This window comes from Mauremys reevesii, unplaced genomic scaffold (genome assembly GCF_016161935.1).
Source record: "Mauremys reevesii isolate NIE-2019 unplaced genomic scaffold, ASM1616193v1 Contig109, whole genome shotgun sequence".
NCBI lineage: Eukaryota > Metazoa > Chordata > Testudines > Geoemydidae > Mauremys > Mauremys reevesii.
Window position 1 is genome coordinate 1 of NW_024100726.1, and position 70,402 is coordinate 70,402.

General features: G+C 52.1%; 10 non-coding genes across 10 annotated transcripts; 6 read left to right on the top strand and 4 right to left on the bottom strand.

Annotated features, from left to right (window-relative positions):
* Positions 1 to 2,783: 2,783 nt before the first annotated feature.
* On the bottom strand, positions 2,784 to 2,855 carry TRNAF-GAA. Its single transcript has one exon. It is a non-coding gene; the product is annotated as a tRNA-Phe (tRNA).
* Positions 2,856 to 3,887: 1,032 nt separating this feature from the next.
* On the bottom strand, positions 3,888 to 3,969 carry TRNAS-UGA. The gene has a single exon. It is a non-coding gene; the product is annotated as a tRNA-Ser (tRNA).
* Positions 3,970 to 7,796: 3,827 nt separating this feature from the next.
* Positions 7,797 to 7,878, top strand: TRNAS-GCU. Its single transcript has one exon. It is a non-coding gene; the product is annotated as a tRNA-Ser (tRNA).
* A 7,397-nt stretch (positions 7,879 to 15,275) lies between these two features.
* LOC120392666 lies at positions 15,276 to 15,492 on the bottom strand. Its single transcript, XR_005591756.1, has one exon. It is a non-coding gene; the product is annotated as a small nucleolar RNA U3 (small nucleolar RNA).
* A 14,380-nt stretch (positions 15,493 to 29,872) lies between these two features.
* Positions 29,873 to 29,945, top strand: TRNAF-GAA. The gene has a single exon. It is a non-coding gene; the product is annotated as a tRNA-Phe (tRNA).
* Positions 29,946 to 31,493: 1,548 nt separating this feature from the next.
* TRNAK-CUU lies at positions 31,494 to 31,566 on the top strand. Its single transcript has one exon. It is a non-coding gene; the product is annotated as a tRNA-Lys (tRNA).
* A 1,483-nt stretch (positions 31,567 to 33,049) lies between these two features.
* TRNAQ-CUG lies at positions 33,050 to 33,121 on the top strand. Its single transcript has one exon. It is a non-coding gene; the product is annotated as a tRNA-Gln (tRNA).
* A 1,204-nt stretch (positions 33,122 to 34,325) lies between these two features.
* TRNAK-CUU lies at positions 34,326 to 34,398 on the top strand. Its single transcript has one exon. It is a non-coding gene; the product is annotated as a tRNA-Lys (tRNA).
* A 17,309-nt stretch (positions 34,399 to 51,707) lies between these two features.
* Positions 51,708 to 51,780, top strand: TRNAV-AAC. Its single transcript has one exon. It is a non-coding gene; the product is annotated as a tRNA-Val (tRNA).
* A 1,926-nt stretch (positions 51,781 to 53,706) lies between these two features.
* On the bottom strand, positions 53,707 to 53,778 carry TRNAG-UCC. The gene has a single exon. It is a non-coding gene; the product is annotated as a tRNA-Gly (tRNA).
* Positions 53,779 to 70,402: the final 16,624 nt, after the last annotated feature.

Below are 70,402 nucleotides of genomic sequence, written 5' to 3' on the forward strand. Positions count from 1 at the left end.
GCAACACAGAACGGACACCCACGCCTGCCCCACCTCACCTGAGCTGCTCTCCAGGTGTCGGAGCCCAGCACCCCGCACCTGGGCCCTCCTGCCCCAGGGGTGAGCTGCAGCCCCTGCCACTCCGCAGAGGAGAAGGGTCAGGGCAGCCAGCCCTTGTAAGATGGGGAAATCACCACCGGGTGACGGTATGGGGGCTGTGACATATAGAAAGCAGTTATTGCAGAAAGAGGGCAGCAGAGCACATGCGCACACACGCACACTTGCAAACATGCACAAACACATGCATGAATCCAGCCACACAAACACACACACACTTGCTAATATACACAAACACCCGCACAAATCCAGCCAACATCAACACAACTGCTAACAGATGCAAACACATGCACAAATCCAGCCACATGAACACACACTTGCACAGCCACAAACACAACCCCCACAGCTGTAATAACACCCCCCCCACAAAACCCTTACAGAAAACCACACATATAAATACATGCAGAAATCAATCCATCCATCCATACACACACACACACACACACACACACACACACACACACACACACACACACTCACACACACACACATCCCCATTCTGTGCACACACCTTGGGTCACTGCAACACTAGATACTTCAATTGGATGGGGCCCAGCACCATGGCTGTTCCTGCCCCCAGGGCTCTCAGTGGATTAGGGCACAGGGGCACAATCCAGTGCCAGCCAAGGGAGAGCAGGTTAGAGGTGGAGATGAGGCCATAGTTTGTGCACCACTCAGTTCTGCACAGTCTCCTTTTAGGATTTGCATTTCTTGGTAGTTTTCACCTCATCACCACTTCCTGCCCAGCTCCCTCCTGCTGTGCAAGATGGTTTGGGGAGGGGGATGGGAAGAACCCAGGAGTCCTGGCTCCAGCCCCACCTGTGCTAAGCTACGAGACTCACTCTAACCCCAGTGCTGGGACTGAACCTAGGAGTCCTGACACCCATCTTCCTTTCCTCCTAACCACTAGACCCCACTCCCCCTTCTGGGGAGCCAGGACTCTGGGTTCTGGCAACTCTGGGAGCAGAGTGGGGTCTAGTGGTTAAGCAGGAAACCAGGACTCGTGGGTTTTGCTCTCGGTGCTGCTGTGTGACACTGGGTGTGTGTCTCCTCCCACTTGTTGGGTATGGCGCCGGTAGTCTGGCTGGGGCCTGGCATGTATCTTGCTGGGTCTGGGCAGCGCCTGGCCCAACTGGGGCCTTGATTCTGCCTTGTCAACGGCAGCGCAGAAAGCCCTAGTGCCAAAAGAAGATGTGGGGCGGCGGGGGGGGGAAGCTTTGCAAAAATCGGTCACACCAATAGGAAACCAGCCCAAGCAGTTTGTGACTTCACTTCCCAAAATTAGACACACACACACAGAACCCTGCTCAAACCGCCCCCTTTGCCAGTGCACCACCTCACCTCGTCCAGGCAGGTCTAGGCGGGAAGCTCCATGTGGGAGCGGTGATGGACGGCACCATCAAGGCAGGTTCTGCAGATGGTCCTCCAGGTACGGGCGTCTCGGCTCCAACTGGCACTGGGCTCACGCTGGGCTGCGTTCAGTTCCTCTCTCTGGTGTGCGCCCCGGCTCCACAAACAACCCCACCCCCTGCTCTTTCCTTCTGGTACAAAAAATATCCTCTTCCTTCGCCCCAGAGAGACACACCCACGGTGCTGCTCAGCACACGGCTTCCCCCCACCTTCCCCCATTCCCAGGAGTGTGCAGGAAGGGGGTCAGGATTGGGGAGAGCCCATGTCCCCAGGGGAGGGTATGGGGGGGCTTGTCCCCTCCTCGCAGCATGGAAGTGCCAGTAGACACCTATGGATGGTCAACCCAAGCAGGGCCAGGACGGAAATGGGAGGACTGTGCCCCCAACATGGAGAATCGGGTGCAACCTTACTTAACGGGTCAGTCTGTCCTTTCTCTGACTCTCCCATTCCAGCTTCAGCTAGCGCTTGTGGTTCATTCGTTCTTTTTCATTCCTTTCCTTCTCTAGCTTGTATGTTTTTGCTTTCTTTTTTCCCCTCTACCTTTCATGCTCTTCCTTTCTTTCCTTCTTTTTCTAATTTTTTTTCTCTCCCTTTATTTCTTTCTCTGCCTTTCACGTTCTTTTCTCTCTCTCTCTCTCTCTCTCTCTCTCACTCTCACTGGTTATTTTTTTCACTCGCTCTTTTTCCTCTCTCCTTCCAAGCCAAGTGTGTTCTCCTCGCACACAGATTTTGACAGGTTTTCCTCCTGATCAGCAAGTGGATTAAGCACGTCTTCAGTGGGGGTTTGGCATGGCAGGGAGCAGGCTGGCTGGGTGTCTTTGTGGCCGTCTGGTGGCCATGCATAGGCATGGTCCTGCCCTCCTCTGGCCCTGCCCTCAGTTGCTCTGTAGCTTTTAAGCCTTCACTTGGAGCTGTCAGCACCAGCCGCCTCTGCTCTAGGTGCCCAGAGGAGGAGAGGTGTTGCTGGGTCACTTTTACAGATGGCCTCTTCCCTGGTACTGCCCTTGCTCAGCTGCACAGAGGCGCTTCCATCCCCAATCCCTGCCTGTCACTGCCCAGCAGCCCTCTGGCACCATTCCTGCCTCACTCTCTTCCTGCCATGTTGGGAAAGACAGCTCCCATCTCTTCTTGTTAAAGGTCAGGTGGGCCAACTAGGGCAGAAGTCCATTCTATGTTTTCCTACTGCAGAGCCCAAGCTCAGGGACTCACCTTGGGTGCAGGCACTGCTGTGCTCCCAGAAAACAAGGCACCACTGCACAAAGACCAAAGAAAGGGCCTGCCAAAGCCTGGGATTGAACCAGGGCCTTTAGATCTTCAGTCTAACGCTCTCCCAACTGAGCTACTTCAGCAGCTGTATGGAAGTATTTTGGCCTGTTGCTTCTCTGTCTGGGATGTTTTTGTCAGCAGTTGCACACAAAAAGGACAGGAAAACGAACGGCTGCTCCACACCCACCGGAGGAACCCGACACCCTTAGCTGTGGGGAGTAAGAAGTGGCTGTTGGCTGACAGGGCCTGTCCCCGAGAGCTGGAACAGCAGCTGCCGCCTCCCCCTCGGCTCCAGGCTGTGGGAAATGCTCATTGCCTGGCTGCATGGGCGGCTGCTGCTCCGTGCTCTGGAGAGCGTCTGTATTGCTCTGTCAACCCCCCGTCTTCACTGAGCCGGTCTGGTAGGTCCCAAGTGCCCCCTCCGGCCTGGCAGCTGAGAGTCTGTGCAGACATCAGCCCCCTACCAGCCCACAGGCAGCAGCGCCAGCCCCAGCACCACAGGGGCACTCAATGCACTTCCTGTGGGAAATGGCTCCTTGGCGTCCAGCTGCTAGAGTGAGAGCCAGGGGAGAGCAGTGTCTGGCTCACCGTGGGGGAGAGAAGAGACCTGGTGAGTGCGGATCTCCCTCAGCCTCCCCCGCAAGGCTGGTCACTTCTATTGTCACTGTGATAGTCAGTGCTTCCCTTCAGGGCCGGACCTAGAGGGTCTGTGACAAAGCCCCCTTTTCTCCCCAGGCCCTTCCCCCTCCACCCTTCCCCAAGCCCCCACCCCTATCCCATCTCTTCCAGTCCTGCACCTTCCTGCCCCATTCCTCTCCCTCCCCACCTCTTCCTCTCCCTGCTCCTCCCCTCCGCCCAGCGCCTCCTGCACCCACTGAACAGCTGGTCACTGGCAAGTGGGAGGCGCTGAAGGGGAAGAGAAAGAGCTTGGCAGCAAGGCTTCAGGTGCTGAGAGTTTGCCTGACCCCTCAGGGACACAGTGTGAGGGGGTGTCCCAGGGATCTCTATGAAAGGAGCAGAACAGGATTTACTTGGGGTTGGGAGAGAATTGAGAGTGTCTCAGGGGGTTGTACAGAGGTGTTGCCCGGGTGAGGGACTGGCTAAAACACAGGCCTCGCTGTGAGCAGGATTTGAACCTGCGCAGGGGAACCCTATTGGATTTCAACTCCAACGCCTTAACCACTCGGCCATCACAGCCGTGAGCACAAAACTGCCCCAATGCCAGAGAAACTGGTAAAGAATCACAGTGCCCAGGTGTGAAGTCATCTGAACTACAGGATTCCCACCGCAAACCTGGCTCCCAAAGCACAGGGCGGGATTTGGGGTTTATTCTCTTTGCTTAGCCATGTGCAGTCGCTCATGCTCCAATACGTCTGTTAGTCTATAAGGTGCCACAGGACTCTTTGCTGCTTTTACAGATCCAGACTAACACGGCCCCTCTGATACTCCTAGTGACACTCTCCAATGGATCCCCGTCCTCCACCCACCGTGAGGTAGGTAGGAGCGGATCATCATTATCCCTACTTGAAAAAGGGAGAAGCTAAGGCTGAGAAAGGAGAATTAACTTGTCTTAGGTCACACAGCCAGCCAGTGGCAGAGTTGGGAATAGGACCCAAGAGCCCTGATTTTCAAACTAACCATCAGACCTTGAATTTCACACATTGAATGACCTGAATAAAGTGCTCTCAGATGAGCTCCAGACCAACAACAGTGCACAGTAATTATTCAGCAAGCATTTGAGGAGAACTGCAATGTTAGAGAGAATCATAAACTGCTCAGAGACCATTAATGAAGAGAAGCAGCAAAATTTGTCAAACGTATGACTGGTTCTGACTTATTTCCTTGGTCTTAAAGAGAACAAGGACCTGAGTCTCCTCCTGTCAATAACCCCCTGCTCAGCCAATCAGGGTAGAGACTGAGGACGGGAGGCTGAGGGTTCTCACCAGAGAGCCCAAAGGATGGCCCAGGTCACTGGTGGGGTTCACTGCCCGAGCACTATTTCAGCCCCACATTTTTGGGTGGACCTCCCACAGTGGGAGCTGAAGAGCACTCCTGCAACACACACACACACCGCTCCTGGTGTTGGGAGGGAACAGGTGAAAGGACAAAAGAAGCAAGAGACAAAGAGAAAGGAGGAAGGGATGGATGGAGGAAAAGGTGAAACAAAAAGGATAAACCCTAATGACCACAGTGATTCTATGGGACAAAATCCCAGGTGCGAAATAAAATTCTGCCTCCTTAAGTTCGTGTTTTCCATGCCTAGAATTCAACTGTCACCAGATGGATCAGACTGAACAGGTTTCAAACCTCGAGGAGGCTCTTACCTTCTAAACTCGGACGTCTGTTTTCTAGTAAAATCACTAAAAGGGAAGGAGAAAAGTCGAAAGAGGTTCCTCCTTGCGCTCAGGTCCGTGAACCCGAATACTCTCTCAGTCCTCAAAGAGAGACCTGGAGAAGGAGACTTGCTGAAGCAAAGCCACAGGGGTCTCTGAGGTTTCCTGGCCCCTCACCCCTGTCCTGCCTGGCTGATGTCAGCATCTCTCTGTGAGGTCACCACCTCCCCACCACCTTTGACCAATAGTCTGAGGTCCTGCAAAAAGCCTTTGTGATGTCACTGACACACCCCTCCCTTGCTGTGCTAATGTCCTGCCCCTGGCCAGGCACTTTGGAGGTTTGAGCTACTCCGTATGGATCACCCCATTCAAGGAGCGTTCGTTCTAGGCAGCAAGCCGGCTAGACAGGAAAACATCAGACGCTGCTCCCAATGCTACACTCAGTTTTTCAGAAATTAGTCGACTTGATGGCCAGAAGAGACCATTAGAGCATCTAATCTGACCCCCTGCATATCACAGGCCTCCTGTATGACACAAGAGCTACTTTGGGGCAAACACATTCCAGAAAGGCATCTAGTCTTCATGAAATGACATCAGGAGATGGCAAATCGACCTCTTTCCTTGGTAACTTGTTCCTGTGGTGAATCATCCTCGCTGTTGAATATTTGCATCTTATTTGTAATATGAATTTGTCTTTTTTCACCGTCCAGCCACTGGGTCTTGTTATGCCTTTCTCTGCTAGATTCAAGAGCCCTTTCATATCCAATCTTTTCTCTCCATTAAGGCCCCTCAACACTTCAATGAAGTCACCTTTCAATCTTCTTTTGATAAGCTAAACAGGCTGAGCTTGTTCAATAGCTCGCTAGAAGGCATTTTTCTCCAGCCCTCAGAACATTTATTGGCTCTGTTGGTGTCACTAGGCCTAAGTAAACCAAAGTTGTGACTACAGGCCTGAGTGAACCAGAGGTCTTCCATGCTGTGAACTTTAACCAGCCTAAGATGCTAACAGACAGCAAGCAAAATGTGTAACTGTCAGCTGTCTCAGCTTGCAAATGCAGGAGTTTAAAACAGCAGAAGCGGCGGGGAGGAGGGGCAGAGGGGGGAGGAAAATCTGTATGCGTTTGTGCTGTGAAGGCCATAGATAAGCATGCGAATGGGAACTTTTCTAACACGCTGAAATGTAATGTTTAAAGTAACTGCTGTTGGGAAGGGAGGGTGAGGGAAAACCAAACAAAGGCTTACACAAACAAGTGGGGTATAAATGCTGGGACCCGCCTGCGCACGGTGTGCAGGATTTGAGAATGCTTTTTCTCCTGGCACCTTATTTGGGCTCAAACAAACCTGGTTTTGCTTCTCCACCCTGGTGTGTCAATTAGTGCTACGCACACCGGGCAACGAACCCTGCTGTTGCTCCGCCTCAGGCTCTTTGAGCTGGCAACAGCTCTTTGGTTATCAGACTCCTGAACTGCAGCTGGATGTGACTCTTGTTCTTCTGCACAGCACAGCTCCTGGAGAAGAGGATCTGCAAATGTACATTCATATGATACCTTTGTTTAATTGATGAAAACATAAATTGACACTTTGAGGACTGAAACTGATTTCAGCTGATAGACAGCTTTGCTAGGTATTTATGCATTTGGACAGTGAAATGTTGAGTGTTTACATCCATATCAAGCAACCCTGTACAGTGGAGCTCCTGAACAGAATGGAGAATGAAAATGAAAATGTTTTCCTTTTTTTAAAAAAAGAAAGAAGGTTATAAGAAAACACTGGGGGTTGAATCAAGGACCACTTGATCTGCAATCAAGCACTTTACCACTCAGCTATACTCCCATGCTGGCAAAAGCATGGACTCATGATCTCCAGGACTTTAAAGGACAGACCCTCCTTCATCGAGGTCCTTTGCCATTCCCAGGCTACAGATGGTTTTAAAAATGGGATTTGATTAAACTTGTTAAATGTGGCAAACACCACAGCTTGCACACCCACTGATATAGCTTCTCCCACTGACATACCTGCCATCTCTTGGGGAAGTGGATTAACTACACCCACAGGAAAACTCTCTCCCTTTAGCACAGAGCAGTGGTTCTCAAACTGTGAGTCAGGACCCCAAAGTGGGTCATAACCCTGTTTTAATGGGGTCACCAGGGCTGGCATTAGACTTCTTAGGGCCTGGGGCTGAAGCCAAAAGTCTGAGCCCCACCACCCAGGGCTGAATCCCTCAAGCTCTGGTTTTGCCCTCCCCCAACTGGATAAGAGGGCACAGTGTGAAATGTTTGGGGACCACTGGTTTAGGGTGACGTTCTCAATCACTTCTATGAAGTCCAATAAAAGCTATTCCTCACCCACCTACCCCTCCATCAGGACCGACAAGGTATGTTCTGCTGCCCTTCACTCATGCAGGAAGGATAATAACATTTCATTCCACTCAATCCTAAAGTGATTTGTAACCTGCCACCAGCCAAAACTGGTCATTTTTGGGAAAGTGGCCCCATCATGCTGCATATCTAGGCAGAGTAGGTTTGTCTATGCAAACATTGTCTGTTCCTGAAGTCTTTCCCCCAGCTCCTCACTAGATGTGAGGAGGGAGCTCATTCAGCCCCTGCTTCCGCTTAGTATTTAAAAATGCCTTATTGCCCCTGTCTCTGCCGGCCTTAGATTTCTCCTCCTGTCCTTTTTTTTTACAGTTCTGATGAGGTGGCCGAGTGGTTAAGGTGATGGACTGCTAATCCATTGTGCTCTACACGCGTGGGTTCGAATCCCATCCTCATCGGATGCATTTAGTCTTCACCCATCCTTTATAGACAACCATCTCCCCATTTGGTACAATGACAGATCAAACAATGGTACTTCTTGCAAACAGAAACTCAGAATGCCCTTACTTTAAATAAAATGTCTAAATCCCAGATTTCTAAAAAAAAAAAAAAATTCTCTAGTTCTGTATTTCTTAGTTTTTATCTCAAAAGGGAACATCCTCCTCATCTCCCTCAACCACCCTGGCACCTCCCCAAATTATTAAAATATCCTCAACCCGAGCAAGGCCAGAGCAGTGAACCAGAGCTAGTGTCTAGACCAAGCTGTTCTGAAGGAGGCAACTCCAACATTTTCTCCCTGCTTCCCTTGGCAAGGTCTGACTGAGAAAACAAAATTCCCCAGACTGAAAATTTTCTGCTGAAACACCCATACTAGTCTGTTTGGGGACGTTGATTTGAATCTATTATTATTATTCTCTTCTGATTCATCTCAGTTCAGTGTTTGTCCTCCAGATGTGTTTACAGGTATTGAGTTGTGGGGGAGAGAGGCCAAGTCATGATGTCTCTTCCCCTCTTTCATAGTTTCTTCCAACTTGCTAGGAAGCTCCTTTGCTACGATGTGAGTCAAGCAATGTCAATTTTCGCTGTGCTATCTCGGAGAAGCCTGCATTGTACACGGTTCCTGGGCTAGTCCTTGGGAGTGTGGATCCCTTCAATGGGCCAGCAGCGAGTCCGGCTCCTCCCTTGTCGCACCTGAAAGGCTGGTGGGGGGCATTTCCCAACCTCATAACATATCTCAGTAACGCACACAGAGCAAAACTTCATAACTTCCCAACCAATGCGAGCACACACAATCCAACACGATATTAATGTTCAACAGATCAAGACTTTTGAAATGACACCTCACCAGGCAGACTTTGTACAAACCATCTCATCATTATATGAGAGTGGTGAATATGGGGCTTGCAGGGTGCTGCTTTGAGCACAGCGTGCCACACCTGGGCTTCCATTGCAGTGGAGACGTCCCCTTAGAGTCCATCTCTCCTGGGATAAAGATGGCAGCAGGGCTGCCCTGGGTCATCTGACTTGGGCTCCTGGAGCTAAAGCTGAGGGGCTAAAAACTGTGGTGCAGATATTTGTGTTCACACTGAAGCCTGGGTTCAGAAACCCTCGCCCCTCATGGGGCCTCAGAGATTGGGCTCAAGCCCATATGTCTGCACTGTAATTTTATAGAGGTTGGGAAGGAGTTTAGCAAGTGGAAATGGTAAAACCTCATTGAGGGGAGTGGATCACTGACCTATCAGCTCTTAACACCCAAACTTTCAGTAACTCTATTATCAGTGCCTGTGAGTGTAATTTAAACCATAGGTCCATCTAGCTCTGAATCTTGTCTTCTGACAGTAGCCAATACCAGGTGCCCCAAAAGCCACTCCTCAAGGTACCACTGGGAGTTGAACCCAGAATCTTTTGTTTACAGGACAGGTGCTTTAATCAGCTAAACTATGACACCTGTGGTTATTTAAGCCATTGTGTCTGCCCACACCTGAATCTCTGCCAATCCCACTGGGCCCTGACAAGCTTTGCTCATGTTTGGATTCTGTAAAGCAGAGGAATAGGTGAAGTTTTGGTCCCAAGGTGTGTGTGTGATTCTTTGGACAGGTCTACACTACAAAATTAGGTTGAGTAATTACATTACTTAGGCTGACAATGCAGTTATATTAACCTAATTCCAGTGTAAATAGCAGCTCAGCTGTCAGAACTTTCTGGAGCTATGAAAGAGGAGGGACCCAACCTCTGTAGCAGGAATGCAGGGCAGGTGATTTCACGGCAGGCATGGTGGGATACTGGTGGAGGCCAGTTATGGTGATATAATGACCAGCAGCATTTAGACTGACAATTTGTCACTTTGAGTTTGCTGCAAAAAGCTCTAGACCTCTTGTCAAGGTGGTTTTATTTGTCACCAAAGAGGAAGTTTTGTCACCAGACGTGGCATTGCAGTGTGTGCACCAGCCACAAGCTGCCGACCGAGGGAGCGTTGTGTGTTTTTCACACACCTGAGCTATATAATGATGCTGAAATAACTTTGTAGTGCAGACCTGGCCAAGATTCACACACACACACACTGTGAAGGAGCAGGGGCTGTCTGTGTGCTGGGTAGGCAGAGACAGGTATGCAGCTGTAACATGAGCCTGGCCTGGGGGAGGGGAGGTCTCACCTCTGGCTGGAGGTAGACAAAAGGGAACGGGGGAGTGGAGGCATTCCTCGGTTTTGGGAGCTGGGAGGTGGGTTTCAGGGGATCCTAGGCTGGGATCCAAGCACCCTGAACCCCCAGAAAGGCCAGATCGAGGGGTCCTGGCTCTGCACACAAGCTGGGCTGTATCCTGTGTTCCGGTTGTTCAATAAACCTTCTGTTTTACTGGCTGGCTGAGAGTCACTGTGAGTTCAGGAAGAGGGGTGCAGGGCCGGACTCCCCCACACTCCGTGACACACACACACACAGCTTGCAAGGAAAACCTGACCTGCTCCTCTGCTTCGCAGAATCCAAACACAACCAAAGTTTGTCAGGCCCCAGTGGGGATGGCAGGGAGTCCGGTGTGGGCAGACATGGTAGTTTAGCCACAGGTAGGCACCATGGCTTAGCTGCCTAAAGTGCCTGTCTTGTAAACAGGAAATCCTGGGTTCAACTCCCAGTGGTGACTTGTTGTATAACTCGTGGGGCACCTGGTATTGGCTACTGTCAGAGGACAAAACACAGAGCTAGATGGGCCTTTGGTCCAGCCCAGTATGGCTGTTTAGATTATACTCACAAGCACTGATAACAGAATTACTGAAAGTTTGGGAGTTAAGAGCTGATAGGTCAGTGGTCCAGCTTCTCACAGATGATCCCCCTCCCTCTGGGACAGGGGCAGGTCTGGGCTCTCACAGCAAATGCTCATTGTGGCTGCCAGAATCTGTGAGCGGCTCATTTAGTTTACACCGAGGATTGAGTCCTGCTTCGTGCACCGTGTGTGAGAAAGAAAATCCTAAACCGCCCTTTGAAATAACGAATGCAGCAGGACGTGTTATTGTCCCTGCCCCAAAGCAGACAGACCAATGGAGAACTGCCATTGAGTCCGGGGTAATACTCCACTGACATTTTACCTTTTTTGCTTGCTAAACTCCCTCCCAACCTCGTGGGGTCCCAGAGCCCAGTATTGAGCTTGATCTGAGATGTCTACAGTGCAAATTTACCACCCCAGAGCCCTAGCCTGGGAGCCTGCACTGGCACAGGGCAGCCATGGGTGTTTCATTGCAGTGTGGACATAGCCTAGCATTATGTCTACACTGCCATTAACACACCCACGTCACTATTCTCAAGCCCTGGGTCAGTTGATTCAGGCTTGTGGGGCTTGTGCTGCAGGGTTATAAAATTACAGTGTAGAGAATTGGGCTTGAGCCCAGCCTCCGAGACCCCATGAGGGGTGAGGGTCTCCAAGCCTGGGCTCCAGTATGAGCTCCAGGATCCCAAATCAGCTCATCCAGGCCAGCCGGGCCAGCGGGATTTTATCACAGTCTAGATGCCCTCTCAGGGTATGTCTACACTGCAATGTAAGCCCAGGGTTAGCAGAAGTCATGTCAGCAGCCCCAACACATAAATGTAAACCACGAGGGAAAGACTCACCCCCCAGATAAGCTGGACAGTGTCCTTTTCCCTACAGGTCGTAAGTCCAGCAACCAAACGTCCTTTAACATGAGCCATCCCCTCTCTGCACCCCACTCACAGCTGTTGTCCTTAGTCAGTGCAAGCCCAGAGGTGCCTCTGTACAGTTCACCCCCCATCCTGGGTGGAAAAGGGGGGAAATAAGAAGGCTCCATACTCACTATGTTGTCTAGGGACTCACTCATCCCTCCACAGCCACCCTGTCCTAACGTTGGTCTGACACCTCAATTTTAGTATTGAGACCCAGAGCTTGGCCCACTTGGCTTTGGAACCCCTGTCCCCTGCCTAGCAAGTGCTATTGAATTGAGGGTGAGTCCCTCAATCGGGGTCTGCCAAGCACAGTTGTGCTGCCCTTGATTCACACAACAAGGATAAAAACCCTTTATTTCTCCTGCCCCTGTAACATGGAGACTGGGAATCCAACACCAGCCACAAGTGATCATTTCGGCAAGCAACCCAACAGATTTCCAACATATTGTAAAATCCACATGCAGACTCCTACACGAAACCTTGCAAGAAAATCTTCCTGAGGGGGTCTGAAGCACCTGCTGCTGGAGGGAAGGAGGGAACCGTGGGTTGGGATTGAGGAGCAGCATGAGGAGGAGGGGGCCTGTGGATGGGGATTGAGGGGCACTGGGAATAGGAGGGGGCTGTGGGTTGGGACAGAGGAGAAGGGTGAAGAGGAGCAGGCTCCGGTTGGGAGTGAGGAGCAGTGAGCATAGGAGGGACTGAGGGCTGGGATTGAGGGGCACTGGGAAAAGAGGGGACATGGGTTTAAGCTGAAGAGCATCCTTGTTTGGGGATCCAACAGGAAAGGGGAAGGCAGCAGGTGATTCTAATTCCTTAGGGATTTTCAGGTGTGTGTGTGTGTGTGTGTGTGTGTGTGTGTGTGTGTGTGTGTGTGCAGGAGGAACATGCTCTATGCCTAGAGACCTTTATTCCTCCAGGCTGCAAGGACAGAGGGGCTGTCAGGAAGTTGCCCCCTCAAACCCACACACAAAAAGGCCCTTCTGAGGAAAGGGAAAATCCTGAAGAGAAAAAGTAACAAAGAGGACATGAGAAAGACAGTTTAAGATCTTGGGCAGTAGTTTATCACCTGACCAGAGACTTGAACTCTGGACCCTCAGATTAAAAGTTTGATGCGCTACCAACTGAGCTAGCCAGGCTGAGAAAGAAACCAAACAAGTTGGTGTAGAGGAGAAACTAATCAAGAAAACAAGAGCGGGAAACAATAGGGGAAACCTGCTGCTCTCTCTGGCCCGGTCAATACTACGATTTTATATCAAATTTAGCAGCGTTAAATCGCATTAACCCTGCACCCGTCCACACAGCGAAGCCCTTTAGATCGATCTAAAGGGCTCTTAATACCGGTATCTGTACTCCTCCCCGACGAGGGGAGTAGCGCTGAAATCGGTATTGCTATTTCGGATTAGGGTTAGTGTGGCCGCAATTCAATGGTATTGGCCTCCGGGGGCTATCCCACAGTGCACCATTGTGACCGCTCTGGACAGCAATCTGAACTCGGATGCACTGGCCAGGTTGACAGGAAAAGCCTCGTGAACTTTTGAATTTCATTTCCTGTTTGCCCAGCATGGAGTGCCGATCAGCACAGGTGACCATGCAGTCCCAGAATCCAAAAAGAGCTCCAGCATGGACCGTACAGGAGATACTGAAGCTGATCTCTGTATGGGGAGATGAATCTGTTCTATCAGAACTCCGTTCCAAAAGACAAAATGCCAAAGCATTTGAAAAAATCTCCAAGGCCATGATAGACAGAGGCCACAACAGGGACTCGACACAGTGCTGAAACTTAAGAGCTGAGAGCTGAGACAAGCGTACCAGAAAGCCAAAGAATGAAATGGACGCTCATGGAGGGAGGGGCAACTGACGTCTGTAGCTATCCCACAGTGCCTGCACTCTCCGAAAACCATTTGAATTATTGGCTGAGTTCCCAAAGCCTAAAGGGTCAAAAATATTGTCGCAGGTGGTTCAGGGTATATGTTGTCCCCCTCCCTCCCCATGAAAGCAAAGGGAAAAAAATCATTTCTTGCCTTTTTTTCCAATGTCGCTGTATGTCTACTGGATGGTGCTGGCAGATGTGGTGCTGCAGCGCTACACAGCAGTGTCCCCTTCCCTTCTCTAGATGGTATGGTAGGACTGATATCCCTCATCGTTGTCCCATGAGTGCTCCTGGCAGGTCTTGGTGAGGTCAGTTGGGGGTGCCTGGGCAAAAATGGGAATGATTCTCAGGTAATTCTCTTCTTTAAGCTTTGTCTAATGGAGATTCAGTCCTGCCTGGAATATCATAGCAGCTGGAGGCTTCTCTCCCCTCCCCACTTTGAACTCTACTTGCAGAGGCAATAAAGTCAGTGTTGTTTCAAATTCCTGCATTCTTTATTACTTCATCACACAAATGGGGGGATAACTGCCACGGTAGCCCAGGAGGGGTGGGGAGGAGGGAAGCAATGGATGGGGTTGTTGCAGGGGCACCCCCTAGAATGGCATGCAGCCCATCATTTCTGCAGGATGTCTGGGGCTCTGAGCTGGAATGACCGTTTGTCTCTCTGGTTCTTTAGGAGGCTTGCCTGATAGTCTAGGCAGGACTGACTCTCCCTTCAGACAAAACTTAAAGAAGAGAATGACCTGGGGAGTCATTCCCATTTTTGTCCATATACCCCTGGCCAACCTCACCTAGGCCGGCCAGGAGCATCCAGGACAGCAGCAGACAGTACAGTATAACTGGTAACTATCATTGTAAACTTGCAAAGCAGCAGATGGTACAGTATGGCTGGTAACCATCTTTGTTAACTTGCAAAAAGCAAGGGAATGCTGCTGTGTAGTGTTACAGTACCGCGTCTGTCAGCACCATCCAGTAGACATAAAGTGACGGTGACAAAAGGCTGAACGGGTTCCATGATTGCCGTGCTATGGTGTCTGCTCAGGCAATCCAGGGAAAAGGGAGCAAAATGATTGTCTGCTATTGATTTCACAGAGGGAGGATTGACTGATGACATTTACTCAGAATCACCCGCGATGCTGTTTTTGCCCCATCATGCACTGGTATCTCAACCCAGAATTCCAATGGGTGGGGGAGACTGTGGGAACTATGGGATAGCTACCCACAGTGCAATGCTCCAGAAATCGATGCTAACCTCGGTACATGGATGCACACCACCGAATTAATGTGCTTAGTGTGGCCGCGTGCACTTGACTTTATATAATATGTTTCCAAAAACCGGTTTCTGTAAAATCAGAATAATCCCATAGTGTAGACATACCCTGAGACAGCTTTAGAACCCTCTACCCACTATACGGCCAAGGGACAGCTACTCTCAGATCCTGTGTGGATTGTCTGATGTGCTTGGGGCCAAGAGCAAACTGCGTACCCCCTGCCAGAGCAGGAGAAGTAAAAATAGGGGCTTCCCAAAAAATGGGAAGGGAAGAAGAGAGAAGTGGAGAGGCAAATGGAAAAGGAAAAGAACGTGCAGACACAGAACCCTACCTAAATACTGAAATAGATTACAAGAAAAAAAAGAGAGAGCAGCATAAAGAAATCTTTAAACTCTTTCAGTAAGTACTGAACTAGAAACTTCTAAAACACCATTTTCACACGACCTTTACTTTTTTTAAAGAGAACTGAAGAAAAGCTTTAAACAAGTTCAGATAATACAAAAAAAAGCCAAAACATTTATTTTTAAACTTGTTTTATAAGGACTAACCACTCAGTCTGTGCTCTTTTCCTCTCAGCTTCCCAAAAGGAAAACAAGAACACTCATCACTAGCAGACAGCAGATGCATTAAAGCAATACTATCCACTCACTTCATGCTCAGAAAAGAACATTTTAACTCATCCTCGTGGTTAGCGAGATCATACACTTTCAACCACACTTCTCTAGTTCCAAACTATAGAAATGATCCCTGAAAGTACAGTCTTAACAAAACTGTCCTCGGCTACACACCCAGGCTAATATGCACAAGCTTTAATCCCACGGTGAATGTTTTCATACAATGGGTTTTACCCCCAGCGAATTAAAGAACAAAAATCTAAAACCAGGTTCCCATTTCATTAAGCACAATTGAGACAGCTTTAGCACACTGGCCATTAGAAGATGTTTATGTCGCTATTTACAGAAACACACCTCCTGATTAGCATGTGGAGCTCCTAGCAACTAATCAAACCCTCTTGCTTTGGGATACCTCTCACAGGCTCCTCTGTACCACATGACCGCCTGTCAGGCACAGACAATGCGGACAGGTCAGCCCTTTCTAGCATGCTCCGCAGCTGTTTCTCTCTGGCTTGCTCTCAAGTTCATCTGCACTAGAAGTTTTTGCAGGGTTCTATGTTACCGGTGGTACCTGCACTAAATCAGTGGCTCTCAACCTTTAGAGACACCTGTACCCCTTTCAGGAGTCTGATTTCTCTTGCATACCCCCATTTTTTACCTCACTTAAAAACTACTTGCTTACAAAATCAGATGCAATATTTATAAAAATAAATCCCTTGAATATAAGTATTGTACTTACATTTCAGTGTATATAGAGAACAGTATAAACTGATCAACATATGAATTTTAATTTGTTACAAATTTGCTAGTGCTTTCTATGTAGTCTGTTGTAAAACAAGGCAAATATCTAGATGAGTTGCTGTACCCCCTGGAAGACCATTGGATACCCCTGTTTGAGAACCACAGCACTAAATCACCCTTACTTTTAGAACTGGTGCCACTTGACCCAAGGCACTCTGAACCATTTCAGTGCTAGCAGACAGTGGCAACACAGCTGCACTAGGTCTGTTGTTCCTCCCTGCACAATTCCCACTTGGAAAGAAGAGAACTTCTGGTCTGACTTTATTTACTATTGTGAGCTGCATAGGCAACTTTCTCTGTGTTATGTGAGCACCATTCACACAATATATATACTACCTCTGCAGCCATGGGTGGCGGGGGAGCCCCCACAGCCCCACACCACTGTATATGGACCCTGCAGCTCCCAGCTCCTACAAGTAGACCCCAGAGCTCCCAGCCGCTGTGAGCGGACCCAGGATTTCCCAGCAGGCATTGATGGCGTGAGGACCCTGCAGCCCCACGTCATTGCTAATAGACTCTGCAGCTCCTTGGAGCTCCCAGCTGACACAGGCAAGTGAGGAAGCCCCCAGCTCTCAGACACCGCAGGCAGAGCCTGGAGTGCGCAGTCACCATGGGGGGTGAGGAGAAGCCTCAGCCAAATGCCATTGCAGATGGCCCCATAGCTCCCAGCCACTGCAGGTGGATGCCAGAGCCCCCAGCTGCCATCGGGACCCCACGGACCATGGCCACCATGGGCAGCGAGGGGACCCCATGGCCCCCAGCCACCACGGGAAGCGAGGGGACCCCATGGACCCCGGGCGCCATAGGCAGCGAGGGGACCCCATGGCCCCCAGCTGCCACGGGAAGCGAGGGGACCCCATGGACCCCGGGCGCCATAGGCAGTGAGGGGACCCCACAGCCCCCGGCCGCCACAGGCAGCGAGGGGACCCCATGGACCCTGGGCACCACAGGCAGCGAGGGGACCCCACAGCTCCCAGCCGCCATGGGCGGCGAGGAGACCCCATGGCCCCCGGCCGCCACGGGCAGCGAGGGGACCCCATGGACCCTGGCTGCCATGGGCAGTGAGGGGACCCCATGGCCCCCGGCCGCCACGGGCAGCGAGGGGACCCCCCAGCTCCTGGCCACCACGGGCAGCAAGGGGACCCCATGGACCACGGGTGCCACGGGCAGCGAGGGGACCCCCAAGCTCCCGGCCACCATGGGCAGCGAGGGGACCCCATGGACCCTGGGTGCCATGGGCAGCGAGGGGACCCCCCCGGATCCTGGCCGCCACAGGCAGTGAGGGGACCCCCCAGCTCCTGGCCACCACGGGCAGCGAGGGGACCCCATGGACCCTGGGTGCCATGGGCAGCGAGGGGACCCCCCCGGATCCTGGCCGCCACTGGCAGCGAGGGGACCCCCCAGCTCCTGGCCACCACGGGCAGCGAGGGGACCCCATGGACCCCGGGTGCCATGGGCAGCAAGGGGACCCCATGGACCACGGGTGCCACGGGCAGTGAGGGGACCCCCCAGCTCCCGGCCGCCATGGGCAGCGAGGGGACCCCATGGACCCTGGGTGCCATGGGCAGCGAGGACCCCGGATCCTGGCCGCCACAGGCAGCGGGGACCCGCAGCCCCAGCTGCCACAGGCAGGAACTGTCACCCAGCGACCAGCAGAAAACAGCAGCGGGCGAAGGCATCAAGCAAACTCTCAGCTTCTGCTGCTGCCACTCCTTCAACTGGCTCTCGGTTTGCCCTGTTCACTCTGCGTCGCTGCTGCTCCACGGCATTGTCCATCACCCTGCTGCTGAGAGCTCCTGTGTCGCCACTTCCCCTGCAGTCACCTGCCTGTCTCCTGCGGCCACCTAGTGGGGGAACCTCGCTACAAGTGCAGGCTGGGCAGCCTCTTTCATTGCAACACCATGGGCAGGGCGTGAACCGCCAGCTGGGGGAGACTAACGCCCTGCCCCGCCCCTTCCACCTGAGGCCCCGCCCCTTCTGCAAACACCCCTGTGCCCAGCGTACACCAGCCCTTAGATCCCTCTTGGTATTTCAATGCAGGCACTGACCTGTGAGAGGAAAACATCAGCTCCAAACACAGAGACTGAATTCCCCACATTTAATCTCGCTGCACTTTCCAGAAAGTCACAACATTCATTTAGTTCTTGTTAGGACAGAGAAAAAAATAAGTGACACTAAGTTTTTGGCTCAGTTAAATAAAAGTATGTGTTTAATTAACATAGTAAAAATATGTCCTGATTCCGCTAAATAACACCGCAACCGGAAATAAGAAGAGACAAATCTTGTCAGTGACGACTAATTTTGCAAATGCTCTTCCCATTATTAATTTCCACACCACCCCCGTTGGAGGTCTGGGCACCTCCAGTGTCACTGCTCTGCATTCACCTTCCCCTTAGAATTGTTCTCGGACATTCCCAAATTTGGAAAATTGTGCAGTTCACAATGTGAACAGTGACCCCGGCTCCTTCCTGCACCTGCTCTACATTGCTCCACAGCAGCTTCTCCCCCTGCAGAGTCACCCCAGCACTGCAGTGCAGCCGCCCAGGGTTTTGCAAAAATTAATAATACAGAGTTTGGAGGAAAGTAAACATTTGTGAGTTGTGGAAATAGCAAAAGGCAACAGTTGTGGTGTTACAAGAAGGCAGTTTTTGGTTTAATAATAAAACCCAGTTATATAAAGGTAACTGTATGTGCAGCTCTGTGCACTCACGTTGGATGGAAGCTTAGTAATTAAATTATACAAGAGGGTCAGGTAAAGTGGCTGCTACCATCACTATGTTTTGTCCCAAGAAGCCTTTACAGCCATTCTGAGGGGAAATGGGCCCTTTGCCCACAGAAATGGTCTATAGGGGACGGCTGCAGGCAGCAGGCGGGGAGATAATCTCATCAAAATGATTTGACTCCTGGGTAATGTAAGCAAAATCTCTAAAGGAATGTCCGGGGTTTCTATTGGCACTTAACTTGCCTGCCCCTGGCTGGCTCTGGTTGTACAAGATGGACGTGTAATCGGGGTACAGTTGTGTAAAAAAAAATTATTGCAGTGCAAGGGCTGTTAGACAAAACAAAATGTTGTGTGTAATTGTGTAAGGTTTTAAAAACCTAAACTGAGACTTATGGTTTGTAATATAATGTCATGAAGGTTAAACTATGGAAGGAATGTGCTTTTTCCCAGGACGTGTGCAGTGTATATTGGAGAAAGGGTAAAAGAAATGCAAACAAAACATGGTACTTAGCTCAAACCCTATTAGGGCTCCAAAGGGATCCACAATAGGTTGTGGTTTCTTTTTCAGATCTGTGTGTTTTGAAGCAGAAGGTGAAAGTGGAAAGTAATCAGAACTCAGGTGGAAGTTGATTGTGTCCCTTTTAAGACAGTCTCTGAGCTGCTGATGGCTTTGGATCCAAAAGCCAAGCCCGAAAGCCGGTGTGAATGCAAATGACCTAGCTGATGGGGGAAGGAGAGAACTGCCCATCAGTGGCAGCACAAAGGAGCTGCAAATAATAAATACATCTGGTCAGCAAACAAGCTACTGGAAGACTCAGATTGTGGCCCTCCAGGAAAGGGAGATGAAAAAACAAGTCAAGTCTGAAAATAAGGGGGACAGTTAACCCTAAGGAGTGTGTGTGTGTATGTACAGTGCTAAAGCTAAATCTAAAGCTGTCTCTCAGCTATTACCTGAGGATAAACTTAATGCTTGGTACAGCAGAGAAACTATTGCAAACTTGGTCTGTTGTACAAGAGGGGAAACTGAGGCACACCACTTCATGAATTTCATAAATGACCAGTGAGGGGAGTAATTCACTATCTGACTATAGAACAAAATAAGGACAGCCTGGAGGGAATTCTTCTGTTTTTCCTGCAATTAGCAAGGAAATTTGTAAAAGGAAGTGGTATTATTATTATTAAGCACTAATCTGTCCCCACGGGGGTGTGTGTGTGTGTGTGGAAATTGTTTCTTTTGTTTTTCAGACACTCTACGAGCAAGCTGGTGCCAGCAAAAGACTAAACCATAATACCATGAATCTATGTTTTGTATTGTTTGTCTGTGGTGTTTGTCTTGGTGTTAGCATTGTTGTGTTTCAATGAACAGAAAAACCTCATGACATGAGTGGGGATGGCTTCAAAAGGCTGACCTGGGGGAAGATGTGTGTGGACATTCAAAATGCTCGACTAGGAGGCCAGCACCTGTGTAATAGCTACCGTAGTATCTGGAAGTGAATCGGCAGCTAAGGTGGGCCCCACAAGCCCTATGGGAATAATGAGAAGGGGATTTGCTCGCTGGGAATCAATGGAGGGGTGTGTAAAATGGTGTAAATCCAGAGAAGATGTTTGAATGTGCCCCTCCCTGATGGCCGTGGAGGAGCACACCCAATGGCCCATGGTAAGGGGTGGACAATTGGGTGTACTGTGTCTGAGGTGTTTTGCTGGAAATGTACATATTACTGGGGGCACAATTACCCCAGCCCCTAACCAAATTCCACACTACACGCTGCTCTCTGGGCTTTGGCGCACAGATAGATCTGTGAATCTTACTGCTGTGAATAATCGAACCAGCGCATACAGCCTGATTCCACACCATGTGGTTAAGTTGGTTTCGACAATAACCCATTTCTCTGTGGACATTCAATGGACTTATGATATGGACAAAAGCACGAAAACCTGCAGTGGCAGCGTATTGCAACTGGACACGTTAAGAGCTTGATCCCGTCGAAGGAGGAGAGGAGGTGTTTCGGTGGTGGCCGGGATGCTGGACCATGCTGCAGTGCTCAGGTCTCTCTGTGTTGCTGTGGATTATTACAGTGGCTGGTGTATTGCTAAGTATACTTGTGTGACGTTGCCTATGGAAATAACCGAGAAGTAATGGAGTAAGCCCCTCCCCGCTGCACTAGACAACCTGGACCCAACCTTCTCGGGCCCACTATAGTGGGAAGTCTGGAACGCTAATTGGAACAGGCTCCTATGAGAGAAGGTGCAGGGCACTGCACTACGCACGGGGCAGTGGGACAAATGGAATATCAGCACCTTCCACCTTGATGCCTGGCCCTATCAGGAAATGTGTCACCATATGTCCTATGTTTTGCCAAGGAGGAGAATGGGAACAGGGACACAGGCAAGGCTCTGTGGTGTCAGGGCTGGGATGGGGACACCGAGGAAGGAAACTGGAATCGTTGCTTGCTGGAAGTTCAACCCAATAAACATCTAATTGTTTGCACCTTGGGACTTTGCGTATTGCTGCTCTGTGTGTACGCAAGAAGGACCCGGTAATGGGAGGGTGAAGGGATAAACCCTCTAACACTAACTAACATCTAACACACATTTCAACCTCTTCTTTTCACACTGTTGCTCATTCTCAGGGGCTGCTTTGTCTCCAGACAGATCCATTCTCTTTCAGGATGGCCTTGCTCTTTCCGTCTGTTTCACTCACTGAGGTGTTGGAGTGAACACTCCCTTCCCTCTAGTCTCAGACAAACACTAGCATTAGCTGTTTGCTACTGAGGGGTTTAGAAAGCATTTGTCAAGATGCCCATTTCTGGGGCATTTTTCCCAAGATCCAATATTTTGCGTTCAAACATCTCCCAGCTTTCTTGGTGAAAATAAGGCTAAGGTTTCCTTGCAATGTAGAGGCAGTTTTTCACCCCAGATGGGACTTGAACCCACAATCTCTGACTTAGAAAGCCATTGCCTTATCCATTAGACCACTGGGGCCCTGTGGAAAAATGGAAATTCCATCTCCTAAATGCATATTTCTCATATTAACTTGGAAGCCAAATAACCTCTTTCTGCACCTTACAGAAATGTCTGCATCCCCTGGCAGCGAGGCTACTGGGGAGGTCGCTTACAGAGCTGAGCACCACCTTTCTGCCAGCCATCTTTAGAGAAGAAGGGTCTTTTCCCTGACAGCCACACAGCGCTGCCTAGCATCCCGAGAGCCTCCCTCGTGTTCTCCCGCAGCAGCCGCCTGCCGGTGTGGGTGGGAAAAGGGGACCAGGAAGCACTGCGGCCTCATTACGGGACAGGAGGCCCTCACCACGCCCAGGCCTGCCTCTTGCCTTCAGCCCAGGCAGCCAGAGGTGCCGGGGAGCTCCCTAGCAGGCCGCCGCCTCAGCCAGGAAATAAGGAAAAGGGGATGAATGAAGAAGTCAGGAAATAACAAGGAAATGAAGAGGTTTGTCGAATGGGTTTCTGCCCGATTTACCATCTTCTCAGCTACCGCTCAAAGTTAAAGACCTAAAGTCGACCTATCGGCATAAGTACAAATGATTAGGTGGGAATTAAAAGGAGCTGCTGTCACAAGTGTTAGGTGCCTGCAAGCAGCATGCAGACTGTTGAAAAACACCGCAATTAGAGGCTCAGATGAAACGTTTGCCCTAAATCAGAAACGACAATAGGACGACCAGCAGAACGCCACTCTAGGTAAACGGCCGAGTACTGGAGGCTGTTAGAGGCAAAAAGTCATTCCTCAAAATTTGGAAATCAGATCCTAGTGAGGATAATAGGAAGGTGCACAAACTCTGGCCTGTTAAGTGTCAAAGTGTAACAAGTCAGGCCAAGAAAGAATCTGAGAAGCAACGTGCTAAAGATACAAAAGCTAAGCATAAATCCGGTCAATGCGAGTCCTGGCCTGTCCCCGCAGAAAGGTGAACCCCCTCTGTGGCTGGAGTGAGCTCCTCTAAGCCGACTTGCACCAGGTAGTGCTCATTGTGAAAATGTTTCCTCTGACGGTTGGGAAAACAGGACCAGCGGTGCTCAGGCCGGCTGACACAATTAACCCCCCGCCAACAACAACGAACATCATGCAGTCCAGAGGAAGGGAGCCTTTGATCTTCCCTCTCATGCCTTAACTGGGGACCATACACACTAATATAGCAGTAACCAGTGCCACAGAGCACAAAGCCCACCAGTAATGCCCTCCCTGGTTGGAGCTCCACCACCTTCTGTACTCGCACCACGAATGTGACTCCAGCCCCATCATTCTTCCCTGGCCAGGAGGCCCTTCCTCCAATCACCCTCTGCCTATTGAGCTACCCTAGAGTTATTAATGGGCATTTCCTGAACACCCACCATGGCTAAGTCCAGCTGCTCCAAGGCACTGAACATCAAGCACCTCCTCCTGGGCCCCCAAATCCCTTCCACCTTCCACACGGCCACTTTTACAGATGCCCCTTCCCTGGTACTGCCCTTGCTCAGCTGCACAGAGGAGTTTTCATCCCCTATTCCTGCCTGTCACTGCCCAGCAGCCCTCTGGCACCATTCCTGAGGGTCACCCTGCCTTGCTCTCTTCCTGCCATGTTGGGAAAGACAGCTCCCATCTCTCCTTGTTAAAAGTCAGGTGGGCCAACTAGGGGCAGAAGCCCATTCTATGTTTTCCTACAGCAGAGCCCAAGATCAGAGACTCACCTTCAGGGCCACCCAGAGGGGAGGCAAGTGGGGCAATTTGCCTCAGGCCCTGCAGGGGCCCCGTGAGAATACAGTATTGCCACTTTTTTTTTAATGGAAGGGGCCCCCAAAATTGCTTTACCCCAGGGAAATCCTGCTCATCTTGGGTGCAGGCACCACTGGGCTTCTAGAAAACAAGCTGCCCCTGCACAAAGAGGATGAAAACACCTGCCAAAGCCTGGAATTGAACCACGGACATTTAGATGTTCAGTCTAACACTCTCCCAACTGAGCTACTTTGGCAGCTGTATGCCAATGTTTTGGCCTGTTGCTTCTCTGTCCGGGATGTTTTTGCAGCTGTTGCACACAAAAAGGACGTCATTGGGAGGTGCCCATGAAGATAAGACTCGCTTTTGCCTGCCTTGCTCAGCTTGACTTGCTGCCTCACCCCGTTCCTGCCCTAGTGCCCGGGTTGACCTGGTGGGGGAAGGGGACTGGAGGCCAGTGGCATGGGGAGGAAGTTGAGCTGGACCCTGAACTAGACTAGACCCTGGCAGTGAGAGTCTGGCCACCACCTGCCACCCCACCCTGTTGTCCTGGCTTCCCCCACTGGGCGCCATTTAGGGAGGGAAGTGGGGCTTCTGCCTCCCCTCCCCGATTTTCACACCGCAGAGGAGTGTGAACAGGAAAACGAACGGCTGCTCCACACCCCCACCGGAGGCACCCGACTCCCTTAGCTGCTCCCCTTGCTCCCCCCCAGCTGTGCTACTGAGTGGAAGCGTCCTGTGCCCATCACACAGAGCTCGATTAATCAAAACCCTCTTCTGCCAGCACCAGGCCTCCTGCTTCTTACACTGGGCCTGCAAGCGAGGGGGCGGCTGGCACAGCGCCAAGAGTCTAACCTGTGAGGCAGGAGGCGGCTGACGCCCGCAGCCTGCTGGGGAGCTCCCAGAAGTTATTAATGGACAGAGACTCCTCAATGCCCTTAGTAACAAGGGTTTGGGGGTCACCGAGGCCAGTAAGGGGGTCACTGTGTCAGCCCTGTAATCCTGGGTGTCAGGTCACTGTGCAGCTTTGATCTAGAGCTCGGATCCCAACAACCGACCAGCAGCCCACAGCCTCCCCCTGGGTCTGCCCCACCTGGTTCCTCCTTACAGGCCGACCTTACCCCCCTTCCAGCCCCGGATTCGCCCCCTAATCATCCTACTGCCACTCAGAGCCACAGCCGTGGAGGTGCTGAAGGAGGGAGGGGTGACTCTAGGGTGGGGTTCTTCTCTAAAGGTGGCTGGCAGAAAGGTGGTGCTCAGCTCTGTCAGCCACCTGCCCAGCTGCCTCGCTGCCAGGGGATGCAGACGTTTCTGTAAGGCCATTAAATGGGGTATTTGGCTTCTGAGTGAATGTGAGGAATGTGCAATCCTGAGAGGGAATTTCCATCCTTCTTTTTACTGCTCTTCAGGGCCCCAGTGGCCTAATGGATAAGGCATTGGCTTCTTAAGCCGGAGATTGTGGGTTCAAGTCCCATCTGGGGTGGAAAACTCCTTCCTTCCTGTATATTGCAAAGAAGCCTTGGTGTTATTTTCCCCAAGGAAGCTGAGAGACGTTTGAACCCAAAGTACTGGATCTTGGGAGCAATCCCCCAGAAATGGCATCTTCTACTTGACAAATGCTTTCTAAACCCATCAGCAGCAAACAGTTAATACTAGTGTTTGTCTGAGAATAGAGGGAAGGGGAGTGTTTACTCCAAAACATCCATGAGCGAAACAGACAGAAAGAGCAAGGCAGTTCTGAAAGAGACTGGATCTGTCTGGAGACAAAGCAGAACCTGAGAATGAGCAACAGTGTGAAAAGAAGAACTTCAAATGGGTGTTAGGTGTTAGTTAGGTTGGTCTGACAAATTTCAAGAAAATACCAATGCTCGTAGACTGATGCGGACACTGGCTGCTTCTGATCTTTTACTGAGAATTCATTGAGAAATATTTTCTTTAACTATGTTAGGGAATATTGGGTGGGCTATGAAGGCATCATTCCTCCTGCTTTCGCCCTTCGAGACAACACGGCTACATGGCATGCGGCCAGTGCTCACCTTCCAGTCAACTGCTAGAGAAGACAACACAGACAGGGATGGCAGCAGGGCAGCCTGGAGCTCCGCGGAGATGGTGGGACCAGGTCTCATCAATGGGGAGGTGGCCCCCCTACCATGCACAAGGTTGAGCCAGTAAGTGCGGTGTGTGCTTCACCATGCCCCTCCTTACTGCACATGGTGGTGGAGGGCAGTTACTGAGTTCGGTTGGTCTGGCAAATTTAGGGCTTGGCTACACTTGCAGATGTAGAGCACTGGGAGTGAAACCACAGCAGGGAAACCGCTGCCGTGTGTTCACACTGACAGCTGCAAGCGCACTGGAGTGGCCACATTAGCAGCTCTGGCAATGCCACAGAGAGCAGTGCACTGGGGTAACTATCCCAGTGTGCAAGTGGCTGCAACGTGCTTTTCAAATGGGGGACGGGGGTGGAGTGTGACAGGAAGTGTGTTGTGCGTACGTGGGGGGAGCGACGGTGTGTTTGGGGGGCTGACAGTGTCTCAGCATGCTGTCTTGTGTGTTTGGACAGCAGCAGACCCCCCCCTCTCTCACACACACTCACAACAGCAGCATTCCACACTAATGGTTGCTTTGTCCCAGAGCAGATAAGCAGCCGGCTGTCAGAAACGGAGCTTTGAAAGGGGATATCCGCATGCCTGCAACCGATTTCAAAACAATGACCAGAGTGGGCACTTGACTTCAGGGGATTATGGGACATTTCCTGATGCCAAACACAGTGCAGTGATGCAACACGTCGTCCACACTGATGCCCGGGTATTTCAGCAGGGCTCAGCGAGCTTTATACTTCTCATGGAGGTGGATTACCCAGAGCGCTCCAGCTGCAGAGCCCAGGTGCTCCATGTGCCTTGCCAGTGTGGACACCTCAGGAGTTAGGGCACCCGGGGCTGCTTTAATGGGCTCTAACTTGCAAGTGTAGCCAAGCCCCTAGACTATGTCACTTGTGTGACTTACTTGTGCTATTGTAATAAATATAATAGACATGCAATGGTCAGAAATTGCACCAGCAGAAAAGTATATTGCAGGGAAACCATAAGGAAATTAAGAGTTTAAATTATCCTCCACATGTCCCACATCCCACTAAAATGAATCCAACCCACAGGTCACATGGGCAAAAGTATCAGTGTCAGGATGCTACATTGTTAGCATAGTAAATGAAGCTGCAAAATAAATGATATTTAAATGACCTCACTCTATTTTTTACAATCCGGTGTTAAGAGGTAATAGATACAGATGGACACCAGGCAGGGTCGTTTGGAGGATGAAGCCTTTATGCTTCCATCCCCCATCACTCTCAAGTTTTAACCAATTAGGACAAGTCAGCAAATAAGAACAACCTCAGGTCTCAGTAACTGCTGCAGGTAGCAAAGTCCTACAGGGAGCAGTTTCTGGCACTACACCTGTGCAGCTCTGCTCCCCGGCTCTTCTCGGGCTCCTGCTCTCTCCTTAGCTCTGCCCCACTCTGGCTCAGGCAGTTCCAGCTCCCAGGGAGGATGGGACCCCCTGGCCTGGTGACTCCCTCATTACACTGCCTGGCCTGTCAGTGCGGCTAACTTGGAGCTTTGGCCTCTCCCCATTGCCCAGGGGACTGTCAGTCTCAGGGTCCTGATTTCCCATTGGCCCTTCCCCCTTCTATTGGTGCTGGGAACTAGCCAACCAAAAACCCCACTAAGTTTTAGTAAGGGGCCAACAGTCCCTTACACGAGCCGGCCCCGTGAGGGTCACTGATGCACAGACACAGCAGCATGAGTTGGTCCCATGGTGTAACGGGCAGCACTCAGGACTCTGAATCCTGCAATCTGAGTTCAAATCTCACTGGGACCTTGTGTTGGATTGTGCTAAAGCCCTGGAGTTCACAGGGCTCAACTTCCCTGTCTCCAACTGTACAAGAGCAAATCTTTTCCCTCCTGCTGGGTGACTCGCCCACGAGGGCCAGGTTGTGATGGCAACAATGGGTTGAGGCTCTAAAACTTGTTACCCTGGTTGCTGATGCCTGCAGTCTAGTGGTTTGACCAGATGCTTGGGATTCTCACAGCTTCACCTGATGCCCACAAGTTTGGCCATTTTGCTTGCAGCCACATTACCTCTTGTCCACATGGCACTTGAAGGAAGGAGTGCCAGCAGGGGCGGCTTTAGCAATCCTGCTGCCCCAAGCAGGACGTGCCTGCGGAGGTTCCGCTGGTTCCGCGGCTCCGGTGGAGCATCCGCAGTCATGCCTGCGGCAGGTCCACCTGTCCTGCGGCTCCGGTGGACCTCCCGCAGGCATGACTGCGGAAGGTCCGCCGGAGCCGCCTGCCGGCAAAAGGCCTCCCCAAGTGCGCGTTTGGTGCACTGGGGTCTGGAGCCGGCCCTGAGTGCCAGGGCCAGTCTTGATAGTCAGGGCTAGGCAGGATGGAGGAAGAGTCACAGGCTGGAGCCCAACACACCTTTCCTGCTCAGCGCACCTAGAGCAGAGGCGGCTGGTGCTGACAGCTGCAAGGGAAGGCTTAAAAGCTACAGAGCAACTGAGGGCAGGGCAAGAGGAGGAGAGGACCATGGCCAGCAGACGGCCACAAAGACACCCGGCCAGCCTGCTCCCTGCCCAGGGGCGGCAAAGGGATAGACAGGTGGGGTGCATGGATAGAAGAGGCAGTGAGCCTAAAATCTAAAAGGGGAGTGTGGGGTCTAGTGGTCAGAGCAGAGGAGGGGGGTTGGTGGTCAGAATTCCTGGGTTCTATCTCCAGCCCTGGGAGGGGAGTGGGGGCCAGTGGTTAGAGTGTGTGTCGGGGGGAGAGCAAATATTGGGACAGTCCCGATAAAATCAGGATGTCTGGTCACCCTACATCAGGCTTCAAGTTAAGAATCATTTCCCCTTCCCGCTCTGTGGGAGGGGAGACTGTTAAACGCGCTCTCTGTGCGACTGCACATGGCTAAGCAAAGAGAACAAACCCCCAATCCCCCCCTGTGCTTTGGGAGCCAGGTTTGCGGTGGGAATCCTGTAGTTCAGATGACTTCACGCCTGGGCATTGGGATTCTTTACCAGTTTCTCTGGCATTGGGATAGTTTTGTGCTCACAGCTGTGATGGCCGAGTGGTTAAGGTGTTGGAGTTGAAATCTCTCCCCACCCCAAGTAAATCCTGTTCTGCTCCTTTCATAGAGATCCCTGGGACACCCCCTCACACTGTGTCCCTGAGGGGTCAGGCAAGCTCTCAGCACCTGAAGCCTCTGCCACTCACCTGGTGCCCCATAGATCAGCCATAGCCCTGGTTCTGCTCCTCTCTCTAGAGTGTGAAAGGAGCCAAGTCAGCGACTCCATGGGAGCTACGGGGCTGCAGAACCAACAGAGCAAAAATAGGTGCTCAGCGCCCACTGGCAACCAGCTCCCGCCCCCCACTACAGGCCTTGCTGACAAGCTCCTCCTCTTCCCCTTCAGCCCCTCCCACCTGCCAGTGATCAGCTGTTCAGTGGGGTGAGGGAGGCGCTGGGCGGGGAGGGGGAGGAGAAGGGACAGTAAGAGGTGGGGGAGGGAGAGGAATGGGGCAGGAAGGTGCAGGGCGGGAAGAGATGGGATAGGGGTGGGGGCTTGGGGGAAGGGTTGGAGTGGGGGCAGGGCCTGGGGAGGAAATGGGGGATTTGTCACAGACCCCTCTAGGGCCGGCCCTGAAGGGAAGCACCGACTATCACAGTGACAATTCAACTGACCAGCATTGCGGGGGAGGCTGAGGGAGATCCGCACTCACCAGGTCTCTTCTCTCCCCCACGGTGAGCCAGACACTGCTCTCCCCTGGCTCTCACTCTAGCAGCTGGACGCCAAGGAGCCATTTCCCCACAGGAAGTGCATTGAGTGCCCCTGTGGTGCTGGGGGGCTGGCGCTGCTGCTGCCTGTGGGGCTGGCAGGGGGGCTGATGTCTGCACAGACTGTCAGCTGCCAGGCCGGAGGGGGCACTTGGGACCTTACCAGACTGGCTCAGTGAAGACGGGGGGTTGACAGAGCAATACAGACGCTCTCCAGAGCACGGAGCAGCAGCCGCCCATGCAGCCAGGCAATGAGCATTTCCCACAGCCTGGAGCCAAGGGGGAGGCAGCAGCTGCTGTTCCAGCTCCTTGGGGACAGGCCCTGTCAGCCAACAGCCACTTCTTACTCCCCACAGCTAAGGGCGCCGGGTTCCTCCGGTGGGGCTGTGGAGCAGCCGTTCGTTTTCCTGTCCTTTTTGTGTGCAACTGCTGACAAACACATCCCAGACAGAGAAGCAACAGGCCAAAAAACTATTATGCATCTGCCGAAGTAGCTCAGTTGGGAGAGCGTTAGACTGAAGATCTAAAGGTCCCTGGTTCAATCCCAGGCTTTGGCGGGTCCTTTCATCTCTCTTTGTGCAGTGGTGGCTTGTTTTGTGGGAGCACAGCAGTGCCTGCACCCAAGGTGAGTCCCTGAGCTTGGTCTCTGCAGTAGGAAAACATAGAATGGGCTTCTGCCCCTAGTTGGCCCACCTGACCTTTAACAAGGAGAGATGGGAGCTGTCTTTCCCAACATGGCAGGAAGAGAGTGAGGCAGGAATGGTGCCAGAGGGCTGCTGGGCAGTGACAGGCAGGGATTGGGGATGGAAGCTCCTCTGCGCAGCTGAGCAAGGGCAGTACCAGGGAAGGGGCCATCTGTAAAAGTGACCCAGCAACACCTCTCCTCCTCTGGGCACCTAGAGCAGAGGCGGCTGGTGCTGACAGCTCCAAGGGAAGGCTTAAAAGCTACAGAGCAACTGAGGTCAGGACTGGAGGAGGGCAGGACCATGCCTATGCATGGCCACCAGACGGCCACAAAGACACCCAGCCAGCCTGCTCCCTGCCATGCCAAACCCCCACTGAAGACGTGCTTAATCCACTTGCTGATCAGGAGGAAAACCTGTCAAAATCTGTGTGCAAGGAGAACACACTTGACCATGCCTAGGTGTGGCTTTCAGACAGGCACAAAACACCCAGCCAGGCTGCTCCTGCCATGCCAAACACCCACTGAAGGTCACCAGCATGCGGGGCGGCTGCTGATGCTCTGTGGCAAACGTCCCAAGATGGTAGGAAAGCAGGGCCAGCCCCCATGGTGGGGCCTCTGACTGGTCCCACTTAAGGTGCTGACTTTTGCAGTGGGGCAGGAGATTTTACCCCAAGAGGCTTTTCCCCAGCTGGCGAGAAGCAGAGAAATACCCAGGCTCTGAAGACGCTATGTAGCAAGTACCCTCCAGCACAGGGACAGGCGCACACGCTAGCCCGGGAAGCCGCCCACTTTCTTTGGCAAGTCAGGAAGGGCAAAGGCTGGAAGCGCCTGGGGCTCATGCCCCAGCCTTTGTGACTCCCACCCCCCAACTCCTTCCCGGGGCTCTACCTGAAGTCAGAGCATTGGCCTGAGCGGCCAAGAAGAGTTTCTAGCCTTGAACGGAGCAGGATGTTCAGCACAACTGCAGAAACACAACCACCAAGGGACTTGACCCCTCAGTTTTCTGATCCACACTCAGACACCTTATCCATTAGGCCACCTGGTAACATGATAAAAACCCCTCCAAGCCCTTCTTTGGAAAAGGGGGACATTGTTCTTCTCAGGTCATCTGCTGAGGGGGGCCGAGACTCTCTGGGCACAAGAAGTCGAGTTCCCAGCGACAAGGGAGACCTAATTCTCTGGAGCCAGGTGCAGGGCTTTGGCAGGGAGGCTCAGGCATGGGGGATTGGGGTGCAGCGGACGGACCGGCTGTCTAGATGTGAGATTTAGTCGTACTGAGGCACAGGAGGGAGGAGGAGGAGGAATCCTGCTGACAGGCAGTGGCTGTGCAGAAAAAGAAGAGGGGTTCTGGGGACTTTTTTTGCCTCTCATTTGCCGGCCTGCTCACTCTTGTGCTGAACGGTGAAGATGATCTCAACAAGCCCAGGTAGCTCAGTTGGTAAAGCATCAGGCTCTTAATCTGAGGGTCCAGGGTTCAAGCCCCTGTCTGGGTGCTCAGCTTTTAAGTTGCCTTGTGTGCCAGGAGCCAAATGATTCCTGGTGCTGTCCACCAGCCACATGCGCATTCCCAGAAGCTGTGGCCATTTCCTGGAAAGGTTCCTTTCCTCAGGAATCAGGAGAGAGGCCACATCCACAGGAGCAGGCCTAGAACACAGTGTCTCTGGCTGGCAGGAAGCGCTGTGGGGCCAGGTGCTGACAAAGCCCAGAGGGGGAGCAGCAGAGATGGGGGGAAGGGAGACAGAGAAGCAATGAGGACAGAGCACAAGTGTACAGGGGGTTCAGGTCTGGCTATTGTGGGGAACTTCCCTGGTTTATACACGACCCTGGTGCAATTGGCCAGAGAAAGGATCTGAGTCCCCACCCCCTTACCCAGAGGCTGCCTGACCTCAAGGAGGCTCTTTCTACTCTGGTGTGTGGCAGAGACCTCGTAACCCCAACAAGGCTGGGACCAGGAATCCTGGGGGGTTTGATGACTCCCAATCTTGTCATGATCACTTGAACGGGGGCTACAGTGTCTCCACTCTGGGCACTTCCCTGACCCACTCCTCATTGCATGTGCTTCAAGCAAACACCATTTACTACCCAGCAATCAGTGTAAAACACAAGGAAAGATGGGAAAGGAAAACACGTCACCCTGTTCTGTGGTGCAGGGAGATCACAACCAGCGTCTCTGGAGGGTCAGGGCAGGTCACAGTCTCTCCCGCACATGTTCCAGGCCTCCTCCCCAGGCCCTGGCTGTGCTGCAGGGACACCACGGGCTGGACACTTGCTCTGGCAGTGGCCATGTGCTCTAGGTGACAGGCCCCTTGCTCCCAGTGTCAGCCCCCATGTAGGGGATATGATCCCCCCACCCCCAAAAGTCTGGCCTGCAAGGTCTCTTGACGGGTGGCATCTCCTTGCACTGGGCCTTCTGCCCAGGGTCCCCCTCGCTCTCCCACGCTGCTCACTGCACCCACCTCCAGCCCCAGTGCTGCTGCTGCTCTGCCTCCAGCTCCCTGGGCTGCTCCTCTGGCTCCACTTGCTGCAGCTCTTCTCCCAGCACAGATCTGCTCCCTGGGCAGCTTCTACAGCTCGTGCTGCTGCGGCTCAGCTCCCAGCACAGATCAGCTCTGGTTCTCCCCGGCTGGTGCAGCTGTGCTCCCTGGCTCTTCTCGGGCTCCTGCTCTCTCCTTAGCTCTGCCCCACTCTGGCCCAGGCAGTTCCAGCTCCCACGGAGGATGGGACCCCCAGGCCTGGTGACTCCCTCATTACAATGCCTGGCCTGTCAGTGCAGCTAACTTGGAGCTTTGGCCTCTCCCCGTTGCCCAGGCGCCTGTCAGTCTCAGGATCCTGATTTCCCATTGGCCCTTCCCCCTTCTATTGGGACTGGGAACTAGCCAACCAAAATCCCCACTAAGCTTTAATAAGGGGCCAACAGTCCCTTACTTGAGCAGGCCCCATAAGGGTCACTGATGGCCAGAGAAGGCAGAATGAGCTGGTCCCATGGTGTAATGGGCAGCACTCAGGACTCTGAATCCTGCAATCTGAGTTCAAATCTCAGTGGGACCTTGTGGTAAAGCCCTGGAGCTCACACTGCTCCACTTCCCTGTCTCCAGCTCTGCAAGAGCCATTTTTTCCCCTCCTGCTGGATGGGTCAGGGCTCTAGAACTGACACCTGAGGGTTGGGATTCTCACGGCTTCACCTGGTGCCCACAAGTCTGGCACTTGCCACTGTGCTTTCCCTCTTGCCCACCTGGCGCTTGAAAGAAGCAGGGCCAGGGCCAGGCTTCATAGTCAGGGCTGGGCAGGCGGAAGCCCAGCACCTCTCCTCCTCTGGGCACCTGGAGTAGAGGTGGCTGGTGCTGACTGCTCCAAGGGAAGGCTTAAAAGCCACAGAGGCCAGGGCAAGAGGAGGAGAGGACCATGCCTATGTGTGGCCAGCAGACAGCCACAGGGCCAGCCTGCTCCCTGCTGTGCTGAACCCCACTGAAGGCCACCCACAGACCAGCATGCAGGGCGGCTGCTGATGCTCTGTGGCCAACATCAGAAGAGGGTAGGAAAGCAGGGCCAGCCCCCCTGGTGGGGCCTCTGACCGTTCCCACTCATGGTGCTCACTTTGGCAGTGGAGCCGCCCACTTTCTTTGGCAAGTCAGGAAGGGCAAAGGCGAGACTGGAAGCACCTGGGGCTCATGCCCCAGCCTTTGTGACACCCACCCCCCAACTCCTTCCCGGGGCTCTAGCTGAAGCCGGAGCATTGGCCTGAGCCGCCAAGAAGAGGTTCCAGCCCTGAAGGGAGCAGGACTTGCAGCACAAAGTGAGCACAACCACGAGGGGACTCAAATCCTGAATCATCCGATCCACAGGGAGATGCCTTATCCTTTAGGCCACATGATGAGGGGGTCTAAACACTTCTTTGGAAAAGCCGGACACTGTGTTTCTCAGGTCATCTGCTGAGGGGGCCGAGACTCTCTGGGCACAAGAAGTTAAGTTCCCAGCGACACGTGAGACTTAACTGTATGGGGCCAGGTGCAGGGCTTTGGCAGGAAGGCTCGGGCATTGGGGATTGAGGTGCAGTGGATGGACCGGCTGTCTAGGCACAGAGATTTAGTCTCCCTGAGGAGGAGGAGGAATCCTTCTGACAGGCAGTGGCTGTGCAGAAAAAGAGGAGGGGTTCCTGGGACTTTTTTTGCCTCTCTTTTGCCTGCGTGCTCACTCTTGCCTGAACACTGGGATAATCACTGTTGTGGTGAATGGTGAAGCTTGCTCCTTACAAGCCCAGGTAGCTCAGGTGGTAGAGCATCAGGCTCTTAATCTGAGGGTCCAGGCTTCAAGCCCCTGTCTGGGCGCTCAGCTTTTAAGTTGCCTTGTGTGCCAGGAGCCAAACTCTGTTCACAGCCACACAGGGATTCCCAGAAGCTGTGGCCATTTCCTGGAAAGGTTCCTTTCCTTAGCAAGCAGGAGAGAGGCTGCAGGTGCAGATAGCGCAGTCTCTTGCTGCCAGGAAGTGCTGTGGGGCCAGGTGCTGAGAAAGCCCAGAGGGGGAGCAGCAGAGATGAGGGGAAGAGAGACAGAGAAGCAATGAGAACAGAGCACAAGTGTAAAGGGGGCATCTGGTCTGGCTATTGTGGCAAACTTCCCTGGTTTATACATGACCCTGGTGGAATTGGCCTGTGGAAGGATCTGAGTCCCCACCTGCTTACCCAGAGGCTGCCTGACCTCGAGGACTGTTAGGATACAGAGATTCAGGCCTGTCTGCAGAGGTCTGTACTTTAAGAATTTAGGTGTATTTTTATCACTTAGCTAGTTATAAAGATATAAAAGAGAGAATAAAAAATCACTGTCTGTCTGTGTAATGGCCTTCTCTTACTGTGACAGTCTGAGGCCTGGTTCTTCGGCTAAGCAGCAAAGGCAGCCATAAGGTGGGAAGTGTCTGGTCACATCCTCACATTCCCAACTAGTCACATTGAAATAAGGTGCTATTGGGCTGTGAGGAATACAATCCTGCCCTGATATTCCATCACCTCCAGAGAAAGGGAAATTTAGTTTGGTAGCATCCTGTCTGGCAAGAACTCACTTATCAATAGACACAGCTGGAAAACCCTGTCTATTGTGACTCAGCAAGGTCACAAGGCATATCTGTAGTTGTGAAATCCTCCCTTCTGTATTGTTTTGTATGTTTATTTGCATGGTCTCTGTCTGGGTCTGTGATTGTTTCTGTCTGCTGTATAATTAATTTTGTTGGGTGTGACCAGTGAAGGAGGTGGAATATAACCATGTTACAGTATATTAGGACTGGTTAGTCTAGAGAAGGAGTGAGGGTACCAGGCAGTGTGGCGGTCGGGGCCACGTGGTGAGTGCCCGGCTGAAGCGCTGGACGCCCCCTTCTCTCTCCCCACTCCTCCCCTTCCCCTGCTGGACCGGGTGCGCACTGTGCAGCACAGGGACTCCACTGGCTCTGGCCGCCATGGAGGTTTTGTTTTGTTTTTCCCTGCTTTGCCGGCCGCGCGTTGTTTTTCCCCACCCCTGCTTTGTTGCTCCAGCCCCCATTTTGTGTTGTCCCCCAACTTTGCCGCTCCAGCTGCGCCGTATCCGCCCCCCCACACCCCCGCTTTGCTGCTCCAGCCGTGCCGTTTTTTCCCCCGCTGTTTTGTTGCTTGGGGCGGCAAAAAAGCCAGAGCCGGCCCTGCCCACACCTGACTCCCTGCCATCTCTACCGGGACCTGACAAGCTTTGCTTGTGTTTGGATTCTGCAAAGCAGAGGAGCAGGTGAGGTTTTCCTTGCAAGCTCTGTGTGTGTGTGTGTGTGTGTGTGTGTGTGAGTCAATCTTTGGCCAGGTCTGCACTACAAAGTTGTTTCAGCAGAATTATATTGCTCAGGTGTGTGAAAAACACACTAAGCTCCCTCAGTCAGCAGCTTGTGGCTGGTGCACACACTGCAATGCCCTGTCTGGTGACAAAACTGCCCTGTTTTGCTGACAAAATAAAATGACTTTGATGAGAGGTCTAGAGCTTTTTGCAGCAAACTTAAAGTGACAGAGTAGACGCTGCTGTTCATTATATCACCATAACTGGCCTCCTCCAGTATCCCACAATGCCCGCCGTGAACTCGCCTGCCCTGCATTCCTGCTACAGAGCCATGGCCCCTCCCCTTTCATAGCTCCGGGAAGTTCTCACAGCTGAGCCTGCTGCTCTGCTGCGGCAGCCAGGAGCAAATCACTGCCATGGATGCTGCTCTCTCCCGCCCTGCGAACACAGAGCAGGGTGGCGGGAACTTCCATACATTGGGGGGGGGGCACCGGCATCCGAACGGTGATGCCACCATGACACCCCTTCCCTCGAGGAGGCTCTTACCTTCTAAACAAGGTCGGCTGTTTTCTTGTAAAATCACTGAAAGGGAAGGAGAAAACTCGAAAGAGGTTCCTCCTGGCGCTCACGTCCGTGAACCCGAATACTCTCTCAGTCCTCAAAGAGAGACCTGGAGAAGGAGACTTGCTGAAGCAAAGCCACAGGGGTCTCTGAGGTTTCCCTGGCCCCTCACCCCTGTCCTGCCTGGCTGATGTCAGCATCTCTCTGTGAGGTCACCACCTCCCCACCACCTTTGACCAATAGTCTGAGGTCCTGCAAAAGGCCTTTGTGATGTCACTGCCACACCCCTCCCTTGCTGTGCTAATGTCCTGCCCCTGGCCAGGCACTTTGGAGGTTTGAGCTACTCCCTGTGGATCACCCCACTCAAGGAGCATTCGTTCTAGGCAGCAAGCCGGCTAGACAGGAAAACATCAGATGCTGCTCCCAATGCTACACTCAAGTTTTTCAGAAATTAGTCGACTTTATGGCCAGAAGAGACCATTAGAGCATCTAATCTGACCCCCTGCATATCACAGGCCTCCTGTATGACACAAGAGCTACTTTTGGGGGCAACATATTCCAGAAAGGCATCTAGTCTTCATTGATTGACATCAAGAGATGGAGAATCCACCACTTTCCTTGGTAGCTTGTTCCTGTGATTGAATCATCCTCGCTGTTGAATATTTGTGCCTTAGTTATAATATGAATTTGTCTCTTTTCACCTTCCAGCCATTGGGTCTTGTTATGCCTTTCTCTGCTCGATTAAAGAGCCCTTTAATACCCAATATTTTCTCTCCATTAAGGCACTTCAACACTTCCATGAAGTCACCTTTCAATCTTCTTTTGATAAGCTAAACAGGTTGAGCTCATTCAATAGCTCACTAGAAGGCATTTTTCTCCAGCCCTCAGAACATTTGGTGGCTCTTTGCTGCCCCAGCTCCAATTTCACAACATATTTTTCAAATGAGGACACCAAAACTGGAGGCAGCATTACAGTATCAGTCTCACTGATGCCGTGTCACTTCCTGTGACGTTATTGACATAATCTATAACTGTATAGATCATTGTTGCGACCACTGTTCTATATTTTCAGCCAATATTGTCGAAAGGTTGTTGTGTAAGGGGTCTATGGAGAGGTTCTGATTGGCTGATTATAATGATGCTATCTCTAGATGTGTATCATTTTGTAGTTGATGTTATGAATATTGGCTCTATGCTGCCCATATTTCAAACTTGTGCTCTGCTTCAGGGAACACCCCAGACAAGTTGGTGTCAGTTCTGTCTAGCCTGTTTGATGGCTCATTAAGGACCATCAGCTGTACAATCGACCCATTGAGAGAAGGCAGATATGCCTTGTGCCTCAGCAAGGTCTGCAGGGACCTGCCTATGGACAGAACTTTAAGGTTTTCTATGCCAGGTGCTGTATAGAGTGTCCTTGGGACAAAGACTACACGGCAAGAGACTATAAAAGGCTGATGCCTCGCCTCCATCTTGTCTTCAGTCCTGCTTCATACCTCTGGATGGACTTTGCTACAAACTGAAGCTCTCTACAAAGGACTGAATGACCCCTTATTTTTTCTCTGGCCTAGCAAGAATGAATTGAATTTCGTGACTTTCTGGAAAGTGCAGCGAGATTAAATGTGGGGAATTCAGTCTCTGTGTTTGTGAGCTGATGTTTTCCTCTCACAGGTCAGTGCCTGCATTGAAATACCAAGAGGGATCTAAGGGCTGGTGTACGCTGGGCACTGAACTGGCAGAGCGACGTCTCTCAGGGTGTGACCCCCCCAACCCATATAGTTAAGGTGACCTAAGCCCTGGTTAGATAGTGCTAAATAAAAGGAAGAATTGTTCTGCCCATGGAGTTCTTACAGGGATGGGAAAACACCTCCAGTCACTGTCTACTCCAAAGTGCTATAGCAGTGCCACAGCAGCCTTTTAAGTGTAGACAGAGTGAAAGTAGATCTGGCTCCACTTTGCACTCTGGATGCTCAGGCACTAAGACTAGAGTAATAATAACAACAGTACAGTGCCTGCATAGTTGGCAGGATTTGAACTTGTGCAGGGTGACCCCAATAGATGCCGAACCCATTCCCTTAATGACTTGGCCACAACTACTTGATATATAGCTGTTCTATTACATGATGATTCTGTTCTCACTGAATTGTCACTTCAAATTGCTCAGACCAGCTTCCCCAGCACACTCACGGCTGTGCATTAGTGTACTTGTGTCCTTGGGTGAACAGCAAGAATTCCTGCCCATTTCCCTTCCAGCTGGAGCAGGATGAGAGTGTGTTTGTGTGAATGACATTGCTGAAGATTGTTGTTCATTCCCCACTCTGACAATTCAGACAGTCCCTTTCCTAGTCAAATCTCCAGCACATCGTTCCAATAGCTGGGAGCAGGATTTCTCTGGGGCACTGAAATTTTTTCAGGGGGCTGGTGCATGAACTCAGCCTTGCATTCCACCCTTGATGTTTCATGGACTAACAACAGCAGCAGAAAGAAAGAGCCGAGCCAATATCTCCCTGGCAGGGATGCAGGTGCCATGATCCCGCTGTCTGACTATCGCCAGTGCAGGAGTGAAGGGTTCACTGAAATCAAATGCCCTGGCTCAGACCAGAGACACAGGAAGATTTTGCTGTTCATGGATCTGTGCAAAGGAAATTGTGTCTCTGTGTGAAATTGAGGCAGGAAATGAAACATCCACATGGTGGCCCAATGCTCTAGGGAATGTGGGAGAAGGACTCGGGCTGAGAAATGATTTAACAGGGGTTTGTATTTATTGCCCTGATTAAAATCTATGGCTAAAAGGCAGCCACTGTTGTTAGTACTTGTACCTGTGTAGGGACACCCCAGTGGGTGTCAAGTCCATTGTCTTCACAGGGGCAGTCAATTATTTTATCAAGGTACAAATTTCTTGGCCAAGGTATAGTCAAGGTCTAGACTCCAGAGAAAACAATACACTGCTGATAAGAGGAAGTACATAAAAAGATTTTGCAGCCACCATGGGCATAACTATGATGTGTCGTGTTTCACTCTCCTTTCCCTTTGGTGCCACCTCCTTTCCCTTTGGCCTTGTAGTTGACCAAGGGCAAAGCTGAACATCTCCTCAGACACCAGGGAGTGTTTATGTCCATTCCTGCGAGCTACACAGGGGTTTGATGTTGCTGCTTTCAGTCCTCTGGCTCTGCCGGGATAAGGAACAATTCAGGCTGTCACTGAACTGAAGGAGGAAGATCAGTTTTTGACAGGCAGAGGGACGCCTCCTCTTAAAGGTGTTTGTCTGGCTGGCAGTCCTGGTTCCCAGGTCTCGCCCGTGCAGCTCCAGCAGTTTTGGGACTGGGTCACTCCTTGGCCCCACCTGCTGCCCCAGGTGCTTTCCCCCCCGCCCAGGGGCCCCGTCAGTGCAGCGGAGCTGAGCAGCGTCTGCCTGCTCACTCCAGTGGCTGCCGGCCCCTCCCCATGGCAGGGCAGGGTGGGGCTGTGCCTCCGTGCGCTGCCCCTGTCCCGAGCCCCTGCAGCCAATGGGACACTGTGGGGGTGATGCCTGGGGGCAGCAGCACATGGAGGCCCCCCAGCCTGCCCCACCTTGGAGCCCCAGGAAGCGCCACACTCCTGACCCCTCCCAGAGCCTGCACCCGGTCCACACACGCCTGCCCCCAACTCCCTCCCACATCCTGTGCCCTCTCCCTCCACACACCCTCCCGCCCGCCCCCCACTCCCTCCCAGAGCCTGCCCCCCCCCCCTCCTCCTGTTCCCCCTACCCCCTGCCCCAGCCCAGAGCCTGCACCCAGCCCCCAAACTCCCAGAGCCATGACAAGGAATTTTTGTGCCCAAGGCAAGGGCCGGCTCCAGGCTCTTTGGCGGCAGGTCCCTGAGTTCCTGTTGGAGGGAAGGACCTGCCACTGAATTGCCACCGCCGCTTCATTCATCCTTCGGTGGCAATTTGGCAGCGGGTCCCTGAGTCCCTCTCGGAGAGAAGGACCCACTGCCGAATTGCTGCCGAAGAAGTGGCAGCGGTAGAGCTGCCGCCGAAGCGCCGCTGATCGGGGTAGAGCTGCGCCCCTCCACTTTGCACGCCCGAGGCAAGTGCCTCACTCGCCTCGCCCATGTTACGGTGCTGCAAACTCCATCCCAGAGCCTGCCCCCCAGAACCCCTCCCCCCCCCAAACTCCCACCCAGAGACCAGCCACTCACCCCGTATGCACCCAAACACCCCCCCCAGCCGGCACCCCACCGGCACCCCCAACCCCAGCCCAGGGCCGGCACCTAGACCTCCTCCCCCCACCCACACTCCCGCCCAGAGCCTTAGGCAGGTTGGGGAATGGAGTTTTGGGGGGCAGGTTCTGGGCAGTATGAGTGACATTGGCCCACTGGGAGGACTGGAGGACTGGCCCTGGCCCTAAGGTAAATTGAGGTTGAGACCCTGCTTTAAGGGATTGGAGCAATGCTGGAGAGACTGACGGGCAGGGAGCTGGGGAGCTGTGTGTGCTCCAAGGAGAGTTGTTGTTGTGCTCTGGTGACACAGAGCGGGGGTGGGGAGTTTGTAAGCTGTGGTGTTTGTACAGAGATAAAGTTTACTAACCCCCACATTAAAAACTGTTCCTGCTCTGGGCTATACCTGACACCCTTTGTTGAGAGTATAGCTCAGTGGGTGAATGTTTCCCTACAGCATAATGGGTTCCTAGTTCCAATCCAAGTGATTCCCTTAAAAAGCTTTTTCAAATGAAAATCGATTTCCAGACCCATCTCCAGTATGTTCAGGAGTTTGCTGAAGGCAGGGAGTGGCGGGGTTGAAATGAATTTAAACTCTCAGCATTTTCCTGTGCAACTGAATAAAGACCTAGTAGAGCTGTCCAGCAGCTGAAATCAGTTCCAGTCCTCGGCGTCTCTAAAGCCTGGTCTACACTAGGCGTTTAAACCGGTTTAGGAGCATAAAACCGATTTAACGCCACACCCGTCCACACTAGGAGGCACCTTATATCAATTTTAATGGCTCTTTAAATCGGTTTCTGTACTCCTCCCGACGAGGAGTAGCGCTAATATCGGGATTAACATATCGGAATAGGGTTAGTGTGGCCACAAATCGACGGTATTGGCCTCCGGGCGGTATCCCACAGTGCACCACTGTGACTGCTCTGGACAGCACTCTGAACTCTGATGCACTGGCCAGGTAGACAGGAAAAGCCCACGAACTTTTGAAATTCATTTCCTGCTTCCCCAGCGTGGAGAGCTCATCAGCACAGGTGACCACGCACAGCTCATCTGCACAGGTAACAATGCAGTCTCCTGAGAATCGAAAAAGAACCCCAGCATGGACTGCACGGGAGGTACTGGATCTGATCGCTATATGGGGAGAGGATTCAGTGCTAACAGAACTGCGTTCCAAAAGACGGAATGAAAAAGTATTTGAAAGAATTTCTAAGGCTATGACGGATAAAGGCCACAGCAGGGACTCACTGCAGTGCAGAGTGAAAGTTAAGGAGCTCAGACAAGCCTACCAGAAAACCAAAGAAGCAAACGGTAGGTCCGGGGCAGGTCGAAAAACATGCCGCTTCTATGCTGAGCTGCATGCAATTTTAGGGGGCTGCGCCACAAGTACCCCACCCCTGACCGTGGATTCTGATGTGGGGGTCGTAATCTCTGCCATGTCTGAGGACTTTGCGGACGGGGAAGATGAAGATGAAGAAGAGGAGGACGACCTAGTAGAGAGCACACAGCACTCCATGAGCCCCAGCAGCCAGGAGCTTTTTCTCACCCTGACGGAATTACCCTCCTCCCAGCCCTCCCAAGCAACTATCCCAGACAATGACGCCATGGAAGGGACCTCTGGTGAGTGAACCTTTGCAAATAGCAAACATTGTTTTTTAAGCAAGCGTTTTTTAATGATTGATTTGCCCTGAGGACTTGGGACGCATTCGCAGACAGTATAGTTACTTAGAAAAGTTTGTTAACATGTCCGAGATTGAGCGGAAATCCTCCGGGCATCTCGATGAAGCGCTCCTGGAGGTACTCCAGAAGCCTTTGCAGAAGGTTTCTGGGCAAGGCAGCCTTGTTCCGCCCACCATGGTAGGAAACTTTACCACGCCATGCATGTAGCAAGTAATCAGGTATCATTGCATGGCAAAGCATAGCAGCGTATGGTCCCGGTGACTGCTGGCATTCAAGAAGCATCCGTTCTTTATCTCGCTGTGTGATCCTCAGCAAAGTGATATCGTTCAGGATAACCTGGTTAAAAATCAGGAATTTAAGTAATGGGGATGGCCATTTTCCTACTGGGTTCGTGGACTGCAGCAGCTTAAAAAAACTTTCCTGCACTTAGCCAAGCGGGGAGGAGGAGTGAAATGCCGATGATCTTTTTCGTGTTTGGTCAGCGGATCTTCCCAAGCTACCAGCCACGCAGTGGTGGGGTGGGTGGGAAGGGTGTTGATTAGCAGGGAGCTAACATGGTATTAGCCATGCGTTGGGGGGAGGGGTAAATCACTACAGAAGCCGAAAGACAGTGGCTTACCATGGCCGCATGCAAGCTGAATTCTGATGCCTGGACCTGTGTCTGTGAGATCTGTAACTCCAGAGCTGCAGGCACTCAGTATTAAGATGAAAAATGCGACCTTGTAGGAAATCACATGTGCTATGTAAGGTGAATAGTGCTGTTCACTGTGAAAGAGTATAACCATTGTTCTGTAAAATGTATCTTTTAAAATATTTCTCTCCCTCATGCAGCTGCAAATTTTTCAAGTGTCCCTCCTCCATCCCAAAGGCTAGCACAGATAAGGCGGAGGAAAAAGAAGATGCGAGATGAAATGTTCTCAGATATTATGGAAGTTACACGCAATGAAAGAGCTCATCTGAATGAGTGGAAGGACGTGGTATCAAATTACAGGAAAGATGCCAGTGAACGTGAGGACAGGAAAGACACCGGAGATGAGAGGTGGCGGCAGGAAGACCAGCAGGAAAATCAGCGGTGGCGGCAGGAAGATCAGCGGTGGCAGGATGCAACTCTGGGGCTGCTGCATGATCAAACTGACATGCTCCAGCGTCTGGTGGAGCTTCAGGAACAGCAGCAGGATCACAGAGTGCCGCTGCAGCCCCTGTATAACCACCCTCAACCCTCACCATGTTCCACATCCTCCTCACCCAGACGTGTAAGAACGCGTGGGGGGAGGCTCCATGCACCCACCCACTCCACCCCCGTGGACAGCCCAACCAGAAGGCTGTCGTTACTGTGAAATTTTTAAATGGCCTTTTCCTTCCCTCCTATTCTCCTCCCAAACCACACCCTTACTTCTCTCCCTCTTTTTATAATGAATTAATAAAGAATTCCTGATTTTTATACTATAGTGACTTTATTTGCATAAGTAAGCTGTACTCGACGGGGGAGGGTGAGTTGCTTACAGGGACTGAGTCAATCAAGGGGGTTGGGTGTTCATCAACAAACACAGCAGTCACAGTGTACCCTGGCCATTGATGAAGCTCGTTTTCAAAGCTTCTCTGATGCGCACCGCTTCCTGGTGTGCTCTTCTAATCTCCCTGGTGTCTGGCTGCGCGTAATCAGCGACCAGGTGATTTGCCTCAGCCTCCCACCCCGCCATAAAGGTCTCCCCCTTACTCTCACAGAGATTGTGGAGAATACAGCAAGCAGCAATAACATAGGGGACATTGGTTTGGCTGAGGTCTGAGCGAGTCAGTAATGTGCGCCAGCGAGCCTTTAAACGGCCAAATGCACATTCCACCACCATTCTGCACTTGCTCAGCCTGTAATTGAACAGATCCTGACCACTGTCCAGGCTGCCTGTGTATGGCTTCATGAGCCATGGCATCAAGGGGTAGGCTGGGTCCCCCAGGATAACGACAGGCATTTCAACATCCCCAACTGTTATTTTCTGGTCTGGGAAGTAATTCCCTTGCTGCAGCCGTTTAAACAGAGTAGTGCTTCTGAATACGCGAGCGTCATGAACTCTCCCTGGCCATCCCACGTGGATGTTGGTGAAACGTCCCTTGTGATCCACCAGTGCTTGCAGCACCATTGAAAAGTACCCCTTCCGGTTTACATACTGGATGCCCTGGCGCTCCGGTGCCAAGATAGGGATATGGGTTCCATCTATCGCACCCCCACAGTTAGGGAATCCCAGTGCAGGAAAGCCATCCACTATGGCCTGCACGTTTCCCAGAGTCACAACCTTTCGTAGCAGCAGCTTAGTGATTGCTTTGGCTACTTGCATCACAGCAGCCCCCACAGTAGATTTTCCAACTCCAAATTGATTCCCGACTGACCGGTAGCTGTCTGGCGTTGCAAGCTTCCACAGGGCTATCACCACTCGCTTCTCTACTGTGAGGGCTGCTCTCATCTTGGTATTATGGCATTTCAGGGCAGGGGCAAGCAAGTCACAATTCCATGAAAGTGCCCTTACGCATGCGAAAGTTTCGCAGCCACTGGGAATCGTCCCACACCTGCAACACAATGCGGTCCCACCAGTCTGTGCTTGTTTCCTGGGCCCAAAATCGGCGTTCAATGGATAGAATCTGCCCCATTACCATCAGGATCTCCAAAGCGCAGGGGCCCGCGGTTTGAGAGAATTCTGTGTCTACGTCCTCATCACTGTCATCGCCGCGCTGCCGTATCCGCCTCCTCCTCGCCTCGGTTTGAAGGTCCTGGTTCACCATATACTGCACGAGAGTGCGCGAGGTGTTTAAAACATCCACGATTGCGGTATTGAGCTGAGCAGGGTCCATGCTTGCTGTGCTATGGCGTCTGCACAGTTCACCAAGCAAAAAAGGCGCGAAACGGTTGTCTGCTGCTTTCAGGGAGGGAGGGGTGAGGCTGTACCCAGAACCACCCGCGACAATGATTTTTGCCCCATCAGGCACTGGGATCTCAACCCGGAAATTCCAACGAGGGGGGGAGGCTGCGGGAACTATGGGATAGCTACGGGATAGCTACCCACAGTGCAACGCTCCAGAAATCGACGCTAGCCTCGGACCGTGGACGCACACCACCGATTTAATGTGTTTAGTGTGGCCGCACGCAATCAATTTTATACAATCTGTTTTGCTAAACCGGTTTATGTAAATTCAGAATAATTCCGTAGTGTAGACATACCCTGTGTGTCAGTGTAGATGCTGCTGTTCATTATATCACCATAACTGGCCTCCTCCAGTATCCCACAATGCCCGCCGTGAACTCGCCTGCCCTGCATTCCTGCTACAGAGCCATGGGCCCCTCCCCTTTAATCGCTCTGGGAAGTCCTGACAGCTGAGCCTGCTGCTCTGCCCGGCAGCCAGGAGCAAATCACTGCCGTGGATGCTGCTCTCCCGCACTGCGAACACAAAGCCGGTGGCGGGAACTTCCTTACATGGGGGGCCACCGGCATCTGAACTGTGACACCCCCAGGACACCCCTTCCCTCGAGGAGGCTCTTACCTTCTAAACAGGGACGGATGTTTTCTAGTAAAATCACTAAAAGGGAAGGAGAAAAATCAAAAGAGGTTCCTCCTGGCGCTCACGTCCGTGAAGCCGAACACTCTCTCAGTCCTCAAAGAGAGACCTGGAGAAGGAGACTTGCTGAAGCAAAGCCACAGGGGTCTCTGAGGTTTCCCTGGCCCCTCGCCCCTGTCCTGCCTGGCTGATGTCAGCATCTCTCTGTGAGGTCACCACCTCCCCACCACCTTTGACCAATAGTCTGAGGTCCTGCAAAAGGCCTTTGTGATGTCACTGCCTGTCACGGACTCACAGATCGTGCCCACTCTTGGCCCCGTGCGGTCCATGGGGGGTGCCCCTTTCAGTGCGACAGCCCTTGGCGGGGGTCCACTCTCTCTCGGGGTCAGGCCCCTCCACCTCCTGGAGCTGCACCTCTCTGAGCCTTAGCACGTCTGTCTCTCGCCGTGGGCCCCATCAGGGAGTCCACGCGCTCTGGACCCCCTGGGCCTCCTCACCCCCGAAGGGGTTGATGCCCCCTGTTCTCTAGACCGGAGTGACTCTCAGCCAGCATAAAACAGGAGGGTTTATTGAGAGTTGAACACAGCACAGGAAACTCTCAGGGCCTCAGGCCTGGCCTCCCTCAGCCCAGCACATCCCAGTCCCCCTGCAGCCAGGTGGGCTCTGCCTGCTTCCCCTCGCCCCGAGTCCCCCTGCTCCCCAGCTTGGCCTCCGATATCCCTGGCCCCAGGCCCCGCCTCTGTCCATTGTCTTTTCTCCAGGTAAACAGGGTTGCCTGGGCCTCCTCTCCTCTCCGTCCCCCTCTGGCTGGAACAGGTTGGTCACTGGGTCCTCTCCCCGCAGCCCATTGTCCTCTCACTGGCCAGAACTGGCTGTGACTCCTGAGCTGCGTCTCCGGGTCACCAGGTCACCAGGTCACCGTTGACCCCGATGGCGATTTCCCCATCTTACAAGGGCTGGATGGCCTGACCTTTCTCCCCTCTGCGGAGTGTGGCAGGGGCTGCAGCTCACCCCCTGTGGGGCAGGAGTGCCACGGTGTGGGGTGCTGGGCTCCAATGCACCTGGAGAGCAGCTCAGGTGAGGCTGAGCAGGGCGTGTGGTGTCTGTTCTGCATTGCCTGGTGCTGGGCCATTGCACAATCCCCAGCCACGCCACACACATCCCGAGAGGGATTGGGGGGCCAAGCAGATGATCCAGCAGGAGGGGATCATTCTCATTGGTAGCTGTCCAGTGGCAGTGAGTTCCACAGGCCTCGGCACAGGCTGTGTGGGGCAGGAGGTCCTTGTGTTGGGAGCAGTGGGCGTGAACTGTGTGCTGTTGTGTCTCTGTGCAAGATTGCGAATATTCTGGTGTGTGTGTGTGTGATTGAGAGTGCGGCTGTGGGGTGTGATTGTTTCTCTCTGTGGGGGTTGGGCTAGCATGCCCCTCTGGGTGTGTTGTGTGTGAGTGTTCTTGAGATTGTGTGAGTCCCTTTGTGCGTCAATGTGTGTGTGTGTCACTTGCTGCAGGATACAAAATCCTGCAAAGCCACCACACACACAGAGCAGGGCTCAGCCCCACCAGCAGGGGGCAGCAGGGACACACACGTCTCTCCTGGGCCAGTGTGGACAATTTCCCATCACGACCCGGCACAGTGCTGGTGCCCCCACACGGGGGTGGGCAGTGACCGGGCGGGGGCAGGGACAGAGCTTTGGGGGTATGGAGGAGCAGGGGCAGGGAATGAGGGGCAGGGCAGGGCTTTGCGGGAAGGCCAAGTCTGTCTGCGGGTGTTTACAGCCGGGCTCACCCGGGGAGGGTGCAGGGCCGGGGCAGCGGGAGTCGGGGTGACACGCGGCCGGTGCCGAGGCCAGCGGACCCACCCAGACCCGCTCACACCCAGATGTGCAGGGGAGTGGCACTATATGTTAAAGAAAGTGTAGATTCAAATGAAGTAAAAATCTTAGGCGAATCCACAGGTTCCGTAGAGTCTCTATGGATAGAAATTTCATGCTCTAGTAAAAATATAACAGTAGGGATCTATTATCGACCACCTGACCAGGACAGTAATAGTGATGATGAAATGCTAAGGGAAATTAGAGAGGCTATCAAAATTAAGAACCCAATAATAGTGGGGATTTCAATTATCCCCATATTGACTGGGAACATTTCACTTCAGGACGAAATGCAGAGATAAAATTTCTCGATACTTTAAATGACTGCTTCATGGAGCAGCTGGTGCGAGGAACCCACAAGGGCGAGGCGACTCTAGATTTAATCCTGAGTGGAGCGCAGGAGCTGGTCAAGAGGTAACTATAGCAGGACCGCTTGGAAATAGTGACCATAATACAATAGCATTCAACATCCCTGTGGTGGGAAGAACATCTCAACTGCCTAACACTGTGGCCTTTAATTTCAAAAGGGGGAACTATACAAAAATGAGGGGGTTAGTTAGACAAAAGTTAAAAGGTACAGTGACTAAAGTGAAATCCCTGCAAGTTGCATGGGCCCTTTTTAAAGACACCATAATAGAGCCCCAACTTCAATGTATACCCCAAATTAAGAAAAACAGTAAAAGAACTAAAAAAGAGCCACCGTGGCTTAACAACCATGTAAAAGAAGCAGTGAGAGATAAAAAGACTTCCTTTAAAAAGTGGAAGTCAAATCCCAGTGAGGCAAATAGAAAGGAGCACAAACACTGCCAACTTAAGTGCAAGAGTGTAATAAGAAAAGCCAAAGAGGAGTTTGAAGAACGGCTAGCCAAAAACTCCAAAGGTAATAACAAAATGTTTTTAAGTACACCAGAAGCAGGAAGCCTGCTAAACAACCAGTGGGGCCCCTTGACGATGAAAATACAAAAGGAGCGCTTAAAGATGATAAAGTCATTGCGGAGAAACTAAATGGATTCTTTGCTTCAGTCTTCACGGCTGAGGATGTTAGGGAGATTCCCAAACCTGAGCTGGCTTTTGTAGGTGACAAATCTGAGGAACTGTCACAGATTGATGTGTCACTAGAGGAGGTTTTGGAATTAATTGATAAACTCAACATTAACAAGTCACCGGGACCAGATGGCATTCACCCAAGAGTTCTGAAAGAACTCAAATGTGAAGTTGCGGAACTATTAACCAAGGTTTGTAACCTGTCCTTTAAATCGGCTTCGGTACCCAATGACTGGAAGTTAGCTAATGTAACGCCAATATTTAAAAAGGGCTCTAGGGGTGATCCTGGCAATTACAGACCGGTAAGTCTAACGTCGGTACCGGGCAAATTAGTTGAAACAATAGTAAAGAATAAAATTGTCAGACACATAGAAAAACATAAACTCTTGAGCAACAGTCAACATGGTTTCTGTAAAGGGAAATCGTGTCTTACTAATCTGTTAGAGTTCTTTGAAACATGTGGACAAGGGGGATCCGGTAGACATAGTGTACTTAGATTTCCAGAAAGCCTTTGACAAGGTCCCTCACCAAAGGCTCTTACGTAAATTAAGCTGTCATGGGATAAAAGGGAAGGTCCTTTCATGGATTGAGAACTGGTTAAAGGACAGGGAACAAAGGGTAGGAATTAATGGTAAATTCTCAGAATGGAGAGGGGTAACTAGTAGTGTTCCCCAAGGGTCAGTCCTAGGACCAATCCTATTCAATTTATTCATAAATGATCTGGAGAAAGGGGTAAACAGTGAGGTGGCAAAGTTTGCAGATGACACTAAACTACTCAAGATAGTTAAGACCAAAGCAGATTGTGAAGAACTTCAAAAAGATCTCACAAAACTAAGTGATTGGGCAACAAAATGGCAAATGAAATTTAATGTGGATAAATGTAAAGTAATGCACATTGGAAAAAATAACCCCAACTATACATACAACATGATGGGGGCTAATTTAGCTACAACGAGTCAGGAAAAAGATCTTGGAGTTATCGTGGATAGTTCTCTGAAGATGTCCACGCAGTGTGCAGAGGCGATCAAAAAAGCAAACAGGATGTTAGGAATCATTAAAAAGGGGATAGAGATAAGACTGAGAATATATTATTGCCCTTATATAAATCCATGGTACGCCCACATCTCGAATACTGTGTACAGATGTGGTCTCCTCACCTCAAAAAAGATATTCTAGCGCTAGAAAAGGTTCAGAAAAGAGCAACTAAAATGATTAGGGGTTTAGAGAGGGTCCCATATGAGGAAAGATTAAAGAGGCTAGGACTCTTCAGTTTGGAAAAGAGGAGACTAAGGGGGGACATGATAGAGGTATATAAAATCATGAGTGATGTTGAGAAAGTGGATAAGGAAAAGTTATTTACTTATTCCCATAATACAAGAACTAGGGGTCACCAAATGAAATTAATAGGCAGCAGGTTTAAAACAAATAAAAGGAAGTTCTTCTTCACGCAGCGCACAGTCAACTTGTGGAACTCCTTACCTGAGGAGGTTGTGAAGGCTAGGACTATAACAATGTTTAAAAGGGGACTGGATAAATTCATGGTGGCTAAGTCCATAAATGGCTATTAGCCAGGATGGGTAAGAATGGTGTCCCTAGCCTCTGTTCGTCAGAGGATGGAGATGGATGGCAGGAGAGAGATCACTTGATCATTGCCTGTTAGGTTCACTCCCTCAGGGGCACCTGGCATTGGCCACTGTCGGTAGACAGATACTGGGCTAGATGGACCTTTGGTCTGACCCGGTACGGCCTTTCTTATGTTCTTATGTTCTTATGTTCACTAGCCGTCACCTTCAGCCCCCAACTGAAACCTCTCCAGTGCATCATCAAGGATCTACAACCTATCCCTCACTCTCACAGATCTTGGGAGACAGGCCAGTCCTTGCTTACAGACAGCCCCCCAACCTGAAGCAAATACTTACCAGCAACCACACAACAAAAAACACTAACCCAGGAACCTATCCTTGCAACAAAGCCCGTTGCCAACTCTGTCCACATATCTATTCAGGGGACACCATCATAGGACCTAATCACATCGGCCACACTATCAGAGGCTCGTTCACCTGCACATCTACCAATGTGATATATGCTATTATGTGCCAGTAATGCCCCTCTGCCATGTACATTGGCCAAACCAGACAGTCGCTACGTAAAAGAATAAATGGACATAAATTACATGTCAAGAATTATAACATTAAAAATCAGTTGGAGAACACTTCAGTTTCTCTGGTCACTCATTTACAGACCTAAAAGTCGCAATATTACAACAAATAATCTTCAAACCCGACTCCAACGAGAGACTGCTGAAGTGGAATTAATTTGCAAAGTGGACACCATTAAATTAGGCTTGAATAAAGACTGGGAGTGGATGGGTCATTACACAAAGTCAAACTATTTCCCCTGTTTATTTGTCCCCCTACTGTTACTCACACCTTCCTGTCAACTGTTGCAAATGGTCCATCCCAATAATCACTACAAAAGGTTATTTTCTCCTGCTGATAATAGCTCACCTTAACTGCTCACTCTTGTTATAGTGTGTATGGCAACACCCATTTTCTCATGTTCTCTGTGTATATATCTTCCTGCTGCATTTTCCACTGCATGCATCTGATGAAGTTGGTTTTAGCCCAGCAAAGCTTATGCTCAAATAAATTTGTAAGTCTCTAAGGTGCCACAAGTACTCCTCTTTCTTTTTGCAGATAAATGAATGGAGGTTAAATCCATGAATGGCTATTAGCCAGGATGGGTAAGGAATGGTGTCCCTAGTTTCTGTTTGTCAGAGGGTGGAGATGGATGGCAGAAGAGAGATCATTTGGTCATTACCTGTTAGGTTCAGTCCCTCTGGGGCACCAGGCATTGGCCACTGTTGGCAGATAGGATGCGGGGTTGGATGGACCTTTGGTCTGACCCAGTATGGCCATTCTTATGTTCTTCTGAAGGGAGAGGTAGTTACCTATGACAGAGTTTCTGTAGTGTAGTGGTTATCACGTTTGCCTAACACGCAAAAGGTCCCTGGTTCGAAACCAGGCAGAAACATGCTGGCTTGTTTTTCCCAGCTCCTACTGGCCTGTCCCTGCTGTTGTAGGAGCAGCAATGATTTCTATGCTCAGAAGGTCTCTTATACTTCCCCTGCTCCCACTTTTGTCTCCTGTCCCTCTCTGAATGCCTTTGAAGTGGCTTTCCCCCTCCCGCTCCCTCCTGGAATGCTGGTGGGATGAATGGGCTGGTTGAAGAGCAGAAGAGCTCCCAGGTAGACAAGGTGTCTGGGACGCTAAATAGGCAGCACTCACACACCCAGAGCATGGACACTGCCCAAGGTGGAGTGTGACCAACCAGATGCAGCCAAGTCATCTCTAGTCGCAGGCCATGAGGTGCAGGCCCTTAAAAGGGGAAGGGACCCTGTGCTCAGGAGAGCACTCACAAGCTTGTACCTCCAGTGAATGCCCTTTGCCCGGACCGCCTGGCCAGTGGTTCTCTGCGTTGTATTTCATTGTGCCTCAGGAAGACTTACCTTCATCGCACCGTCCATAGCTGCACTGTGGGACACTTACCTTGCCGAATCCTGACATCTCCAGTGCTGTGCCTGTCCAGGGAGCGTGAGTATACAAGTGTGAGTGTGACACCCCCCACTTCTTCTTTTGAGCTTAGCTGTCAGTATAATAAATGTGCTGCTTTCTGCCAAACTCTGGTGGGTCATTAGTGCTCCCTATGCTTACTAGCTGGCCCAATTTTGGGTAACACCTACGATAAACTCAACCCCTGCAGGGCAGAAGGTGGTGAAATGAGCTGAGAAAAAGCCTTGGCATCAGCACGGGAAAGCTAGAGGATCTTGGCCAGTCACCTTTTGAAGATTTGTGGCTTGGTCTCCTCTGCCCTTGGAGATTGGCCTATGGCGGCCGGCTCTTCCTGCTGGCCTCCTTTGTGTGACTTGCCAAAGGAGGAAGTGAGGCAGGAATGGGGCAAAAGAGGAAAGTCGAGCTGAGGAAGGCAGGGCAGAAGCTAAGTGCCTCAGTGCGGCTAAGTGGGGTTAGTAGAGCGTCACCAGTCGTTCTGCAAAGCCTGGGGAGGTGCGGTTGGCTGCTGGGAGGTAGAATCCTGTGCCTGCCTCTTGGCTTCCCAGGGATGGCTACTTGCAGCCCAGGAGAAGAAAGACGGTTCTGGGTGAAAGGAAGACAAGCAAAGCTCTGTGAGGAAATTTGGGTGTGGGGTGCTGGCTCTGCGCTGGGGGAGGGGGTTGGGGTGCAGGAGAGGTGGCGCTTACCCCGGGCAGTGCAGCTCCCAAAGTGACCGGTACACACAACCCTCTGGCAGCAGCTCCTAGCTGGGCCGTGCCAGGGGGTCTCTGTGTGCCGCTGCCTGCAGGCACCGCCCCCAGAGCTCCCATTGGCTGCAGTTCCTGGCCAATGGCCGCTGCAGAGTTGGTACTCGGGGCAGGGGCAATGAATGGAGACACTCCCCCCGCCCCGGGGATGGGGACATGCCGGCCACTTCTGGGAGCGGCACGGAGGGACGGAGGCAGAGTGGGCAGGGAGCCACCTTACTGCTGTTGGCACATCTCTGCACACCCATTGGGGGAGGGGAGCAGAGAGCCTCCATGTGCTGCCTGGGGTAGGGGCAGAGCACAGAGCTGCCTCCCGTCCCGGGTCTATTACAGGAGTGGGTGGGTGGGGTCTTTTGGCCTGCAAGGTGCAGCAGGTCGGACTAGATGATCACACTGGCCCCTTCTGACCTTAAAGGCTCTGAGTCTAAAAGGGAGAGGGAAGTAAAGGAAGTTTTTTAAAAAAATAAACCAAACATTGTAATACCAGGATAACTCCAACAGCTCATTGTATAGTCCCGCCCCTTTCTTCCTCCATTCTGTGTTGAATGACCTGCAGGACATTGATTCTCTCATTCCCTTGGTAAACTGATACAATGTGACTGAAATTAAACCAATTCCCAGGGGAGAAAACATCATATCTTTGCATTGGCTGGGAATTGAACCCAGATTAACTACTTGGAAGGCAGCTATGCTCACCACTATACCACCAGTGCATCTGGCAAAAATGCTCCTTATGCTTGCCTAATGAGGCTAGAGTAGCATTGAGGAGATTTTCTGCCTGTTAAAATGTACTGGATTCTCATCACTAAAAAAAAACCACCTCCATCTTCACTTGGGTTTGAACCATCAGCCTTTCAATTAGCCACCAAAGTTGTTAATCACAGGGTATGTCTACACTATGGGATTATTCCAATTTTACAGAAACCAGTTTTTGGAAACAGATTGTATAAAGTCGAGTGCACGCGGCCCCACTAAGCACATTAATTCAGCGGTGTGCATCCATGTACTAAGGCTAGCGTCAATTTCTGGACCGTTGCACTGTGGGTAGCTATCCCATAGCTATCCCATAGTTTCTGCAGTCTCTCCCGCCCATTGGAATTCTGGATTGAGATCCCAACGCCTGATGGGGCAAAAACAGTGTCGTGGGTGATGCTGGGTAAATGTCGTCAGTCAATCCTCCCTCTGTGAAAGCAATGGCAGACAATCATTTTGCTCCCTTTTCCCTGGATTGCCCAGGCACACGCCATAGCATGGCAACCATGGAGCCCGTTCAGCCTTTTTTCACTATCACCATATGTCTACTGGATGGTGCTGACAGACACGGTACTGCAGCGCTACACAGCAGCATCCCCTTGCCTTTTGCAAGTTGGGAATGGTTGGGTCATTACACTAATTGAATCTATTTCCCTATGTTAAGTTCTCCTCACACCTTCTATGGGCCATCTTAATTATCACTTCAAAAAGTTTTTTTTCCTCCTGCTAATGATAGCTCATCTCAATTGATTAGACTTTTCCTGTTGTTATGCATACTTCCACCTTTTCATGTTCTCTGTATGTATAAATATCTCCTGTCTGTATGTTCCATTCTATGCATCCAAAGAAGTGAGCTGTAGCTCACGAAAGCTCATGCTAAAATAAATTTGTTAGTCTTTAAGGTGCCACAAGTACTCCTGTTCTTATAGCAAAGATGGTTACCAGCCATACTGTCCCATCTGCTGCTTTGCAACTTGACAATGACAATTGCCAGTTATACTGTACCATTTGTTGCTGTCATGGGTGCTCCTGGCTGGCCTCGGTGAGATTGGCCAGGTGCGCATGGACAAAAATGGGAATGACTCCCCAGGTCATTCCCTTCCTTAAGTTTTGTCTAAAGGGAGAGTCAGTCCTGTCTGGACTATCGGGCAAGCCTACTAAAGAACCAGAGAGGCAAATGGCCGCTCCAGGTCAGAGCCCCAGACACCCCACAGAAATGATGAGCTGCATGCCATTCTATGGGGTGCCCCTGCAACAACCCCACCCGTTGCTTCCCTCCTCACCCACCCCTCCTGCGCTACTGTGGCCGTTATCCCCCCATTTGTGTGATGAAGTAATAAAGAATGCAGGAATTTGAAACAACACTGACTTTATTGCCTCTGCAAGTAGAGCTCAAAGGCGGGAGGGGAGGGCAGCCTCCAGCTGCTATGATATTCCAGGCAGGACTGAATCTCCATTAGACAAAGCTTAAAGAAGAGAATGACCTGGGAGTCATTCCCATTTTTGCCCAGGCGCCCCGGGCGACCACACCGAGGCCAGCCAGGAGCACTCACGGGATGACGATGACTGATACCAGTCCTACTGTACCGTCTGCTGTCGGGAAGGGAAGGGGATGCTGCTGTGTAGCGCTGCAGCACCGCGTCTGACAGCAGCATCCAGTAGACATACGGTGACATTGAAAAAAGGCAAGAAATGATTTTTTTCCCCTTTGCTTTCACAGGAGGGGGGAGGGGGGGAACGACATATACCCTGAACCACCCGCAACAATGTTTTTGACCCTTCAGGCTTTGGGAACTCAGCCAAGAATTGAAATGGTTTTCGGAGAGTGCGGGAACTGTGGGATAGCTACAGACGTCAGTCGCCCCTCCCTCCGTGAGCGTCCATTTCATTCTTTGGCTTTCTGGTACGCTTGTCTCAGCTCCTTAAGTTTCAGCACTGTATTGAGTCCCTGTTGTGGCCTCTGTCTATCATGGCCTTGGAGATTTTTTCAAATGCTTTGGCATTTTGTCTTTTGGAACCGATTTCTGATAGAACAGATTCATCTCCCCATAGAGAGATCAGCTTCAGTATCTCCCATATGGTCCCTGCTGGAGCTCTTTTTTGATTCTGGGACTTCATGGTCACCTGTGCTGATCAGAGCTCCACGCTGGGCAAACAGGAAATTAAATTCAAAAGTTCATGGGGCTTTTCCTGTCAACCTGGCCAGTGCATCCGAGTTCAGATTGCTGTCCAGAGCGGTCACAATGGTGCACTGTGGGATAGCGCCCGGAGGGCAATACCATTGAATTGCGGCCACACTAACCCTAATCCGACATGGCAATGCCGATTTCAGCGCTACTCCCCTCGTCGGGGAGGAGTACAGATACCGGTATTAAGAGCCCTTTAGATCGATATAAAGGGCTTCGTTGTGTGGACGGGTGCAGAGTTAATGCGATTTAACGCTGCTCAATTCGATATAAACTTGTAGTGTTGAGCACAGGGCCGGCTTTAGGCCGATTTGCCCGATTCCCCTGAATTGGGCCCCACGCCTGAGAGGGCCCCGCGCCGGCAGCGTCTCTCCCGGAAGCAGCAGCTGTTGTTGCTAGGCAACGAGAGACCCTGGCCGGCTGAGGGCTGAGGCAGAGGCAGCCGCCTGGGTGTTGCAGGTCAGGAGGGGGGAGGGGAGGAGGCACATGTGCTTTGCAGCCTTCCTTCCCCTCCCCCACCCCCAGCACTCACCTGGAGGAGACGCCGAGGGAGCTTCCGGCCCGGTGGGAGACAGGAATCTCTGCCGTGCACCTCGCTCACCTGAGCAGCTGCTGGGGCTTCCAGCCGTGAGTGTCTGACCCTGTGATTCCCCCTAGGTCTGTAATATTGGGCTGGTGTTGTGGTTTTCGTGGTGTTGCTGTTTGAGGGTGAGTTGGTGCCTGCCTGTGTCTGGTTCAAAACTAAAGCCGGGATCATGTAACCCAGGAAAAAAGCCCCGAGCCGGTACTTAGTGCTGTGAACTCCAGGTGAGAGAGAGAGGGAGGTTTGAGGAGGAAACCAAATACATCAAGAGGGGAGAATGTGAAAGGTCTGCAACACGGCAGGCTGAGACTTCTCTCCCCTCCCCTTCCTGGCAAGAGGGGAAACTGAGGCACGGGGTGATCTGATTCCCCTCTCCAAATTATTTTGCAAAGGAAGGGGACTGGGGCTCCTATCCAGACCAGTTCCCTTCCCATCACCTCTGCTTTCCCTGCTGCAAGACCGCTGTAGGGGCTGAATATTTCCATTAAACTATGGCGCCTTCATTTGCCCTACAACAATAAATTAGACCGGCTTGGTGGAGGGGCTATTCCCCACTCAAAGCTGTGTGGATATTAAGGGTTTTTTGAGGGGGGGCATGATAATATTCCAGATCAATCAAATGCCCAGCTCAGCTTACTAGCCATCCAGCAGCTCTAGGGCAGGGAAGGGAGGTGCTATTGGTGCAGAGTGGTTGCAAAACAGGGGTGAATTTAGCGGGGGTCCGGTTGAAATCCCGCCTGATGCAGCCATACAGAATCGCTGGCAGTGCTGGGAGAGGCCAGGAGTGGAAACAGGTGGCCTGGGGGTGGGGGGACATTTGCCCTCAGTCCTGGGCTCTGGGATGGACTAGGCTGGGTGGTGGGTTCAGTCTAGTCTTCCAGCCTGTTGCTCTCACTGAGGTTTGTGGTTTTCATCTGGCTCCACCGAAAAGAGCAAACAAGCCCAGTAGAAAAGTGGGGTGAGAGAGGCGGGAAAGGGTGTGTAAGGGGTTAAAGTGACCCATCAACGAAAGAGTAAAACCAGAGTTTGACTGAGTTTCCCCCCAGCCACCACTCCTGCAAACACTGGGCAAGGGGCAGCCCCATTCCCCACCGAGGCTATGGTGAGGGGCAGCAGAGGAGGAAGGAAGCCACATGTGATGGCAGTCCCCTCCCCTCCCCCTCCCGCACCCAGCACCCCCTCTCCAGCCCCCAAACTCTGTCCCAGAGCCTGCACCCAGCCCTCCGCACTCCCTCCCAGAGCCTGCACCCCTCCACCCTTCCTGCACCCCACCCCGTGCCCCAGCCCAGAGCCTGCACGAAGCACCCAAACTCCATCCCACTCAGCCTGGGCAAAGCTCTCCTCCGTCTGGCTCCCAGCCCCTCTCCAAGGCTTGCAGGTGTCTGGAGGTGCTGCCTTCCACACCTTCCTCAATCACACCTCATTCATTCAACAGGGCAACTGATTACAACGTGGGGGGAAGATCTTATTCTACTTCTAGCAAAAAGACATTTTTCTTTTACCTTAATTACACTACCTTTAGGGCCTGCTATAACATATTACCAAGGTTCAATACAAAGTGATATACAAGTTATACAAAAATGCATAATGCAGAGATTTATCTACAACTGCATTGATTGACTGCTGTGTGCAGTGATATAGTGACCCCTGGGGCTTTGAATGAGGCGTTATACTTGGGGGAGAGGGTGAGGGGGCAAGTGGCGGGTGGGCAAAGAGGCGAGCAGTGAGCCAGCAGGGACTCTAGGGGTGGGCATGGGGGTTTCTGGCAGGGGAAGGAGAAGGTGAAAGGAGGCGAGTGGTGGGTGGGGACTGACTAGGAGGGATGCAGCAAGCCAGCGGAGGGGGTTAGGGGGTGAATAGGGGTGTGATGGTGGGGCTGAGCAGGGAGGGGGCAGGTCTTATTTTACTGCTGTGATCTGGTCACCCCATGTGTGCTGTTTCTTCCTGCCCCCCGCCCCCACCGAACCTTGTTTCGATGGGGCAGAGCTGGGGAAGGAGGGTTTGTTTCCACGGGGCGGGGCAGCACTGGGGGGGGAGGGGGCAATTTTATATTAATAAGGAAATATTTATACATTTTAATAAAATAAACAGTGAAGAAAATCAGTTGTACAACTATCAAAACAAATTATTTTCCTAATATGAAAGTGCAAATCAGCTAATTAATATATGATGCAATGTATGTAATAGATAATTTTGTTATTATTTATATAGTCATGGAAAGTAAATAATACATGGAAGAAATGAAAGGGTTTTTTTTAAGGGTTTTTTTGTTTGTCGTCCCTGCCAGGGCCTCATCGAAACTGTTCGAATTGGGCCCCGCACTTCCTGAAGCCGGCCCTGACAATGAGGCTAATCATCTAGTGGAACAAGCTCTGCAAGGGACGTGGTTAATTCCCCATCACTGCCCTGTGTAAATGAGGACCGCAGCTCTTGCTGCAAGACACGTGGTGTGTGGGTGTCCCTGTTCCCCCTTCAGAACCTCTGGTACATGGTGCTTCCCTCCTCCCAGTTCAAGATCCCCATCGTGTGGGTGCTCCCATCCAGGATCTCTGGTGGGTGTCTCTGTCCCCCACCCCATGAACTAGCTCCCGTGTGTGGTTTCCCCTGCCTGCCCCCATCCAGGATCTGTGGGTGTCTCTGTTCCCCTTTTCAAGATCCGTGTTGCTTGGGTGCGTCCCTTCCCCCAAGTCAGAATCCCCAGCGTGTGGGTGCTCCCATCCCCCCCCCCCAGTCTCTGCGGGGGTGTCTGTATAAAAAGAGACTGTGTCTCACTGTCTTGCCCAGGCTACGCTGCAGGGGCTATTCACAGGTGCGATCCCACTACTGATTGGCATGGGAGTTTTGACCTGCTTCATTTCTGACCTGGGCCAGTTCACCCCTCCTTAGGCAACCTGGAGACCCCAAGCTTCCCCGGGATCACCATATTGATGCTGAACTTAGTGTGGACACCCGATCGGCACAGCCCCCTGCAGCGCAGAACTCCTAAGCTCAAGCGATCCGCCGGCCTCAGCCTCCCCAGGAGCTGGGATCACAGGCACCAGCCATGGGGCCTGGCTGGTTATAGGGTCTCCCGCTTCCAATTTCAGGCTTCAGCCTGGGAGCTCTGTGCTCAGAGCTGGTGGAAGTGGAGCCTGGAACTGAGCTGATGGGCTGAGGGTTATTTGCACTGCGCGCTTCACATGGAGGTGAAAACACGGGGCACAGATCTTTGAGCACAACCCTCATCCTGAGGAATGGGGGGGGGCTGCATAAAGAGAGACCGGCTCTCCCTGGCGGGGCTGCAGCGGCTCTTCACAGGGGCAGTCCCACTGTCTATTGGTACCAGAGTTTTGAAAGCCTCCTTTCCTGGGTGGGCTCCCCCCACTCTAGGGGGAACTGGCGACCCCAAACTTCCAGGAAACCATCATAGCGAGGCCAACCTGAGCACAGACACCTGCTCAGCACCCCGGGGTGCAGCCCTGAACTCCGGCAATCAGCTACGCTCAGCTGCCCACCCAACAAGCGTCACACGCAGGAGCCTTCGTGCCCCGTGTGTTCAGGTCCCTCCCAGCGCCAGCTTTAAACTCCGCTGCTCAGTTCTAAGCTTTGGCCACACGGGGGCAGCCTGGAGCTCAGCCAACGCCTCCCGTTGCTGGTTGCGTTTCCCGCTCCTCGTGGCAGGTTCACACCCGCAGGCAGATCTCTGAATCGGAGCCGAACCGTTCCCCAAATCCAGCGCTTTAGCAGCAGCTTTGCTAGGAAAGCGCTGACGTCCCCAAGTAAAGTAAGAGCCAGAGCGCTGTGTCCAGGATCTTCTATTGGGCCCCTCACCGTGGTGTCTGTCAGGCGCAAGGAGAAACCAGGGAAATGTTTTCATGGTGTTTAAGGGCAGAAGGGGCCATTAGCTCAGCTAGTCTGACCCCGAATAACACAGAATTTCACCATGACACGTATTGATCCCACAGACCTTAGATAGATCAAAGCGTTTCAGCCCTCAGGAAGGAGGCTAAACTGGGTACCAGAGGCAGCGAACAAGGGGCCCCCAAGGCAATGGCAGGGAGCTGACGAGGTGAAATATGCCCCGATGAGCCCAGCAGGCGACCCACCCCCATGCTGCAGAGGTGGGAGTCCCTGTTCCTCCTGCCCTTAACAATCCCTGGTGGTAACAATCCCCCCAGTTCCCCAGATAAGAATCCTCCATGTGGTTTCCCTGGCTTCACCTCCAGATAAGAACATTATGTGGAGAGAGTGGGAGGAAGGTTGTCTGGCAGATATGTAAAGGGGGACTGTGTCTCCCTGTCTGGCCCAGGCTCCTTGGAGGAAGTGATCTCAGTATGTCTGGCTGTCTCCATTCCTCGCAACCATAAGAATCCCTGGTGTGTGGGTGCACCCTAGACCATTACGGATCTCTGGTGGGTGGGCGTCTCTCTCCCCCTAGTCAGGATCTCTGGGGCGTGGCTGTATAAAAAGAGACTTTGACTCACCCAGGCTGGGCTGCCATCATGGAACAGACCAGGTCCTTCTGTGGAGGTTTTGCGTTCCTCCAATGATGTGATCTCAGTGTGTGTGGGTGTCCCTGTCCCTTCAACCCTTAACAATCCCCGGTGTGTGGGTGCGCTGGGCCCCATTACAATCCCCTCTGTCTTACCCCCCCATGAGGGATCCGGTGGATGTGGGGGTTCTCCACGCTACTGGGGGTGTCTGGTGCCCCTGTCCCTCCTGGTTAATAGTGGAGTGTGTGGGTTTCCCCCCACCCGTTAAGGATCCGTGTTGTGCGGATGCCCCTGTTCTTCTCATTAAGAATGGTGCATATGGGTGTGTCCCCCACCCCATGAACTAGCTCCGGTGTGTGGTTCCCCTGCCCCCCATCCAGGCTCTGTGGGTGTCGCTGTTCCCCTTTTCAAGATCCATGTTGCAGGGGGGCATCCCTCCCCACAAGTCAGAATCCCCAGCATGTGGGTGCTCCCATCCCCCCCCCAAGGCTCTATGGGGGGTGTCTGTATAGAAAGAGACCATGTCTCACCCAGTCTATGCTGCAGAGGCTATTCGCAGGCACCACCCCACTACTGATCAGCACAGGAGTTTTGACCTGCTCCGTTTCTGACCTGGGCTGGTTCACCCCTCCTTAGGCAACCTGGGGACCCCAAGCTCCCCCGGGATCACCATATTGATGCTGAACTTAGTGTGGACACCTGATCGGCACAGTCCCCTGCAGCCCAGAACTCCTGAGCTCAAGTGATCCACCAGCCTCAGCCTCCCCAGGAGCTGGGATCACAGGCACCAGCCACAGAGCCCGGCTTCTTTTGCAGCTTGGCAGCTGGAGCTTTAAACTCTGCTTGTGAGCTCTGTGCCTTGGCCAGATGGGGACAGCCTGGAACTGGGAAATGCTCCTGCTCCCCCTGCCCCCGTCTCATGTCGGAGTGCAGGCTCCTCTGTCCTCCCATGTAAGATCCCGGATGTTTCGGTGCCCCCCCATCCCCTGCCCAGGTGTCCGGGTACCTCTGCCCCCCATACAGAATCCTGGATGTGTGGGTGTCCGTCCCTCTGCAGAGGATCCCGGAGTGTGGATGCCCTTGTCCCCCCCTACAACATCCTTGGTGTGTGGGTGCCACTCTCCCCCCCAGTAGATCTCTGGTGGGTGGGTCCCCAGGGTGTGAGTGCTCCCATCCCCCGATACAGGCTGGGGGGGGTATAACTGGCTCTCCCTGTCCTGCCCAGGTGGTGCTACAGCAGCTGTTCACAGGGGCAGCAACCCCACTGTCACCCTGCAGCTTTACCCTGCTCCAGGGGTGACCTGCTTCACCCTCCTGTGGGAGCCCGGGGACCCCGAACTGCCCAGAATCACCTGATTGATGCCGAGCTTAGCACAGACACCAGCTCAGCCTGGCAGGGAGCTGCCCTGAGCCCTGACAATCAGCTTCCCTCTGCCTCCTGCTGCACAGCGAGGATCCCACGCGAGAGTCTTTGGGCCCAGTTTGTTCAGGAGCGTCCCAGGCTCCAGCTGTAAACTCTGCTGGTCAGTTCTAATCTTTGGCCACACGGGGGCAGCACTAACGGTCCCATCTAAACGCTGTTTGTGCTCGACCCTTCGGCTCACAGATTGTAACCCATGGGCAGATCTCTGAGGGCAGGTCTACACTAAGAGCGGGGGTCGAACTAGGGTACGCAAGTTCAGCTACGTGACTAGTGTAGCTGAATTCGAAGTACCCTAGTTCGAACTACTCACCCGTCCAGACGCCGCGGAATCGAAGTCCGCGGCTCCAAGGTCGACTCCGCCACCGCCTTTTGCAGTGGTGGAGTACCGGAGTCGACCCCGGCGCTTCCGGAGTTTGAACTATCGCGTCCAGATTAGACGCGATAGTTCGAACTCCGAGAAGTCGAACTCACCGCGTCGACCCGGCTGGTAAGTGTAGACTAGCCCTGAGTGCAGCCAAAGCCCTCCCCAAACTGAACATTGAAGCAGAAGCTCCCACTGGAAAGATCAGGATTTTTGCCTTTAAAAACAAGGAAAATGTCTACAGCGAGAGACTGAAGAAGCTCAATTGATTTCATTGACTGGAGGTTAAGAGGCGATTTAATCACTGGTTTAAATACGTTTTACAAATTCCCAGAGGGGGGAATATGTGATTTAAAGGGTTCTTTAATTCACCAGACAAAGGTTGAACAAGACCCCATTGGCTTGCAGTTGATGTCAGAAAATCCCAACTGGAAATGACCATTTTTTAACCGTGAGGCTAATTATCTAGTGGAACAAGCTCCGCAAGGGAGGTGGTAAATTCCCCATCACTTGCAGTTTTTAAATCAAGACCGCAGCTCTTGCTGCAAGATCCCTGGTGTGTGGGTGTCCCTAGTCTGCGTTTCAGGATCCCTGGTACATGGTGCCTCCCTCCCACCAGTCCAGGATCCCCACAATGGGTGCTCCCATCCCCACATCCAGTCTCTGCGGGGGTGGGGGGTGTCTAAAAAGAGACCGTGTCTCACTGTCTTGCCCAGGCTATGCTGCAGGGGCTATTCACAGGCGCGACCCCACTACTGATCGGCACGGGAGTTTTGACCTGCTCCGTTTCCGACCTGGGTGGGTTCACCCCTCCTTAGGCAACCTGGGGAGCCCAAGCTCCCCCGGGATCACCATATTGATGCCGAGCTTAGTGTGGACACCTGATCGGCACAACCCCCCGTGGCTGGGAGCTCTGGGATCCACCCATAGTAGCTGAGAGCTGTGGGGTCCATCCATGGTGGCATGGGCCTGTGGGAACCCCTTCCGCCACTGGTGGCTGATAGCTGTGGGGCCCACACTGGCTGACAGGTCCAGTCTTGCTGCCCCAGGGCTGAGGTGGAAAATGTCACTGAGATCTCTGAAAGTCACAAATTCTGTGACCCCCTTTATATAATCTGAGCCTTAATAGTTGTTGACTGTCTCTCTCAATCTAGTGGTCTGCTCTAGCACGGATGGGACAGGGAAGACAGAAGCTCACCCCCCAGCACAGGTTTGGGCAGAAATGGCTCTTGAGCTATTTGCTGTGCATGCAGAGGACTTGTCCAGGCCGGTGGAGCAGCTCTGCCAGATGAGGAGCTGGAAGAAGGAGACCTGAGCAGTCTGGACATCCCACTTTTTCTCCACAGCCACTGCCTATCAGCAGGATTCCTCCTTCTCCTCAGTGAGACCAAATCTAAGCACCTAGACAGCCGGTCTGTCCGCTGTACCCCAATCCCTCATGCCAGAGCCTCCCTGCCAAAGTCCTGTACCTGGCTCCAGAGAATTGTCTCACATCTCGCTGGGAACTCGACTTCTTGTGCCCAGAGAGTCTCGGCCCCCCCCAGTAGAGGACCTGAGAAACACAGTTTCTGCCTTTTCCAAAGAAGTGCTTGGAGGGGTTTTTATCATGTTACCACGTGGCCTAATGGATAAGGCGTCTGACTTCGGATCAAGCGATTGAGGATTCGAGTCCCTTCGTGGTTGTGTTGGTGCAATTTTACCTTTGTGCTGAAAGTCCTGCTCCCTTCAGGGCTGGAACCTCTTCTTGGCTGCTCAGGCCAATGCTCTGGCTTCAGCTAGAGCCCTGGGAAGGAGTTGGGGGTTGGGTGTCACAAAGGCTGGGGCATGAGTCCCAGGTGCTTCCAGTCTCGCCTTTGCCATTCCTGACTTGCCAAAGAAACTGGGCGGCTGCCCGGGCTAGCGTGTGGAGCAGTTTCCCTCTTCCAAGTGTGCGCCTGTCCCTGTGCTTGAGGGGGTTGCTACATAGCACCTTGGGAGCCTGGGTGTTTCTCTGCTTCTTGCCCGCTGGGGAAAAGCCTCTTGGGGTAAAATCTCCTGCCCCACGGCCAAAGTCAGCACCTTGAGTGGGAATGGTAAGAGGCCCCACCAGGGGGGCTGGCCCTGCCTTCCTACCATCTTCTGATGTTGGCCACAGAGCATCAGCAGCTGGCTGTGGGTGGTTTTCAGTGGGGGTTCAGCATGCCAGGGAGCAGGGAGCAGCCTGGCTGGGTGTCTCTGTGGCTGTCTGCTGGCCACACATAGGCATGGTTCTCCCCTCCTCTTGCCCTGCCCTTGGTTGCTCTGTGGCTTTTAAGCCTTCCCTTGGAGCTGTCAGCACCAGCCACCTCTGTCCTAGGTGCCCAGAGGAGGAGAGGTGTTGGGCTCCAGCCTGGGACTCTGCCTCCCTCCTGCCTTTCCCTGACTAGGAAACCTGGCCCTGACACTCCTTTCTTCAAGCGCCATTAGGCAAGAGGAAAAGTGTGGTAGAAAGCACAACGGCCAGACTTGTGGGCATCAGAAATCCCAAACACCCAGTCAAACCACAGCCACTTCTAGACCCCATTCCAAGCAAAGACCTGGCTCCAGGGGGTATGAGTCACTCAGCACAAGATAAACAACTCATTCTTATACAGCTGGAGATAGGAAAGCACTTGGATCTCCAGGGATTTACCACAAGGTCCCACTGAGATTTGAACTCAGATTTCAGCATGCCAACAATTACACCATGGGACCAGCTTGTGCTAGTTTCTCTGAACATTGGTGACCCTATCATAGAATACCAGGGTTGGAAGGGACCTCAGGGGCAGTGCTCTGGGCTCTGCCTGACCCCTCCTGACACAGACGGCTGGTGGAGAGCAGAGCCTGGGGGATCTGTGGAATCTGCCCTGCTCTCTCTAAAGCAAGGTGATCTTGGTGTCTTCTGAGCTGCCATTGTATTTTCTGCAGGGCAAGATGATTGGCAGAAGCCATTTGCTTGAAGGAAACTAGTGCTGTAGATGAGGTTTGAACTCACAACCTCAGTATGACTCCACTCTACACTGCTCTGTCACTACTGGGCACTAACCCATTGCCCCACTGGGCCCTGCTTTCAGGAGCTTGTCTCCATGTTTCACGGATGGTTTAGCGGAGTGGGGGGTTGCATTAGCTAAAACAAATCCATGTTAAAGGCTGCAGGATGGCAGCAGCAGAGGTGGGGAGCCGCCTTCCATGTGATAGAGCTGGTTCCCCCTTCCGTTGCTCAGGGGAAGGTTGGTGCTTTGAGCCCACCTGATGCTGGAACGTCCCATGGGGGAGATTAACGGGACTCTTGGGAAGGGTGGGGAAGTATTTTCTATCCCTGCCTAGCTCCATTGGTCTCCTGTGGCCCTTTCGGCTCTCTGCTCCCCTGTTGGGGAGATGCAGAGACAAGCCCCCATCTGGGTGAGTCACCGAGAGGCTGTGTCCCATGGCGTGTGGGGGGGAGCGGGGGAGGGGTGGGATGGGGCTCAAGGGGAGAAGGTGTTGTGTGTGGGGGAGGGGGATATAAATAATGGAAAACACAGGGGCAGTGACAGTGAAGCCCCGTGTCTGAGTGTTATGACCCTGTGTGGTGCTGCCGTTCACCTTCCCCTCCTATGGGCTCAGCTTTCATTGAATCCAGCATTTTTTCACCTGTCCTCACCACAGAGGTGTCCCACATGCCTCAGCTACCGAGTGTCCCTCTTAGAGACGCCGAGGACTGGAACTGATTTCAGCTGCTGGACAGCTCTGCTAGGTCTTTATTCATTTGCACAGGAAAATGCTGAGTGTTTAAATTCATTTCAAGCCCCCTGCCCCCATTCAGCGAACTCCTGAACATACTGGAGATGGGTCTGGAAATTGATTTTCATTCGAAAAGTTTTTAAAGGGAATCACTTGGATTGGAGCTAGGAACCCATTACCCTGCAGAGAAACATTCACCCACTGACCTACACTCACAACAGAGAGAGTCATGTATTGCCCAGAGCAGGACCAGTTTTTAACCTGGGGGTTAGTAAACTTTCTCTCTATACAAACACCACAGCTTACAAACTCCCCACCCCCGCTCTGTGTCACCAGAGCACAACAACTCTCCTTGGAGCACACACAGCTCCCCAGCTCCCTGCCAGTCAGTCTCTCCAGCATTGCTCCAATCCCTTAAAGCAGGGTCTCAACCTCAATTTACCTTAGGGCCAGGGCCAGTCCTCCAGTCCTCCCAGTGGGCCAATAATGTCACTCATACCGCCCAGAACCCATCCCCCAAAACTCCGCCCCTCACCTGCCTAAGGCTCTGGGAGGGAGTTTGGGTGGGGGGAGGAGGTCTAGGGTTCAGGCCCTGGGTTGGGGCTGGGGATTGGGGTGCAGGCTCTGGGAGGGAGTTTGGGGGTGGGAGTGAGTATATGAGGAGGGGGTGGGGGTGCAGGCTCAGGAGGGGGTCAGGAGTGTGGTGCTTACCTGGGGCTCCAAGGCAGGGCAGGCTGGGGGGCCTCCATGTGCTGCTGACCCCAGGCATCACCCCCACAGTGTCCCATTGGCTGCAGGGGCTCGGGGTGGGGGCAGCATGCGGAGGCCCAGCCCCACCCTGCCCTGCCATGAGGAGGGGCCGGCAGCCACTGGAACGAGCAGACAGATGCTGCTCAGCTCTGCTGCACTGACTGGGCCCCTGGGGGGGCAGCACCTGGGGGCAGTAGGTGGGGCCAAGGGAGTGACCCGGTCCCAAAACTGCTGGAGCCCCATGGGCGAGACCTGGGAACCAGGACTGCCAGCCAGACAAACACCTTTAGAGGAGGCGTCCCTCTGCCTGTCAAAAACTGATCTTCCTCCTTCAGTTCAGTGACAGCCTGAATTGTTCCTTATCCCAGAGGATTAAAACAGCAACATCAAACCCCTGTGTAGCTCGCAGGAATGGACATAAACACTCCCTGGTATCTGAGGAGATGTTCAGCTTTGCCCTTGGTCAACTACAAGGCTAAAGGGAAAGGAGGTGGTGCCAGGTATAAAGAGTGAAACACGACACATCATAGTTATGCCCATGGTGGCTGCAAAATCTTTTGATGTACTTCTTCTTATCAGCAGTGTATTGTTTTCTCTGGAGTCCAGGCCTTGACCAAAAATTTGTACCTTGATAAAATAATCGACTGCCCCTGGTGAAGACAATGGACTTGACACCCACTGGGGTGTCCCTACACAGGTACAAGTACTAATAACAGTGGCTGCCTTTTAGCCATAGATTTTAATCAGGGCAATAAATTGATACAAACCCCTGTTAAATCATTTCTCAGCCCGAGTCCTTCACCCACATTCCCTAGAGCATTGGGCCACCATGTGGACGTTTCATTTCCGACCTCAGTTTCACACAGAGACAAAATTTCCTTTGTACAGATCCATAAACAGCAAAACCTCCCTGTGTCTCTGGTCTGAGTCAGGGCATTCGATGCCAGTGAACCTTTCTCTCCTGCAATGGTGATGGTCAGACAGAGGGGACGTGGCACCTGCATCCCTGCCAGGGAGATATTGGCTCGGCTCTTTCTTTCTGCTGCTGTTGTTAGTCCATGAAACATCAAGGGTGAAATGCAGGGCTGAGTTCACGCAGCAGCCCTCAGTGCCCCAGATAAATCCTGCCCCCTGCTATTGGAACGATGGGCTGGAGATTTGACTAGGAAAGGGACTGTCTGAATTGTCAGTGTGGGGAATGGACAACAACCTATAGCAATGTCATTAACCACAAACACACTCTCATCCTGCTCCAGCTGGAAGGGAAATGGGCAGGAACTCTCACTGTTCAGCCATTGACACACTTACACTAATGCAGCCATGAGTGTGCTGGGGAAGCTGGTCTGAACAAACAATTTGAAGTGACAATTCAGTGAGAACAGAATCATCATGCAGTGAGATGAGTGTAGGTTAAGTAGTTGTAGCCAAGTTGTTAAGGTAATGGACTAGAAATTCATTGGGGTCTCCCTGCGCAGGTTCAAATCCTGCCAACTACGCAAGCACTGTGCTGTTGTTGTTGTTATTATTATTATTGAAGTCTTAGTACCTGAGCATTCAGAGTGCAAACTGGAGCCAGATCTAGTTTCACTCTGTCTACGTTTAAAACGCTGCTGTGGCACTGCTATAGCACTTTGGAGTAAACAGTGACTAGAGGGGTTTTCTCATCCCTGTAATAGCTACATTGACAGAACAATTCTTCCTTTCCTTTAGCACTATCTAACCCGGGCCTAGGTCACCTTAACTCTATGGGTTTGGGGGTGTGGGTTTTTCACACCCTGAGAGACGTCGCTCTGCCAGTGAAGTGCCCAGCGTACACCAGCCCTTAGATCCCTTGTGGTATTTCAATGCAGGCACTGACCTGTGAGAGGAAAAGATCAGCTCGCAAACACACAGACTGAATTCCCCACATTTAATCTCACTGCACGTTCCAGAAAGTCGTGAAATTCAATTCATTCTTGCTAGGACAGAGAAAAAAATAAGTGACACTAAGTTTTTGGCTTGGTTAAATAAAATTAAGTGTTTAATCAATATAGTAAATAATCTGTCCTGATTCCTCTAACTAACACCACAGCATGAAATAGGAACAGAGACAAATCTTGTCAGTGACGACTAATTTCACAAATGATCTTCCCATTATTAATTTCCACGTTGCCCCCATTGGAGGTCTGGGCATCTCCAGTGTCATTGCTCTGCGTTCACCTTCCCCTTAGAATTGTTCTCGGACATTCGCCTTCCTCTGCAGCATGGGGCTCGGGTCACTTGCTGGAGGATTCCCTGCACCTTGAGGTCTTTAAGCCACGATTTGAGGACTTCAATAACTCAGACATAGGTTAGGGGTTTGTTACAGGAGTGGGTGGGTGAGATTCTGGGGCCTGCATTGTGCAGGAGGTCAGACAAGATGATCATAATGGTCCCTTCTGACCTTAAGTCTATGAATCTATGAATCTAGTCCCAAATTTGGAAAATTGTGCAGTTCAGAATGTGAATAGTGACCCCGTCTCCTTCCTGCACCTGCTCTACATTGCTCCACAGCAGCTTCTCCACCTGCAGAGTCACCCCAGCACTGCAGTGCCGCTGCCCAGGGTTCAGCAGGGGCCCCTGGCAAGGACAGTGGGTGCAGCTAACAGCCCAGTGTGCCTGGCCCTGAGGCAGCTGTAAAAAAGCAATACCCCCCAGAAGTACAGAGACTGAATTCCTTAACTTTAACATCATGACCCCAGTAGAAAGCCACACGTGTCAGTTGTATTTTCACAGGGAGATGCAAAAATCAAGTGACACCAATTTTTAAGTTGAGTAAATAAAGTTGAGCAGATAGTTATTAACCTCCCAAAAATATACTAAAGATCCCTCAACATAACACCTGAAGGTGAAATATGAACAGAGACAAACCTTGTCAGCAAAGGCTCATTTCCCAAACGATCCTCAAAATGTTACTAATTCCCACCCCTCCTCCACAGGAGCTCTGTGGAGTGTCACTGTTCTGCAGGCAGCTTCCCATTAAATGCTGTTGTGGGACATTCCCAGGCCTGGAAATGTACCAATGACAGAATTTGAAGAACAAACCTGGCTCCCTGCACCAGGCGGGATTT